Source organism: Syzygium oleosum, unplaced genomic scaffold (genome assembly GCF_021117445.2).
Source record: "Syzygium oleosum isolate NSW1041296 unplaced genomic scaffold, Sole_v2.1 Sole_v2.11, whole genome shotgun sequence".
NCBI classification, from domain to species: Eukaryota; Viridiplantae; Streptophyta; class Magnoliopsida; order Myrtales; family Myrtaceae; genus Syzygium; species Syzygium oleosum.
Window position 1 is genome coordinate 10,018,876 of NW_026607495.1, and position 72,089 is coordinate 10,090,964.

The 72,089-nt window shown below is 38.7% G+C and overlaps 2 protein-coding genes, 2 long non-coding RNA genes and 2 pseudogenes across 4 annotated transcripts; all 6 read right to left on the minus strand.

Annotated features, from left to right (window-relative positions):
- Positions 1–10,392: 10,392 nt before the first annotated feature.
- Positions 10,393–11,797, minus strand: LOC115680563 (uncharacterized). The gene is made up of 2 exons (XM_030604383.2): positions 11,534–11,797; positions 10,393–11,229 (listed from the first exon to the last, which is right to left on the minus strand). The coding sequence occupies exons 1-2, from the start codon at positions 11,699–11,701 to the stop codon at positions 10,660–10,662; spliced, it is 738 nt and encodes a 245-aa protein (XP_030460243.2). The 5' UTR covers positions 11,702–11,797; the 3' UTR covers positions 10,393–10,659.
- Positions 11,798–25,596: 13,799 nt separating this feature from the next.
- Positions 25,597–26,749, minus strand: LOC130139372 (uncharacterized). Its single transcript, XR_008817588.1, has 2 exons — positions 26,118–26,749; positions 25,597–25,943 (listed from the first exon to the last, which is right to left on the minus strand). It is a non-coding gene; the product is annotated as an uncharacterized LOC130139372 (long non-coding RNA).
- Positions 26,750–28,466: 1,717 nt separating this feature from the next.
- LOC115680470 (uncharacterized) lies at positions 28,467–29,769 on the minus strand (annotated as a pseudogene).
- An 8,318-nt stretch (positions 29,770–38,087) lies between these two features.
- On the minus strand, positions 38,088–38,987 carry LOC115680565 (uncharacterized; annotated as a pseudogene).
- Positions 38,988–40,932: 1,945 nt separating this feature from the next.
- LOC130139345 (uncharacterized) lies at positions 40,933–41,803 on the minus strand. The gene is made up of 3 exons (XR_008817586.1): positions 41,479–41,803; positions 41,310–41,385; positions 40,933–41,177 (listed from the first exon to the last, which is right to left on the minus strand). It is a non-coding gene; the product is annotated as an uncharacterized LOC130139345 (long non-coding RNA).
- A 20,518-nt stretch (positions 41,804–62,321) lies between these two features.
- Positions 62,322–63,521, minus strand: LOC115680449 (uncharacterized). The gene is made up of 2 exons (XM_030604252.2): positions 63,272–63,521; positions 62,322–62,944 (listed from the first exon to the last, which is right to left on the minus strand). The coding sequence occupies exons 1-2, from the start codon at positions 63,437–63,439 to the stop codon at positions 62,372–62,374; spliced, it is 741 nt and encodes a 246-aa protein (XP_030460112.2). The 5' UTR covers positions 63,440–63,521; the 3' UTR covers positions 62,322–62,371.
- Positions 63,522–72,089: the final 8,568 nt, after the last annotated feature.

The following is a 72,089-nucleotide window of genomic DNA, read 5'->3' on the forward strand; positions in this document are numbered from 1 at the left end:
ATATCTCTCATAATCCAGTTCAATATGATCGTACCAAACATGTTGAAGTGGACCGTCATTTTATCAAGCAAAACTTGGACGCCAAAGTGATTCGATTTCCATTTGTACGATCTGAACATCAGTTGGCAGATATTCTGACGAAGGCTGTATCAAGCAGGATCTTCTACAGCTCACTTGACAAGTTGGGCATTCACGACATCTATGCACCAACTTGAGGGGGAGTGTGAGAATGAGTTGTAAAATATATTTATGATTGTAATTAGCTAGAATCAAGGATTATAGTTACCTAGTTTAGAGGATATATTTTTTAAGATTCTTTCTTTTCTTTGTATATATATACGCCTCTAGGTCATTATAAACTAATGAAGAAGAAATACAGAAAAGTGAGGAATGTGGTTTTCTTCTTCGAAATATCTTTGTGTTAACATCCTAAATAATTACAGGAGGCTTGTGGCCAGATCTCATTTCACAATTATTTCCTACTTTTTGTGAGTGATCCGGAAGTGAATTTGCAAAACGTATTGGATCCACATCTCGTGCCTTATTTGAATTGAGATGTAAACATGTAGTTTCTATTACTGGAAGGTATAATGATACTATAGTCTGTGAACTTCTATTAATGTGTAGCGCCATACTTGAACTTTCAATTAATTCAATTAAATCACTTTTAACTTATGTGTGGTTTCGTCCAAGAACTTTCAGTTGGTCAATTAGATTCCAAATATACTTAAATATGTTCATTGTCATCATTTCATTCATTCTTGAAAAGAAGTGTGGCATGGGCACCCACTTAATAAAGCTGATGTTTGATGGAGAAAATTACATGGATTTCACGCGTGTCATGTTGACTTAAATTTGCAAAACCATAATACCGGTTCCTTTAATATGTGCACTATTCACTTAGACAAGTTTTCCTTTTCTCGACACACATTATCATCCAAATTGACTCTCTTTAACGAAGATTTTAGGTTTCTTGTCCTGAGAAGGACAGGAATAATGACTTTGGAATCTCTGTCAATAAGATGTATGGAAAACTGAATCAATTTTCCTTGGAAGTGTAGTGAAAAATCCCACCTCACTCTCCATTTGACACGATGAGTGAAAGCTTGAAGAAGAATAAGACCACATCGTTCATATTAAGTGAGCAGTTTTGTCCTAATTTGGAAGCTTTTCATTAACACTTGTAGAGTTCTTGTGGGATGCACAGGTTCTAACGATTTGTTTTAATGAAGCTTGAAAGTATTAATTTTAAACCTAGTGTTGATTCTGGTCCTCTCCCTTAGAACTAACAACTTATGGAACTATTATTTTCATCTAATTCTTTTTTACATTTTACCGTCTTGATTTTTCTGTCAATTAATTTTTACAGAACTTGTTTCAATACTATAATACACTAATTTGTGGTTTGACATTGGATTATGTATCTTTTTCCATAAATCAATAGGATTTTTGCAAAAAGATATATGGATTAGGCACAAACAACCAAAAGGAGGTAAATTGGTTATCTAACAAAACTCATTTCGTTAATTAAAAAAGAAGACAGTCGTTCACACCTGAATTTCTCCCGCAAGCCCCTCATGCATTCTCAAATCAACCCCTAATCGAAAATGTCGATGTTCCATCATACTGCACGTGACTTTTAATTGTGTTCGAATTTACATCTGACTTTGATTGCTGTTGTTGATTTGAAACATTTACTTTCCAAGTTGTCAATTATTGCAAAAGATTTACTCCCACTAAAAGAAAGGAAGAGTAAATGCAAAATAACGGGTCACGTGCAATGTTTCCCACCAGAGATTATTTTGAATTCTTTTGCATCTATCTATAACAGCTTAGAATTCGAAGGCAACAGCCGCAAGTAGGGGTAAACATGGTTCCAGATAGAACCTAGAGCCAGAGAATCGGACCAGTGAGAACTTGTCGGTTCCAGGTTCCAAGGTATACAATGTAGGTTTTGGGTTTCAAAAATTAGAGAACCTGTTTTGATAACTTTATTTTATATAGAGTTTATTTATTATTTTAGACTTAATATTTGCTTAGTTTTAATTGAATTTGATGTCTACTTTATTTATTTTAATTAATTTTTGTAGGTAATTGAAGTTAAAGGGAGCTTGGGGACTAATTCTGTAATTTGCCGGCTTTCCACCGCAAAAGTATCCGAAACAATCCAATTGTTCCTAAATCATGTAGAAGCTTCCCAAATTGGAGATCAAAGCCATGCAAATCTGCAATCAAGAAGAATCAAGCCTATTTTGGGAAGAAAATCAAAGTCCAAGCTAAAAAAGGAATTTTATTTTTTGGAGGAGTCCTAATTTGGAAGAACCTTTAATTGCAATCCTATTGTGATTAAGGTTTCTTGGAAAGCAAGAGGAGGTCTATATAAAAAAAAGACATTACACGTGATTTAGGAGGGAGAAAAAAAGAAGAAGAAGAAGGAGGAGGAGAAGGCGACAAAAAAATCAAGCATTGGATTATTCTTGGTGAATCTGTTCTAGTTCTTCATCATGTTTAGTTTAGTTATTGTTTTTAGTTTATTGTTCATTATGTTCTAGACTACTTGTTGTTAGAGCTACGATGTAGCTTAACTATGATTGATTAATTTTCAAGAGTTGTTGATGCAATTCTAGATCTCGTATGTGTGAGTTATATATCATGTTCTTAATGCTTTGAAGTGCTTGATCACCACTTGAATGATTTTTATTGCATGATGAAACCGAAAGGAGATTCTATGCGAGTGCTTTATGATATATAGCCATGAATTTAACTTAGATAGAGATATACTAGGTTGTTTGTGTGGTTTTGGTAGTAAGTAAATCAAGGGTGGTTTATTGAATCCAGGAACATTCATAGATTTTAATGCACTTAGGTTTACTTAAATTCACATGGACCAAGTGTGGGTTGCTAAATATAAGTAGGGTTGCTATACCGGACCAAGGATAGTAATTTAAATTAGGAAGTTCTACCATCACACTATGATTTCAATTTGATTGCATGACGAGCTTGGTTAATTAATCTTGATTGGTTAAGTGAAATCGGATGCTCTAACGTTTTTAATTCTTGATCAAAATCCTTTGCTTCTTGCTTCTTTATGTTTGAAATTTCTAGGTTTAGTTTGTGAATTTCTATTTTCGATTTTGGTTTGCTGCCTTGGTTAATTTAGCTTTCGGAAATTTCAATCGTAATAGGTTAATTTAGTTTTCTCTAGAATTTCGATTGTTTTATTAAATCTTTAATTGGTTAGATAAAGTTGAGAATTGTTCACCTTTAGTAAGTAATTTGATTGATTTGTCTACAATCTCTTTTGACGGGTAGGTTCTAGGTTCTAGGTAAGTGAAACTTGGAATTTGAAACAAATTTTTGTATTTTTTTTAGTCCATGTCTTCGTGCGATCCTGCGATATTCCATGGTGTCCGATGATGAGTATATAATATGAAACCACTAGTCTGAGCTTCTATTTTATAACTCAGACTTTTACTTTGTTAATGTTTCATATTTTTCGTGTGTCTAAATATAAGTTGTGGTAAGTGAATTCTAGCAGCAAGTAGTGGTCATTAAATATGATGATTCATTGCAATCACTCAATTAATAATATAAGTGGAACCTAGGTCAACCCTAGAACCTGTGATAAGATAGATTTAAAGTTTCAAAATATCTATGGTAGGTTCCAGGTTCCAAAAAATGATGAACTTGTTCCCACGGGTAAGTTCTAGGTTTCGAGTGAAATCTATACGGAATCTGGAACCTAGAACCACTTACCGTTAGCCGCAAGGTGAGACAAGTAACTCCTAGTATAGGCCTTTATTTAGTATGATGATAATGTATTATTGGTGTAAAATAGCATAGTATAAAAGCATGGTATGATAATAAAATAATAATTAGCACCATACCTCCAAAAAAATATTATATAATCCCAAGGACAGGCCCAGAGTTCCAGGGCCCTCATAACCCACCGAAGAACTGAAAAAAAGTCCAGATGGATGGATCCTAAACTTTGCTTTCTTTAAGCAAGTTTCAATGTTTTGTTGCTCATTTTGCTAATATATATTCTAATTTTTCTTAGAATTTGTTAGATGCATGTATTTTTATTATTTTTACTCTTAAAATATTTTCACTATTTCATTATCAAATTATTCTTCAACATGACGATTGTAATATTCAAGCGGAAACTAACAAGATCTTGTCAATTTAAGTTAATACAAAATCACCAAAGAATATAGACGAGCAACAACAAAGCACATAAAAGATTTATGTGATTTCATCATAATATCGAAAACTACATCCACGGGGTGAACTAGCAACAAATAATCAACTATGATAAAAAAAAATTAGAGTTACAATCACTCATATATTCGAGTGTTTTTCACACCTAAATTAAATTCAAACTTAAAGTATTTACAAATAAATAATTCATTTGAATGTAAAAACTCAAAGTATAAATTACCGAGCATTTAATTTCTGCTCACGACCAAGCAAAGAAACTCAACTCACGGCTTTGAGGAGTTCACTGTGTGGCCGCTTGGGGCGCGCATGACAATCATTCTGTGCCCGGAAACTATTTCTACTCAGAAATGATTCTTTTTTATTCTGTGCCCGGAAATAATTTCTGAGCATTTGAAGGCGTTTGATAACTGTCCAAAATTTCTATTCCTGGAATAGAAAAGAACAGAAATACGTTTGGTAATTACACAAAATTTCTTTTTATTAATAATATTTTAAATTGTTTAATATTTTTTTTTTTTTTTTTCTTTCTACCCTTCCCTTCTTTGGCCATGGCCGGTCGCCGCGCGGCGACCGGCCACGCACGTGCGTGCGCGCCCGGCCGCCGCCTCCACCGCCGCCTCGCCCGATTAGGCGAGGCCGACCGACGGCGAGGTCGGCTTTGCCGTGGCTCGCAACGGCGAGGCCGACCTCACCGTGGGTCTCTACGGCGAGGCTCGGCCTCGCCCGATCTGGGCGAGGCCGAGCCTCGTAGTCGTGACCCATGGCGAAGCCGACCTTGCCGTCAGTCGCGACGGCGAGGCTCGGCCTCGTCCGATCTGGGCGACGCCGACCTCGCCATGATCGACGGCGAGCCGCCTTGCCCGGCGGCGAGGGTCCGCCTCACCTCGCTCGCTCCGCCGGGGGGCCGTGACGCCTCGTCGGCCCCGGGCTATGGCCGGTCGCCGGCCCGCCCAGGGAAGAACAACACAAAGAAGAAAAGAAAAAAAGAAAAAGAAGAAAAAGAACTCATTCTCAAATTGTCTTTGAGAAACAAGAAGCAACTTTTTTTAGTTCTTGTTTCTCTTCCAAAAAGCTTTTCAAGGCACAAATTTTTGCAAAAATGTGCCCAGGAACAAAAAGTTTACCAAACGCATTTTTGTTCCCAAATTATTTCTGAAAATAAAAGAATAGAAATTTTCACTGTTTGGCACATTATCAAACGGGCCCTTGAAATCCCTTCGTTGTGCGTGCGGCTTCAAGTTTGCTGAAGGAACCACTCCATCCTTTCACCGTGCGGCTTCAATTCTCAAGGAACCACAGGCGGCCACTCTCTCCAAGAAAATGATGACCTAAGGCTAGAGCTAAAGAAAACCCTAAAAGCCAAATTTTTTTTATTTTTTTCTTTCCTCCTCATTTGGCCCCACACACAACCAAAGGTTAAGTCTTTTCCTTTTTTTTTTTTTAAGAAAACAGAGAAGTCCAAGTCACTTGGATATTTACGAAATGGCCATCATTCCTCATCTAATTTGTATTAGGTTTTGTACATAGATTTAAACTCGAGACATATTTTAACAATTCTTCACCATAACTCAATGCTTAAAGCCAAGTTATAGTACTCATTATTCATGCTGCTCTCCCAAAGCTCCAACAAGCGCTTACTTTTTAAAGACGTCAATTGTGCTCAAGTAGAGGTTGAGCTTTGCCAAAGGAACATGCTTCGTCATTATGTCGTCCAAGTTCTCCGCCATCCATATCTTCTTTACAACAACGTTACCCTTCGCTAAGATATCTCAAATGAAATGGTACCTGATGTCGATATGCTTTGTTTGCTTATGATAAATCGAATTATATGTTAGATATACTGCACTTTGGTTATCACAGTGTATATCAATACTTTTCTGTTCTAACCCAAAATCCGAGAGTAAACCCTTTAGCCATATCATCTATTTCGCTATAAAGGTTAGTGCAATGTACTCTACTCCGTTTGTAGATAAGCTAACGTGATCCTATAAGGACTCTTTCCAATTAGCTGCACCACCTGCAACCGTGAACGTGTACCTTGCTAAAGACCTATACTCATCCAAGTCACTAGCTTGAATCTACATAACTAATGGTCTCACAGCCATTGTCGCCCTTTCAGTACACTATACCCACATCTTTTATTCCCTTCAAAGATTTGAGGATCCACTTCACAACTTCTTATTGAGTTCTATCAAGATGCTTAATGTAATGGCTAACTATGCTCACAGCTTGTGAAATGTCAGGCCTAGTGCATACCTTATCATACATAATATTACCCACTGCACTAGAATAATAAACATAGGACATATGCTCCTCATCCTTTTCCTCATTCTGCAATGATAACTTATAAGAAAGTTTAAAGTGCTTCGCTACTCACAGATTTCGCTGACTACATGTTAAAAAGTGCCACAATCTTCTTAATATTTTTCTTTTGAGACAGATGTAAAACTCTTGCAATTAGGTTACACAAAATCTCCATACCTAATATCTTCTTTGCAGAACCTAAAGTTTTCAATCCAAACTACCATTTAACTACCTCTTCAACACATTAATATCGTACACATTCTTAGCTGCTACCGGCATGTCATTAACATATAATAATTGATAAATCAAAGACCCATCATCCAATCTCCTAAAGTAAATACATCTATTCATCTGACTTTTCGAATAGTCCTGGTTAAACATTAAAGTATCAAAATGCTTATACTATTATCTAGGAGACTGTTTTAGCCCATATAAAGATTTATTTAACAAATCAACATGTTCTTCCTTATCCTGAATAGTAAATCCCTCAAGTTGTCTCATGTAAATTCGCTCCTCCAACTCACTGTGAAGAAACATCGTTTTCACATATAGCTGCTTAAACTCGAGATCCATGTAGCAACTATAGCAAGTAATACACAAATAGAACTATGTCTTGCCATAGGAAAGAACACCTCGTTGTAGTCAATGTCATCCTGCTATGTATACCCATTCGCCATAAATCTCGCCTTATATCTAGCTGACTTGACATCGGGAATGCCCTCCTTTCGCTTATAGATCTATTTTCTTCTGACAATTTTTTGGCTCTTGAGTACTTTGACCATCTTTTATGTCTAATTTTGGTAGAGTGATTCCATCTCTTCACTTATAGCCCCTAGCCACTACAATGACTCACTACTAGCTATTGCTCAGAGTAAGATGAAGACTCATCTATCTCCACCTCATCACTTACGGTCAATGCATAAGTAATGTCTATATAACCATGACATACCAACGGTTTAATTTTCCTTCTCTGTCTACCCGTGGCCATAATGTGCTGCGGCTATACTAGTTGTTTAGTATCACCGACTTTAGGAATAGTGGCCTCATCTATAGTCTCTACTTGGGTTTCCTTCAAGGTCTTCGAAGTCTCCACTTGAAGCTCCACCTCTCTACTGACACCATGATCTGTCTGCTCTGCTGGTTGTGTCTTGCGACTCCTCCTTTGAAGCATTGTAGTCTCATCGAAGATCTCGTCTTTGTTGATTAGAAAATCGGGTGATCCGAGATCAATTCACCACAGCCACTAGCCTTTCATCTCATGTGCATAACTCAGAAATATGCACTTTTTCACCATCGGCTTAAAGTTACCATCACTAGCATTAGTATACACAGGACATCCGAATACTTGTAATCAAGAGTAATCAACAGGTTTCCCTGATCAAACTTGCTCAGAAGTCTTCCACTTGATAGCAAACAATGTATATTGATTAACCAGGTAACATGTCATGTTCACTAGCATGAGCATACCAGGTAACTTACCATCACTAGCATGAGTATACACAGGAGATCCGAATACTCGTAATCAAGAGTAATCAACAGGTTTCCTTGATCAAACTTACTCATAAGCCTTCCACTCGATAGCAAATGAAGTATATTGATTAGCCAGGTAACATGCCATGTTCACTGCTTCGACCCAAAATTCCTTACCTAGTCTTGCATGCGAAAGCATGCATTGAGCTTGCTCAAGTAAAGTTCTGTTCTTCCGTTCTACTACGCCATTATGATGTGGTGTCCCGAGTACTATGCGGTGCCTTATAATCCCTTCTCTCTTGCAGAACTTGGTAAAATCTTTACCATAGAACTCCATGCCATTATCGGTTCTTAGGCATTTTATTTTTTTTATCAGACTGCTTCCCAATCAATGCCTTAGACTTCTTGAACTGATTGAACACATCATATGTGTGCTTTAGAAAGTATACACATACCTTCCTTGAATAGTTGTCGATAAATGTTAGCATATATCAATAACCTACTTTCGAAGATATGGGAGACGGGCCCTAGATGTCTAAATGAACGTTAGTCCTAAATTTTTTGACAATTTGCCAATTTAATCCTAAACCTTTTGACAATTGACCAATTTAGTACTTTTGACCAATTTTGGTCAAAAATTGCTGACGTGAACGTCGATAGTGCCATGTAGGATAACTGGTGTTGACGTGGACAATTTTTAAAAAATTTTAAAAATTTTGGAATTTTTTTATAATTTTATTTTTTCTTTTTTCTTTCTTTCTACAAAGTTCGGAGAGGGTCACCGGCCAACCCTCACCAACCCCAGGCAAGGCTAGGGACCGCCGCTGGCAATTGGGAGAGGGTCACAAAGCCCCGATTGTTTACGGGCAAGGGTCTCGGTCCTCATTGGTCGCGGGGGCGAGGGCCACGACTTTAGCCCGCGGTCGACGAGGGCTTCGCGGCCGACGAGGGAACCGACCCTCTAGGGCCTCACGGCCCTTGCCGAGTAGCCAGCGAGGGTTGCCGGCCCTTGCTTGTGGTTGGTGAGGGTCGCTAGCTGAACTTTGCTGAGCTTAGAAAGAAGAAAAAGAAAAAAAGAAAAAAAAGAAGGAAAAAATAAAAAAAATTGATAAAAAAACTCAGAATTTCTTTTTAAAAATTTCTACGTCAGTGATTTTCGGTCAAAATTGACTGGAATGACTCAATTGGTAAATTGTCAAAGGGTGTGGGATTAAATTGGCCAAAGTAAAAGGTTTAGCACTGAATTGACATAAATATAATAGGTTTAAAAACTTCTCTAGTAATTCTCCCAATAATACACTATAATAGAACTTTCCTCTAACTTTATACCCAAGCAGCTAACTTCTCAAAAGCGTGAACAATAATAGAAAGAGATTGGGACTCCTGCAAAGACTGCTTCTCCTCACTAACGTGGAGAACAGTCGGACTACGACAGATTAGCTCATATATTTTAATTTGCATGAGATCACCGCATGAAGAGTATGTTCACTATAGCATATCAGTATGCTAGAAAGCTTCTTAATTAGACGTCCCACCAAACTAATTAAACAGATTTAGAAAAGAAAAGTAAAAGATTAGTTCTCTCTTTTTTCATCTCCCTCTTCCAAGATACTACCAATTTATTGGTATTTTAAACCAATACTGGATGGACTACCATTATGCTTAATCCGAATGACAGATATCATATGAAATGTGGTATTAAATCCCCCACACCACTCCGACCCCTAACCGCGGTCAACAGTGGTGAAAGATTAGATTTGTTTAATAGAATATAGAAAATATACTTCATGTTCTAATCAATGATCACTTACACACATATAATTTCGAAATACCATTCACATGCCTTTAAGCAAGACCCCACAATGAAAAAGACCAAATTATCCTGCTGCGTGAACTCACTTTTAACATCTTGTCGTGGGTTTGTGTCGTTTTGGTTTTAATTGGTTTTGAGTGTTTTGGGTGGGCATAAGAATTAAGGATTCGGGGATGGGCTAATTTTAAGAAAGAAACTGACATTTTCGTAAATAAGGACAAGAAGATAATTAATATGAAGGTACATAGTGGCCTCTAGAGGTAAAAACCAAGTATATATGGAGTATTCTCAAAAGTAGAATTATGCATGTGTTCATTAGGTAAAAGATAATATTGGCTCAATATTGTTTTGTTAGTTCAATTTTCTTTTATCTAGTCCAACAACCTCAACTTCGACGTAGAGTAATAAGCAATTTTGGCTGGGACAAAAGTGTAAGTAATTTTATGGAGGCTTCTATGCTTTGTTTCAATCATATCCCGCTAAAATTACATGCATTTGATCGCAATCCTCGTTCAAAGTCTCGTATAGTACATAAATCTATTACACAATGAACTCTTGATTTGTGACAATTGCTAACTAAATAATCTACGAACGGTTTCTATAGAGATTGTAGCAGCAACTGTCGAGAGTTTTTAGTAATTCTACCAATATTGAGGACATTCCGCCATAAACTTCTCGAGATAATGGCCGATTGAGAAAATAACAGCTGATACTATAAACAATAAAGTACCTTTCCACACTTATACTCTCTATTGTATTACTATTAATGCAATTTATAATTGCCTATCTTCGTCAAAAAAATCCAACCTTGTTCTTCTATTCCTAGATGTACGCGAACGAATCAGGCCTGGTCAATTCTGATGCGAAGGCATGTGAATGGCCATTGCCATCTCAGAAACCCTTTGCTCCACCTTCTTCACTACTTGCTTCCCATCAAACTCGTGCTCAATCAATGGCATCGTGTTTGAGTCGAGGTAGTGCAAGAACAAGACCATGAAAATGGAGCAAACAAACATGGGTATTGGTCCGAAGAACCAGAGAAGCAAGTTCAGAGCAAAGTACAGTGCCCTGAGCCCAATGGACCAGAAATCGCCGCCTCGGATAACGGCCACCTCGACGCTCTTTGGAGGGACTCCTGGGCTCGGCGTGCTGATGAGGTAATTGGCGTGGACGAAGTGCCGGGCTGACTGGATGAAGCATGCGAAGGCAAGGAGGAAGCAGATGAGGAGGCTGATGTACTTGATGGAGAGGGTGGAGGGCCGGGTGTCACCGTAGATGAGGTCGCTCTTGAAGTTGTTGGTGTTGCTGATCCAGGCGCCGATCATGGAGCAGAGGGTGAGTAAGATGGAGGCCAGGAACGTCGCCGCTGATATGTTGGAGGAGATCACCCCGAGGCACGCGCCAATGTCCCTCTTGTCACCCTACTAGATCGCATTGTGTTAATAATTTGAGCTTTGATTGATCATAAGTGGCACAGAAACAGCACAAGCACCTGGATCGATCAAGTTTCGGCTCTTTTGGCAAAGACCCTTTTCGTGAATTTCGTGCCATTTACTCATTTAGGTCGACCAATAAGAGGACGGTGCGGATGGTAATTTATAGTTTTTGACAGTCCGATGTGTGGGAATCAGGGGACTTTAAATTTGATTGCGCTCTTGGGCAATCATCAATTGATCAAGGAAAGTACAGTGGACTAAAATTAAACTGAAAGGAGAGAGATTTGACCTGCATGATGGCCTGAACCCAGAAGCGCTTGTTGAAGTTCTCAAACCCCATGACAGTGGTGTGAGGCTGATGGAGGTATCTGTAGAGGAGATGAAAATGGTACACGAACATGATGAGCAAGCCACACGGAACCAGCACCACATCCAGATCTTTCTTCTCAAAACCCATTTTTTTCTTCTCAGAGAACGTTGCTCAGTGACTTGACTTCTCTTAGAGAGAGAGAGAGAGTGGATGATAAGGTGTTTGCTTAGAAAATCTTGTTGATTTGCTGAATTCTTGAGGAATAAATGAGAGATTTGGGGTTGTTTAAATAGTTGTTTTTTGGCCTTTGCTAGCATAAGAGCATTTGAGTTACTGTGAGAGTAAGAAAATGTTGTAAGACACAAATTTTTGAATGAGTGGATCTCATTTATAATTATTTTTTAGTTATTTTTTTGTGATCCATAACAGACTGTTATTCTTACAGTAGATTAATGATAGTCAATTAATTATTTCTCTTGTTTTTGCACCAATAACGTCTATTGCTAGGCGGTTTGCTTATGCAAATTGCTAGTTTTTCTTGTTTCACGTAATAAAGGTTTCCGAATATATGCATGTTATTAGTGTGAGGTTGGACTTGAAATATGATGATTGATAATTCAATATATCTTAAGAAAATTGCAATTGGAACTCCCTATCCTTTTTCTGGCACCTATATCACAACTCAAACATACAACAAAATTAATGTATCTCACATTTCCAAACATAAATGTCTTGTTTATGTTAAATTTATATTTCGAATTTGAGCCGTTTACGAGACGAGACTCAAATTGGATGATTAATCGCACAGAGAAGAAGGAGAACCCTCCGCCACTACAAGACAAAAAGGAGCTCACATATTCCATAATTTATATATTTATTTGTGGATAGCATATCTCCACGGTCAAAGAAGTGCGCTAGTTGCCTATTATTTGTTAGGCGTACAAAAAGAAAGCATGTGGGCCTATGGAGCTATTGAGATAAAAGGGAAGAAAAAAGGAAAATCCAAGGTTTGTCCCTCTAGCCTATTGTAACCGCATAGTGAAGGATTGAGGGAGTTCCTTGAGAGACGAGCCCCGCACACAAGGGAAGACAGCCGACGAGAGGACCCCTTTGAGTCGCACGAGGTAGAGATCTAATTACACGATTTTGTGCTTGAGATTTTACATCCAAATGGGTTATTTATTTGTAAATATTTTAAGTTTTGGTATAATTTATTTGTGAAAAATACTCAAGCGTATGAGCGATTATAAATTTTGATTTTCCGATTATAGTAAATTATTTGCTGCCAGCTTTTCCCGTGGATCTAGATATCAACACTTGGATCGAACCACGTAAATCTTTGGTATTCTTTATTATTCATCATTTTTTTCTTTTGTGATTTCACACTGCCTTAATTGCAAGATCGTTTCGTGTTAATATTATGGTTCATGTCCTATTAGAAGTAGAAGATGCTCCTCGAAAAACTACATTCTGCCTTTGCATAAAGTTGCCACCAACAAGGAAGCTATAGGTAATGCAACAACGAATCTTGGATGTCATATTTATATATAATGCCTATAGGGAATATCAGTATATTGCCAAATATAACTTATATGATTTTTTGTTATAACTTATCGTTATTATGCAAAGCAAATAAGAGGTTAATCATACTCAAGCAACGTTACATAAGGCAGAGTTTGGAATCAAGAATACTATATCTAGGTAAAAAAATGCCATTTATTGGTAATGGATCATGTATCAACATTGACACGGCTAATCGAGTTCCTAGCACATGATTAATTTATATGAGTATCACATTTTACTTAAGATAGTCGTAGGATTGAAGTTGTTTTACTATACAATGAAAAGTAAGCTCAGAAGCATACAAAGCAGCCCATGTACAGTGGTCATATCCTCAGATGCACAAAACTCAGCTTAATTATCAAATCAAATTAAGCAGAGCAAGACCTCTAGTATTTTTTGTCATCAGGTAACTTATGAATGTGAACTCATATTCAGCTGACCATGACTCGGACAACGAGGTAGGAGAGGATCAGACAGAAGCCTAAGACGAAGAATATTCTTATTTCAGCTTCCAATCACGGACATAACTCAAACAAGACAATATCTCATCCCATTTTAACGTCTTGTGGGCCAAGCTCAAGACTTGTGGCCGTCCTTGATCAAGCTCAAGATAATGAATCTTATCTCCATTACGTGGTTTGTTCAGAAGAAGCTTTCTTACATGTTGGCCTGATTTTTGGCATATCTCCCATCATTTTCTTTTTTCTTTTTTGGTTAATTTGGATATAGAGTCACATGATTTAACTGTATTTGATTCATCTTAGTATGGATAGCATCCAAAATACGACCAAATAATCAGTCTTATCTCCATTATATGTCCTGTTCTGAAGAAGCCTTCTTATTGTTGCAAACTTAAGACGAGATGTTATGCATTTCCTTTTTCATTCCGCGGAGGGACTAATCTTCATTACAACTAACCTTGGGTAGGATACGAAATCTTACGAGTAAGGCTAATAAGGTTATGCGAGAGCATAATTAAATTACGGTGCCATTTTCTATAAGTGTAGGAGCCATTTTGAAACATAGGCAATTCGAGAACATTTGTGTATTTGATATGCTGCTTATATGGTAAAGCAAATAATGCATCAATTGACTAGCATGATAAAGGTGAAAGTTCTGGGTAAGTAACAACATAGGACAGGCAACGAGGACTGGGTTTTCTTGATTTTTGTGAAATCCCCTAGATGGAGCGGGATTGTCTTATTTTTTATTCATTTAAAGAGATGGAGTAGTTGAGATTCGTGCGAACTAGCCCGGACACAATCTAACCAAAAAACGGGTTAAGAAAAAGTAAATCAATTGGTTTTCGAGAAGAAAAGATGAAAATTGCTCAGCTCAACGAAAGAGAATCAAAAGATGATTGCCTTGCTACTGCATATAAGGACTTTTTACTGATTTTATATTTGAGGACGACAAGGAGATTACTACACCAACCTGACCGCAACATAAAGAGAATCAAAAAGCGAAAAATAATAGAAATATTGCAACTCATTTTATTAGTTATCTTAGCTTTGATCGAAGATCACCTCACTTGCAATCTTTTGCACATGTAATCCTAGTTATCAAAGCATAGTCGGCTAAAATAGAAAACAAGAGATTCTTATAATCATTTAATGTCAGATTTGTTGAGAAACCTCCTAATTGATTTTGAAACTAACAAAACTGTCCATTGTTTTGAATCTGATAATTGCATAGTAGTGTCTTTCTTATGGTAACTACTCGTAAAGAGAAGCTTATTTAGATTCAATCTATTGAAGGTTGAATGTTTCGATCATGAAGAAAAATCTATAATCTCGATGTTATTCAAACTTTACTTCTTGTTGTTCAAATATCGTGATAATCATTGCTTGGATATCATCAGAGCAACAATATGGATATCGGCTAAATTTATACGTGCATGCATCTGATTACTTCGACTCTACGTTTGTAGCGTCCTTACCTTGGGGTTATTAGTGCGACGTCCCGTTTGTTATTAAGCACAAGCGGAAGCAATTAATTTGGGACAATCACAATCATAACAAACAACGGGGTTATGACAAACATCATGAGCAAACCTTGTATTAATATGTAACATCCTTATCTTACCCTCGGAAACCAGGGAAAGCATAATAGACAAAACACACTATTGCCATTTTACTTAAACATATTTTACAAGCCCCCTGTACAAGCCACATCACAAACGAAGGCCAAGGTTAATCCTAGCTCCTCTATGTCATCCTCCATCTTACGGACCTGAAAAGGGAAAACAACGGGGGATGAGTCGGGGAGACTCAATAAGTAAATTCACTAATACTCGTGCAGGATGATGCCTCGCCATTGTACTAATGCATACAAATATTTTCCCCACCTTATGTCGATGGCAAATCAATAGCAAAGACTTTGGCCTCGCCCTTGTTATGTTCACATGGAAACTCACCTTTATCCGGTCACATAGAAATGCACAAGAAAATTTATACGTGCAGCATCAATAAATACACATACCGACATACATATAAGATTCATTTATCATCATCCTGGCTTAACCAGGGCATCCAGCTTCATGCTAGGCATCCTGGCTCAACCAGGGCATCCCGGCTCAACCGAGGCATCCCGGGGCTAGCTCACCCGAGGCATCCGGGCTCAACCAAGGCATCCTAACTCAACTACGGCATCCAGGCACTAGTTTACCAAGGCATCCGGGCTCAACCTAGGCATCCTAGCTCAACTAGGGCATCCCGGCGCTAGTTTACTGAGGCATCGCCGCCAACGCTATGTGACGACGGTCTTCTTCTTTCATTTAGTGATCACACATCATGGGTCACACAAGCCGGTGTATTATCTTGATTTCATTAGTCCATGCAATCAAGTCCAAAGGCGTGCCGTGCTTGTGTAATCATGATTTCTAGAACATTCGCCTAGCATGCGGGTCACGGTCGAGGGCACATGGTTCGGTCCGCCATGCCAAGCGCTGGCTCGGAGCCGAACTTGGCCAGGATCTACACATCTCAATGTAAACCCGCACCAATCTGAACTCGTCCCGTGACGCCACAACATGAGTATGAGACCATACGATACCTCGTTTCGTGACTCGTACGTGCCTTAACTTACGATTATGAAGCAAAACAAGAAGCATTCATGCAAACATTGAGCATCATAGACACGGTAACTATCATCTTATAAATCAACAAGCATGGATGAGAACATCAAGCATGGTAACAAGCGATGCGTGCAACATCGAGACAAACAACACGCAAGTCTCAACAAAGGTTCGGGTGAGAACTCAAGCCAACAACGCATCATAATTTCCTATCCCAAGATTAGGGAATCCACTTACATGCCGCTTTCCAACCACGTAACACACCGCCCAATCCAAGTGTTAGGGAATTCACTCACCTATAATCACCTATAATCACAATAAAACGTCTACGGCGGTCGACGGCGGCAAATAGCGAGAGAGAGAGATGATTGGCGTGATGGTGTGAGAGTGAGAGATGTGAGGAAGAAGAGGTGATGTGTGTAACTAAGGGGGGGAACCAAGCCTATTTATAGGCAAATCACTAACTTATTCACCAAGTTTAAGAGTCAAAGCTTGCTCTACAAGTTCTTAACTCTCTAGACTCTTCAGAATTAAAACTTGCTCATCAAGCTTTGACCAACTTGTTCACTAAGCTTTGCCAACTTGCTCACCAAGTTTTGACTTTCTAGAATCCTCTTTCTTGTCTCTCGGCTCCTTCTCAGTTTCCCCCTTCGTATGACCTCCAATCAAAGCTCAGAATATCTCATTTGAAAGCTTAGAATGAGCACATCAAATCACCAGAAGACAGTATGTCGAGATTCAAGCGTTCTCATATAGAAAATGATGAATCTTTGAAATCTAACAAAACCGGCAGTTTTTGCACTATTCTAGAAATCGGTCTTAAAAACATAGTAAATGAACTCAGAAAATTCCCAAATTTGAATATGTCATAAAAAAGACATTACCAAACATGTTTCATGAAGAACACGAAATCTGAATATTTTTGTAAACATAAATTTTAATAGCTCAAAGACAGGATAAAAACAATTCGCTGGAACAGAATTCTTGCTTCTCAAAGTAAGCTCTTTTCAGAATCCAAATCATCTCCAAAAATTCTCAAATTTATATATGTTATAGAGAAAGAAGTTCTCAACAACTTGTATGAAGGAAGTTTGTTCAAAATCGAACTAGAAAAGTTTGTAGAAAATAGAGAAAATGTAAACATCACAGAAATACCCATTCTGGGCAGTTTTATACGGTCCGAAATTAGGCTATCGTACTACTCATATCAAGTCCAAAAATTCTGAAATTAAAGTATATGAAACTTCAAGATGTTTGGAGAAACTTTTAAGAAGGAAGTGTTTGGAAATTCGGATCAAAAAATTCTCCACAAAAATAACAAAACGAAGGGGTACAGAGGATCCGAATCTTGGTTTTTCAGAACAAGAGTAAAATTAGTTCCGATTGGGGAAAACCTCCAAACTTAACCTATAGCCATTTCCCGGGGATTGAAATTGAGGATGTTACAACGTTAAAGCTGGATATCTTCATTTTGGGGAGACTACTTATGGCAATACACATTCAGACACAAACTTCAACTGTCACAACTAGTAATCTATTTTGGATTTCCTATTTAGAAAGTGTTGATCCTCGATCTTAAAGATTGTTTTGCAACAAAATCCCGCACGCAAGACATCTTTGATTGATTGGCAATTACTTCTTAGACAAGCTACTTTCCTTAATAGAATAACTTTACTTACGGAAACTGAAGATTTTCTTATATGGGCAACGAAATCAATAGGGATTCAGATTGTATCTCTCAAACAGCTACGCAATCTTCTTTATGTAATCTCGTCTAATGGGTTGATTGAAGAGTGATCCTATGAAGACTGTCCAATGGGTAGATTGGAAGTAGAGGAATATAAAATGAGATAAAAGTGCCGAAATAAAAAGAGATGACTTGAATAAATAATTCCAAAGTGCAAGATAACTTCGATCTTACATACTTGTCCTCCTGAGCTACAAAATGTAATATTTGAGAGGCACTGAAATAGTGAGTGAGTGAGATAGTGAGATCTATCATATACTCGAGTATTATCACTCACAGTTGTAAATTCTTATTGATTCACTAGTAAAATCCAACTAGTAGACTGTCAGCGTGGAAGAGTGAACGTAGGCTTGATCTAAGCTGACCACTATATATTATGTGTGCAATTTCTTCTATCTCAAAACTCTTGCTGATTATTTTTTATAGACTTTTGCACACTGGTGAATCTCATTGCACCTTTGTCAATATTCATACTCTGGACTTAGTGCTCGATGAATATCATCATATTACTGACGTTGTTTAGACCCTGATTCTTTTGAATTTGACAATATTTATCTTGACTACTTTGCTTCCGCTTTAATTTATCAAAATTAGTTAAAATCACCATTCACACCCCCCCTCTAGGTGATATTTGCTAGCTCCAACAAGATTCACTTTTCTTTCCTTCTTGCTATCCGGGAATTCGAACGACATCAAATTAAATAAGAAACCCTCGTTGCGTCTGCTAAAATAAAAGGGACTAAAGCCTCTTCCGAAAAGAGATAAGATTCCAGAAAAATAGGTTCAGTAGCATATAAGGCAACCAATTTAGCTTAATATTCTGCAAAAGATTAGCAAGTGTATTTCCTCTTCAATTATTATTTTGTCATCAATTTGAGCTTGAATATACATTGATATGTAATTTTTTATGCGTTTGACCGAAAAGAGAAAATCTAATAATGATGATGAAATTGATGGATTTTACATGTACTGGAATGTTAAATTGTGGAAACCTTAACGGGGTAAGCAAATTTGCAAGAACACGTGTTTTGTGATTGATTGAATAATCTTTACAACGATTACAATGTGGGTATTTACATCCCACAACTTGCAGTTATTTGCAAACAATTAAGAATTTGAATTTACGAATAAATTCCTAGTGCTATTTACAGTTATTAATAAGCATCATTCTTTCGAAGATCCTAAGCACGATCCCTTATTATCTATCAGTGGTTATGCATAAGGAGTAACAAATTCCGAGATTATAGGAATAGCCAACTGGCACTCATTTGCTTGCGTCCATCATGTTTGTCTTCGACGAGCTCCAACGGTTACCAAAGTTTGCATTAGCTAGCTGTTGATGACCCTCTTTCATTGGTTGTTGACACCTACATTTTGACTAATCATTTAAGGTTTAATTGCATAGAAAATTAGGAACTAATATTTAGCCTCTAAACAAAAATAATAATATAATTAAATTTCATAACATATAGTTTTTAGGAGCATTCACTATCATTGAGTTCATTAATTGCATTTGCATTGGACCGTGGTGAATGGACCTGAATTGGTCGCGTGGACTCGGCCAGCTTTTAGCAAAATTCTGCCAGAACAAGGGAAGTAGTGGCTGAAATTTCAAGCCTAAAAATCAGGGTTATTGAGCTTTAATTGAGTTGGGTTTAGCTCATAAGGTTAAAATGGTTTGAGTTTAATCAGAATAAAGCATAAAGGGTTAAAGTCTATTATTAAGCCCACATGCTAGCAAAATTTGGCCAGCCCATAGACGAAGCTGCTGTCCCTCGCCGCCGGTCCTTGCTGCAAATACCGAGTTCCAACCTTGCCGAGCCGAGCGCTATCGTGAGCAGTCCTTCCTCGGCCGAGTCCCAATGGTACGCCATTGTCGGCCAGCCACACCGAGCTTTGTCGTAATCCACGAGCCGGCCACTGAGATTCCCCTCACCATCATTGCACACGGCCGTCCCCATCGTGAGCTTGCACCGTTGGCCACCGTTGCGTGATCAACCGTCAAGTTCGAATTTGGAAGAAAATCTTCAAGTTAGGTAATAATCCTTATACGATTTGATTTTGTAGATTTATTGCCTATTTTGAACGAATTGTCATCTAACATGATTATCTTGAGATGCTAGGCATATCTAAATTTGTTTTATTTCCCAATTTGACAATGTGCATATGGTCAACAGTCCGATCTTATATCCGAGATACGATTCGCGACCGCACGAAAAATTAGTGAATCCGATCATCATGCCATATGATATGATTGTCAGTTTTATTTGTTGCCAAATTTGAATCGATTCGAGTGTTGGCGCATATCTTTTCTCAATGCTTTTCTTTTTGCAATGAATTTTATCTTTCTTTGATTGTTTCCTTAAAAGAAAATACAAAAATCTCACAATAGATTAGGATATATTTTTCTAGATAATCTTGCTGGTTAAAGGTAGATTTAGATAAGATTTCATAGCTAAGTTAGGGTAGTTTGAGGTAGAATTCATATTTAGATCGATCCTAGAGGATTGTTATAGGTTTCCAATCTAAATTAGGATTTGATTTAGTTTATTTCCTAGTTTAAATTAGAAAGTATCTTAATTTAGATAATGGAATTTTAGTAATTTTTAATTACGAATTTAATAAAAAACCAAAAATATCATCTTAGGATAAATTAGATTTCTTTCCTATATGAGATTACATGTCTAAATAATGGAATTTATTTATTCCGAGTTTTAATAAAAATACCAAAAATATCATATGCATGTCATATAGTTTGCATGTTAGGTTCATTTAATTAAAATTGCATGACATATAGGTTAGTTTTCATTTTAAGATAAAGAAAATGCCAAAAAACAATTGATTGTGTTGGTGTGTTCAATTCCATTTCTTCCTTGTAATTTATTTATTACAATGGTTGCGGACCCGCATGATCACCTCACATATTAGTGGCTAGGTTAAAATCGATTCAAGCTGCCTGCAAAAATATTTTTGAAAATAAAAGAGAAAGTTACCGAAAGGGCTTTAAATTAATCTAGCGTAATCAAGTCACTGAATTCATTTAATCTTTGGTTTGTAGAAGTAAAGTAATCTTCCACATTTGGGTTTCTAATCGACTCACTAAAAATGATTAGTGATGCTTCCAAAATGAAAATGACTTGCATACTAAATATTGTACCTAAGTTGCTAATTAGTATGAGCTTGAGAGAACTCGATCTAGGTATAAGCTTAGTAATCCATTAACCAACTCCTACTTGATTCATCTTCGGGAGGGTCGCGACATTGGTGAATGGCTTTCTTCGATAACTTTTGTAATGTCTGTTTTTGATGACTTTATCGGTAAGTTCCCTCCAAGTTGTCGACTACTTTGTTCATTAACGATTTCTATTTTGATGTAATCTTGCTCTCATCGAGTGAACTCACCATTTGTTGATAATCTTAAAAAGTTAACCACTTTTTGGTGTCCATATTACTACATAGACCACGAGTTGGAATATGAGAAGGAGAATATCAGACAGAAGCCGAAGACGGAGGATCTCATATAAGCTTCCAATTCTCCAACATATAGGTGACTTTGATTTCTGTTGTCGATTTCATTCTTACTTGAAGACATTAACTTTCGAAGTTGTTAAGATTCCCTCCCACAAAAGGAAAGGGAGTGTAAATGCAAAAGAATATGTCACATGCAATACATGACATCTATCTATAATCGCTTAGAAATAATTTCTATTTCAGGCCTCTATTTAGCATGATGATAATATTTTATTGGTATAGAATAGCATAGTATAAAGCATATTAACTAAAATAATAACTAGCACTGTACCTACCGAAAATATCATATAACACCATGGACTGGCCCAGAGTTCCAGGGCCCTCCTGGCCCACTGAAGTACTGGAACAGATGGAGTGGAGCCCAAACTTTACTTTCTCTAAGCAAGTTCCAATGTTTTGATGCTCATCTTGGGGAAAATTGTTCAAAAAATCCTTAACTTATTGCACTTTTGCCAATTCAATCCTAAAGCCTTCAAGTTTATCAATTGAGTTCTAAACCTTTTCACTTCTTGCCAGTTGAGTCCATCTGACCAATTTTGGCTGGAAAGTGCTGACATTGGCTGGCGTCGACCATTCGACCAACGCTGATGTGGCAATTTTTTAATTTTTTAATATTTTTTTCAAAAAAAATTTCTTTTTCTTTTTTTCCTTTTTTTTCCTTTTTATTTTTTTTGCCCTTCTTCCCTCTCACTGGACCGGCCAAAGGTGAGACCTTGCCGGTCTTTGGCAAAGGTCGCCCTTGCCGACCACTGGCGAGGGCGAGCCTCACCAAAGGCCCTTGACCTCACCTAAATCTAGTGAGGCCGACCGCACTGTTGTTGGGCGAGGGAGACCCAGCTGACGGTGAGTTCGACCTCGCTAGTGGCCGGCGGGGACTAGCTTCACCAGAGGGTCGGCGAGGTTGACCTCGCCGGCCCTCACCTTTGGCCGATTCGGCGACCATCCATAGGGAAGAAGACCAGAAAAAAAAAAAGAAAAAGAAAAAGAGGAAAAAAAATATTAAAAACTTGCCACGTCGGCGTTGGCCAGACGGCGGCATTCACGTCAGCTCTGGGCGGCCAAAATTGACCGGATAGACTTAATTGCCACGTCGCCGGCCCTCACCTTTGGCCGATTCGGCGACCATCCATAGGGAAGAAGACCAGAAAAAAAAGAAAAAGAAAAAGAGGAAAAAAAATATTAAAAACTTGCCACGTCGGCGTTGGCCAGACGGCCGGCATTCACGTCAGCTCTGGGCGGCCAAAATTGACCGGATAGACTTAATTGGCAAGAAGTGAAAATGTTTAGGACTCAATTGGCAAATTTGAAAGGTTTAGGACTGAATTGACAAAAGTGCAATAGGTTTAGAACTATTTGGACAATTTTCCCCTTATCTTGCTAGTGGATATTCTAATTTTTCTCGGGATTTGAAAGATGCATGTACTTATATCATTTTTACTCTAATTTTCTTCTGTCTCTAACCAGTATTCTGATTAGCAAGGTATAAACATAGACATCTTACACATTTATGTTTAGTTAACTTTGCATGTGATTGATGTCCAATTTTAGACCTCACTTTAGGGGCCAATACGATCCCAACCTACCGAATGATTACTCTTTTGTCTAACTACATATGGAAGAAAATACAACCTTTTTTATTACATACGACATCGGATCTTAATCCAATTACAACAGATATCCCAGCTAGCTATTTATGTGATAGAGTTCGATAGTACTTATATCACCTTTGCCTTATCGTCACATAGGCTCTATCCATGACCTTTTTATTAATAATATTTTGAATTTTTTAATATTTTTTTCTTTTTTTTGTCCTTTTTTTTTTCTTCTTCCTCTTCCTTGGCTCATGGCTAGGTCGCCGTCGCCGGCACCGGTGACCGGCCACAGGCCAGGCCCGGCGAGGGCAGATCGCAGCCTGGGCGAGGGCCACCCTCGCCAGATCAGGCGAGGGCGACCCTCGCCCAAGCCGCAAGCTGCCCTCGCCAGCCACAGGCTAGGAAAAATGAAGAAGACCCACCAAGAAGAAGAAGAAGGAAAAAAAAATTTCTTTTCCATTTCTAATTCTTGTTCCCAAAATCAAGAATCAACTTTTTATTTATTTATTCTTGATTCTGTTCCAAAACTGATTCTGGGAACAAATTTATACCCGGGAACAAAAAATTTACCAAACGGATTTCTGTTCTTTTTTTGTTAGGGGGAACAAAATAATAGAATCGGGTACTGTTTGGCAGGTTACCAAACAGCCCCTAAGTGATGTGATATATTTTTTTTCCTTGACACTAAATGCGTTCCACTTGTTAAAAAAACCTGTTTGGGATCTATGACATCATTTATAAACTAATCTGGTAAACTAATCTTCGTATATTTCATAATCTTCACCATATTCCTTTTTCAGTCACGCAAGAACCCTAGTTTACTCAACTGGGGTCTGAAAGTGGAGTGTCCAGCTAGTCATGTAATATGGAAGGATGAAAATCTTCCTGCATACAGTATTTTCTTTATCTATTATTTAAAGGTTAATATCACAAAAAATCCTAAACTGATATATATATGTGACAAATTTATCCCAAAATTTTTTTTTGACCAACAAAAATCCCAAACTGGTACACTGGTGACAAATTTACCCTCCGTTAAAATTTACAGTCAAATTGCTGAGTTTGATGACACGTAACAGTTGACGGATGTAACAGTTTAAGGTTTTACCCTCCGTTTATCACAGGTGTATCGGTTTGTGATTTTTTGTAGTATTAATCCAATTTAACGGAAATTAATGGAGGGTAAAATTGTCACAAATATACCAGTTTGGGATTTTTTGTGGTTAAAAAATTAATTTGGGGTAAATTTATCACAAATGTACCGGGTTGAGATTTAAATTTATCATAATTGTACTAATTTAGAATTTTTTGTGGTATGAACCCATTATTGAAAGGTGACGCCCAATGTAAAAATAAATGTCCCATCGGCGGTGAAGTGTCCAAGCTAATCAACATTTGCATTATAAAAAAGGGTTTTATGAGTGGGCCTTGTACAGGGAGTAAGACATCCTTCACTGAATTACGTTAGGTGGGAGAAAGCGAGCTTGAATTTGCAAAATGAAACGACACCATGGCATCACTTTTTCGACGTTATACACAAGCACCTAACTTGCTCAAAAGTGTGTGGAGTTCGCCATCTCTTGCACGTAGCAAAAGAAGAGTCTAGATATAATAGACAGAGATGCGTGTAATATATAATTGCTCTTGTTGACTTTGGAAAGTTAGATGGGCTTTATACCAACGACTGGCTAGAAGAGTCAGACTTGACGGATTAGCTGATGCTAGACCACCACATAAAGAGCATGTTCACCATTTTGTATTAGTATGCTGGAAGCTTCTTATTTAGAGGTTCCAACAACCTATTAAACAAATTTATAAAAGAAAAATAAAAGATTAGTTCTCTATTTTGTAGGGCCATTTAAAATTCCAAATAATATTCACGTTGGTCCTTCTTTTGTCACCCTTTTCCAAGATAATAGCAATTTATTGGGGAAAAGAACAGTAGAAGTGCCAAAAATTGTGCACGGCGCTCACTTTAGTGCCAAAAGTTTTTATCGGATCACTTAAGTGTCACCTTTTCAAAAAAATGATCACTTAAGTGACAACTCCAATATGAGTCGTCGGAAATCCGACGTGACCATATTTTATTAATTTTTTAATCCTACGTTGCTCGTCGGCATGCCCAGTCAACATATAACCCCTAAACGATGTCGTCTAAAAGTTGTAAACAGTGATCGTTTAAGTGCCAAATTTTTTTTAAAGTGATCACTTGAGTGCTAGTCATTGTTAAAAAGCGATCACTTTAGTGCCAGTCATTGTTAAAAAGTGATCATTTCAGTGCCAAGCACGTACCAGCAAAAACAAGTGATGGTGTAGTTTTGTGCTTGCATAAGTTGCACAAACATGTGCTGATGCAAATACAAACCAGTAACATCAATCAGCTGCACCTCCTTGTGTAGCTCGACCAATAAGCACAACCGAGAACCCCTCCTCAACAAGGTAATTTCATTCCTCTCTTTGCATGCAAGCTGTTTGTTGAAATGTCTCTATGAAGTTGTGAAGTGTACTTGAGAAAGTTGCTTAAATCTATTGACTGAAGTGTTCATCATATGTTCAAATCACAGTAGGAACCTCAGATTCATTTACATCGTTTTTGATTAGTGAGACTTGAATATGAAATTGAGAATAACACAAAGGAACAGATTTGAGGGAAGAAAGCCATGGACTGCTCCCGCACGTGGCTGATGTACTTGAGCGTGCACCCCTTCACAAGGCCGTTGTAGTCGACGAACTCAAGCTCCGGCGGGGGAATCGCGCTCTGGCCGTTCCAAGGTTGCGGTTGGGAGTCCATCACGATCGAGATAATCGCCTTTGCGGCGGACCTAGCAATTGCGTTAGCGCTAGCCATTGGATCACACCTCGAGTGAAACTCCCTATGGACTAATAACAAGAAACAGAGCGTCAATATCGAAATCAAGGAATCAAAATCGAACTCTGTTAACAAACAGAAACTTTAGTTCGAAAAAAGCATCAGAAAAAGCCATGATTTTTTACGGATAACAATTGAAGATAATCGAAATTCTCAAAACTTGCTTGTCGCGTAAGAGAATCTACCGTCTATCTTATCTATCTCTGCATCTCCCCAATATCAGCCCTCTTCAACTGTATCGTCGATAGTGTGAGGCAGTCAAGGCGTCGACATACATCTCAGAGGAAGGAGATAGAGTGGGGAGAGAGAGAGTGAACGAGGGACAAAGTCGAATAAGAGAGAGTCGTTCTGAGCTCGTTTGCCATTTTTTCCCCAAATTGACAAATTGGGGCTAAATTAGGGCATAGAAGCAAATTGAGCACATCATGTTCTTCTTCACGCTGCAACCCAAGACGAGAGGAAAGTTATTGATGTCCTCGATCATTAGCCCCAATCTGTGAAGAAAATCAATTCGCTTGACCTCGATCGTGACTGGAAGCTCTAGCCCTTTGAGAACAATCCCAATCCCGTGAAGGAACTCGTAAACCCTAGCGCAATCTCCATCCTCTCGCTCTTCATCTCTGCCAAGTTGCGACAATTGTCCAGGGACAAGGAGGAGTCCCTATCCATCCGGCCTAGTCGAACCTAGTTCAGCATCACCACGACTGCATCGTCCGGCCTGGAGGACGAATTTTGCTTCAAGACGAAGGTCATGAACTGCAAGATTTGCAAGATTCGGCGGTCGTAGCATCACTGCAGAGGGTGGTTCAATCACCATGAGAACTTGAATGAGAGAGAGAGAGAGAGAGAGAGAGAGAGAGAGAGAGAGAGAGAGAGAGTGGCGTCGTTTTATAATTAAGGCCACCCCATCGTCCACATGGACTTTCCTTTTTTAATGGAAAAGCCACGTAGGCATTGAAATTTAATTAAAAAAGTCACGTATTAATTTTGGCCGGAATATTTCGCCGGTGACACTTAAGTGATCGTTTTTTCTCCGATTTGGCACTTAAGTAATCTGGCAAAAAGTTTTGGTACTAAAGTGAACACCGTACACAACTTTTGGCATTTATAGTGTTATTCTCCCCTATGTATTGCTATTTATAACTATTAATTGTCATTATGCTTAATCCAAATGACAGCAACCATATCAAATGTGGTATTAATCCCCTACCCAACTCTACCTCGGCTATTCATCTTTTCTCTTCCATTCCAAACTCCCTCAATCAAGTAATAACTCTCAGCAAGAGAGGCTCCATTTTTTCAACTCGAGTTAAGATTTTCTCTCCCAATCTGATCTGGGAGTATTTTGTTATTTTCATCTAGGTTTTTTTCTTTTGCTTGCTATTGATACTCTTCTTCGCTCCCTGGACATGTTTTCCGCTTCTATCGTTAAGAATCAAAGCGTCGCTTCAGCTCCTTCAGAATACGGTGAGTTCTTACTACTAGAAGCAGTTATATGACTTCTCCAAGCTTTGAAGCACTCATCTCTCAATCTAGATCTAAATCTAGGAGTTTCTTAGAGGCAGTTTCGTGCTCGTCAACCTCCCCTAGTCTAGATCTACATTCGGGAGCTCGATCAACCTATTTTTTGTTGTCTTTGTACGGTGATGGTATTGAAGACATTGAACCTAGGGGCGCACTGCCTGAGACAGATTTGTTCTTATGGGATAAGAGTGTGCTTTTCATAGCAGATTGTGGTTTGTTGATCTACTCTGCTGTTGGGGATTTGTTTGTTTTGAGCATCTCATGTGTCATCTTGAGATATAAATGAAAATTTACTTTCGACCAAAAAAAAAAAAACTTCACCCCTAACCACGGTCAATGGTGGTGAAAGATTAGATTTGTTTAGAAAACATATAGAAAATGTACTTTATTTTTATTCCAATAACCATTACCATACCTCTATTATACGGAGTACGATTCACATACCTCTAGGCCAAAATCCTTTATTGAAAAGACCAAATTGTTTCTCCTTGCAAACTCATTTTAGCATCCTATTGAGGGTTTGCGATGATTTGGTTTTTAGTTGGTCTTCGAGTGTTTGAGATTGACATAAGAATTACGGATTTGGGTATGACCCTTTTTGGAAAAGGAATGACATTTTTGTAAATAGGGATACAATGATAATTAATGTGAAGGTGCAAAGTGATCTTCAAAGGTAAAACCTAGGTACATATTTGGTTTTTTAAAAAATGAAGGTAAAAATATTGATTTGATATTTTTCCCAATTGGTTTTTTTTTGTTCGAAACCCCATTTGTTCATTTTACGAGGATTTAACATAGTCTTCATACAATGTCTCATACTGTATAAAAATCAATTAATGGCTGAGATCTTTTATTTTGTGATCAATCACGGACTAAGCAACCAATAAAGGGTTTCTGTGGAGATTGTAGGCGCACCCTTACTTATATCGAGAGTTTTTAGCGATTCTACTAGGTCATTCGACCATAAACTTCTGGGAAAACGGGCTGAAGGAGAAAATTACAGCTCATGGTACAAATAATAAAGTCCCTTTCCACACTTATTTCCAGTATTTTATAACAACTAATACAATTTATAATTGCCTATCTACCTCAAGAAAAATCCAATATACAAACAAATCACGCCCGATTCAATTCTGATGTGACGGTATGTCTAGTGGCCATTGCCATCTCAGACACTCTGTGCTCCACCTTCTTCACCACTTGCCTTCCATCAAACTCGTGCTCAATCAATGGAGCCGTGTTCGAGTCGAGGTAGTGCAAGAACAGGACCATGACAATGGAGCAAGCAAACATGGGTATTGGTCCGAAGAACCAGAGAAGCAAGTTCAGAGCAAAGTACAGCGCCCTGAGCCCGACAGACCAGAAATCGCCGCCTCGGATAACGGCCAACTCGACGGACTTCGGAGGGATGCTTGGGCTTGGCGTACTGATCAGGTAGTTGGCATGGACGAAGTGCCGGGCCGACTGGACGAAGCATGAGAAGGCTAGGAGGAAGCAGATGAGGAGGCAGATGTACTTGATGGAGATGGTGGTGGGCCGGGTGTCGCCGTAGACAAGGTCGCTCTGGAAGAAGTTGTTGGTGGTGTTGCTGATCCAAGCGCCAATCAGGGAGCTGAGGGTGAGCGAGACGGTGGACAGGAACGTTGCCGCCGATATGTTGGCGGATATGACCGCGAGACATGTGCCAAAGTCCCTCTTCTCAACCTGTAAGATCACATTGTGTTAATAGTTTGAGCTTTGATTGATCAGAAATGGCACAGAAACAGCGCAAGCACCCGAATTGATCAAGTTTCGGCTCTTTTCGCAATGACCCTTTTCTTGAATTTTATACAAAGCTGATTGCACAACCAAAGGTCGACCAATTAGAGGATGACGCAGATCGCAGTTTATAGTTTTTGACGGCCCGATGTGAAAGAATCGGGGGAGTTCGAATTCGACTGCGCTCCCAGGCAATCGTTAATCGATCGAAGAATGTATAGCGGACTAAAATTGAACTGAAAGGAGAGAGATTTGACCTGCATGTTGGCCTGAACCCAGAAGCGCTTGCTGTGATTCTCAAATCCCATGACAGTGGTGTGAGGCTGATGGAGGTATCTATAGAGGAGGAAGAGATGGTACCCGAACATGATGAGCAAGCCACTCGGAACCAGCACCAGATCCAGATCTTTCTTCTCAAAGCCCATCTTTTTTGGCTTCTCTGCGAGATGTTGCTCAGTGACTTGACTTCTCTGAGAGAGAGAGAGAGAGAGGGAGAAGGTGAGTGGATGATTAGGTGGTCCGTTTGCTTAGATAATATCGTTGATTAAAGAACTGATCTCTTCGGGACCAAAGGAGAGATTTGTGGGTTGTTTAAATTGGTGTTTATGGCATCTTTGACTTTCTATTTCGAGGCGGCTCGCTTGTGCAAATTGCAATTTTTTTTCTTGTTTTTCTTTGTCATATCACGTTGGACTCGGAATCCGACTATGATTGGCACATGTGAAACTCCATATGAACCTCAAGATTCGATGCACACCCTAGTTTGCCGCTACCGTAGGTTGGACCTGACATATCATTGTTCATAATTCACTATATGGTAAGGGGTATGCAATTTGTAACTCCCGTTCTATTTCCCAGGGTTGTAGTTGTTTTATTATATAATGAAACGCTTAAGCTAATATTTAGTTCGTATTAGTAAATCTTCCGAAAGGAAAATAAGATCAAGTAGGGTCAGTAGCGTATCAAAGCAGCCCATTTAGAGTGGTCATATCCTCATATGCGCAAAACTCACCTTACTTATTATATCAATTCAAGCAGAGCGAGTCTTTTTTTTTTTTTCAATTAATATTTTTGTCATCAAGTAAATTATGAATATGAATTCATATATCATCATGACTTGGAATATGAGGTGGGAGAGGAACAGACAGAAGCCAAAGACGAAGAATATTGTCATTGCAGCTTCCCATTACAGACTTTATCTCCCAGGAATTTTTCAAATTTTAATATACAGTGACATGATTTAACTGCGTTTGATTCATATTAGTATGGATAGAATCCAAAATACGACCAAATAATCAATATTTTCTCCATTATATGTCATGTTCTGAAGAAGTCTTCTTATTGTCGTAAATTTTAGACAAGGGATGGTATGTGTCCCTTTTTTGTTCCACATATTGGAGCAATGGATCCATGCCACAACTAACCTTTGTTGGATACGAAATCTTACTAGTAAGGCTAATAAGGTCATGCGAGAGCTTAATCAACCTAAGGTACCATTTTCTCTAAGTATGAGAGCAAACCCGACCAAAAAACTAAAGGACTAGATTTGGTGCAAATTGAGTTAAAACTCGTCAATTCGTTTGGAAATATAGGCAATTTGAGTATCTTTGTGTATTTTGTACACTAGTTATATGGTAAAGCAAATAATGCAAGAATTGACTAGGATGATAAAGATAAAATTTCAGAACAAGTTACACTAGTTAAAATATAATATATATATCTATGGGTTTATAGTCCCTTTATATACATGTGACTTCACTTCACACATTGGCTTAAACTTTTGGGTTGGACATTGATACAAACATAGACATCTTGTTCAGTTAACATTACATGTGATTGATGTCCAATTTTTGTAAACTACTAATCAAAACATATGGTTAGAGGAAGTTTTTTTATCACAGGCTGAGCAGCCCATTGTCCTGCCTAGGACGGCCTGAGCCACAAGGGCTTGCAGATAGTTTGTACTAGCTTGGTTAATGATATTTAGGCTCCTTTTGTTTCATATAAAATGAATGATTTAAAAACATATTTCTAAAAATAATTATTTATATCGCATGAAATCATTAGTCAATAGAAAATATTTTCATTATCGATAGCAATTTATATCAAATATGAAAGTACTTTTGTGCACTTATTTTTGTAAGTAATATAAGTGGTCATTTTTAGGAAAATATTTTCTAAATAATTCCTTTTCTATGAAACGAATGAACCTTAATAAGAAAATCCAGCTCTATCATGATAGGCAACCATGGGTATAATTGTGGGCTTGACTAAGGCCTGATCCAAATCCCAGCCAGCGGAAGGCTCTCTCTTTTGTCTAACCACGGATGGAGGAAATAACAACCTTTTGTTATTAAATACGACATTGCATATCAATCCAATTACAACATGTTAAAATATGTCGAGTTTGAGCTGTTATGAAATCCGACCCGATTGAATAAGAAAGAAATGCAAAAAAAATTTCTTTAATAGCATATGGATATATATGTGAAAAGTTTTTTTTATTTGGTTGGAATCTCTTCGCCTATTTATTTTAAGCGAACTAAAGGAAAAATACGGGAGAAGTCTTCTGCCACTACAAGACAAAATGTGGCTCATTTTATTTTAAGGGAAAATACCACAAAAAATCTCAAATTATGCCACCTGTGATAAATTTATCTTGAACTTTTTTTGTAACATGAAAAACCCCAAACTATGCTATTTGTGACACATTTACCCTGAACTTTTTTTTTTGTGATACGAAAAACCACAAATTATATCACCTGTGACACATTTACCCCACATTACTTTAGCCCATGGGTATTTTCGTCTTTTTCCTTTTTCTGTTTTTCTCTTTTTTTTTTTCTTTCTTTTCGGCGGAGGAAGCCAGTGAGGGCTGCCCTTGTCGGTGTTGGGCGAGGGCGACCCTCGCCGGTGTTGGGCTGCCCTCGCCGGCGTCGAGTGAGGGCGACCCTTGCCGGCGTTGGGCGAGGGCGACCCTTGCTGGCGTCGGGCGAGGCTGCCCTCGTCGGCGTTAGGCGAGAGTCGCCCTCGCCTGGGCGGGCGAGGGCAGCCCTTGCCAGATCCGACCCTCACCCGACGCCGGCGCGGGTCGCCCGACGCCGACGAGGGTCGCCCTTGCTCGACACTAGCGAGGGCAACCCTCGCTAGATCCGGCGAGGGCAGCCCTCGCCAGATCCGACCCTCACTGGATCTGGCGAGGGTCGCCCATGCCTAGGCGCGGATCTGGCGAGGGCGACTCTTGCCGGCGTCGGGCGAGGGCTGCCCTTGCCCGACTAGGCGAGGGCGACCCTCGCTCGACGTCGGCGAGAGTCGTCCTCGCCCGCAACCATCGCTAGACCCGGCAAGGGTCGAATCTGGCGAGGGCTCCCCTGGCTGGCTTCCTCCACCGGAGAGAAGAAAAGAAAAAAAAAGAAAAAAGGAAAAAGACGAAAATGCCCATGGGCCAAAATAATATGGGGTAAATGTGTCACGGGTGGTATAGTTTGGGGTTTTTTTGTGTCAAAAAAAAGTTCAGGGTAAATTTATCACAAGTAGCATAATTTAGGATTTTCGTGTCACAAAATAAAAGTTCAGGGTAAATTTATCATAAGTGACATAATTGAAGATTTTTGGTGATATTTTTTCTTATTTTAATATATCAGTGTTTGCAGTCTTGTAATGTGTACAGTGGACGACAACTTTCAAAGCCAAGAAGAATAGGGTGTAGGTCCCAGTCAAAGTTTTCTTTTGTTGACTCCTCTAAACCCAACACATAAAAGGCGTGGGTTCTTTCTTCAGCAAGCGAAGCAACCGCACAAGCCGAGAGCCGCACAGAGAAGAAATATGCGGCACAGTGAAGCTATCAGGAAAACGTGCCGCACGACGAAATGACGGAACGGCCGCATTTGGGAAGGCTTTTGGGGAAAGCCATTGGAAAAAAGCAAAGGTCTTTAATTTAAAGGATTTTGGTGAAATGCAAAGACTTTTTAGTAAACTGTAATTGAAAAGTGCTTTGGGAAGCAGCTTTGAGAAAATGCTGTTTGGTAAATATATATTTGAGGAAGTCCTTTGGTTTGATCAATTTAAGTTTTTTAATTTTAATTTATTTAAAATTGAAAAAAAATAATGACCGTAACTTTTATATTTTTGCATTTAGAGTAATGTAAAAGAAATTTATTAACAAATTAATAAATAAATAAACCACATCTTTGCAAAAAGAGAGTAATTTAATTATAATAAACCTTGTCAAATATGCATCGAGGAAAAAAAATAGATTATCATTGAAATTTACAAGCATCCTTAAGTATTTACTAAACTCATGGCTTTTTGATTACGTAAACATGCCATGTTAGAAAATAGATTATCATTTAAAGCACTAACCCCGTCATTCACATCATCAAGATTAACTGAATATCCATAATTGGAATCCAAATCTGCTCTTGCAAAATGTTTATCATTGACGGCGTTTCTTCATGTATAATTGTGCAAGGTCATTGCTGCTATAACAATTTTCACTTACTTCTCAAACGGATAAATTGGCATATGCGTTAGAATCTTCAACTTCTTCTTCAATACACCAAAGGCTCCCTCAATTTCTGATCTTAGCGAGGAATGATGACGGTTGAATATCTCTCGATAACCTGAAGGTGTCGGACCTTGTCGAAATTTTGGCAAATGATATCTAACTTCTTTATATGGCCTCAAATAATCTGTTTGATTTGGATATCTGGAATCTACCAAATAATATTTACCTACACAAATATTATATAAATTTAATCAACATATACCATATTGATACATACTAATGCTCTAATGCATAAAAACCATTAATAACGAACCTGGAAGAAGATGAAGAAATTGTACATCACATCTTCCGAGGACTTCATAGAAGATACGAATATCATGAGCTTGTCTCTTCCAACCAGCCCAAACATAAATAAATTCCATGTTAAAATTATACACCGCTAATACATTTTGAGTCGGTGTTCCTTTTCGACCAATAAAACGAATCTGATTGTACAAAGATACCACCCCTGGGATATGTGTGCCATCAATAGCTCCAATGCGATCCTGAAACGAAAACCTAAACATTATTGTACAATCGAAATTTATATTTAGTTATTCCTTTCTATTGTATAATCTAAACGTACATTAAAATATGGATAAAATCTTCCATTATTTCTGGTCTTCTCTGGAACTTCCCTAAATTGCCGATCAATTGGTTGGATCAAATCTTTTCCCATTTCACATACTTTATCTAATACTAAGCTAAAGTACCTACTTATGGTTTTCCCAGAGCGTTGAAAACGCTCTTGGGTTAACATGTTACCTATACTGTATCCTAAAAAGTGAGGAAACATTCCAAGCATTTCTATAACATCAATATTCCTAGTTCCTTGAAGACCATGGCGTGTCACTAAGTCATGCATTAAACTATTAAATACAATCTTATCTATTATAAACATTTGATAGAACCTTATCGGAATAGCATCTTCCCTCATCAGCTCTTCTAACCATGCATTTCCTGTATATGACGATGTCATACAAGGTACTTTGTAATTGTATATTGCCTGATAAATGATAGTAGATTGACCAGCTCCCACAAGTTGCTAATATTTCTGTCACGCCCCGAACTCCCATCGAGCCCGCGACATCCCGCCTCCGGTCGAACAGAGTGCGACGTCCCAGGAATAACGTCGCCGACCCAACGATCCATCAGAGTTAACTCGCGGCGGAAGCAATCAAAAATCCCGGACATTAAAATTGGAGAACACCAGGAAGGAACAAATCGTCAAACCACCAAGCATATATTACACTTCCAAATATTTACATCATCCGCTAATACAAACCACAAAATAATTTAGAAGCACACCGAACTATAAACTCCAAACCACCAAAATATCAAGATCAGCTCTCTAGGTCAGCACTATCCAAAAATGGGGCGCGTCCTCCTCCCAGAACTATCCCCTACGCCCTCTCGAAGGCGTCCACTCTAACTCACTGTCCTCGGCATCACCACCTGAATCCTCCGCAGCTATTTGCTCACCTGACGACTCCGAGTCGACCTCAATCTCGACATTCAGGCGGGGGCTCTGAAATGATTTGGTTGAAACAACCATGAGATCACATCTCAATAAGTCACAACCTAAGCCCCACCTAGGCTATCACGTAATTCCATACACATCCAAACGCGCAACCAAACAACCACACAACCAGCAATCAAACATTCACATATACCTGGACTCTCTGCATAAGCACCATGCACGTTAGCCCACAATCCCAACATACAATTCTTGCACACATGCCATCACACACTTTCCACATATCAATACACACGCCAATCATACCACAGCAATACATCACAGCCGCGCGCGTGCCTCGATTATAAAGCAAAACCCACTTGGGCACGTCCCATACCATGCCTAGCAGATTTTACCCCATAATCGCGCACTGCATCACGCGATACAAACACACTCGCACACTAACTCACACCATGCATCACTTTCACAATCCTCACATGTCAAGCCAAATCCCGCTCGTTCTCGACCTTTCCACCACTACCGCGCCCGCGTAAAACGCATCAGGCCAACGGTCTTCTGACCTCGTCAGGCATCGACACCCCGTCGGGCCGGGCATCGTCACCTCGTCAGGGACGGCATCGTCCCGCGTAAACGAACACGCCTCAGGACGGAATCGTACACACACTTTCCTTCTACCGTGCCCGCGTAAAACGCATCAAGCCAATGGTCTTCTGACCACGTCAGGCATCGTCACCTCGTCGGGCCGGGCATCGTCACCTCGTCAGGGACGGCATCGTCCCGCGTAAACTAACACGCCTCAGGACGGACCTTACCCCGCGTAAACGAACACGCCTCAGGGTATTACTTTTCCCATCAATCCTACATTTACGTACCTTCGTTCCACACTCTACACACGTATCACATGGCCACACATACACACGGTCACACACAAATTCACATCTCGCACATACTTTTCACAATTTCCCACCCTCATCACGCAAACACCACACAAACACCCAAGCTTGGCACGCGAACTCAATGCGCAATCACGCCACCACACCTCATAGCCACACAATCACACATACGAGCTCATTCAAGCATCAAACTACCCGTCAAAATGCCACGATAACACCGAATAATTCTCGAGAGAGAGAAAAATCGAGAATATGTAAAATCGGATCCAAACTGGGCAGTTGTGCAGTGACAGAAATCCATTTGAAATAAATAGTAAACCAACTCCAAAAATTCTAAATTTTAGATATGTCATAAAAAACATCTTGATCAACATTTCTTATGAACAACATGAAATCCGGTTCAATCTGCAACCATGCCTTTTGTTCCCTCGAAGTCAGACCAAACTCTGTTCGCTCTAGCAGACTGTTTTGTCCTCAAAATACATTTCTTTCAACATCCAAATCACCTTGAAAAGCTTTGAAATTTTTATATGTTATAACCACAAGTGTCCCCAACAACTTTTATGAATGAATTATTTTGAAAATAGGTCTGGAAAAATTCATAAAAATTCGAACAGACCCAAAGGTCTAATGAACAGTAAATCGGGCAGACCCATTTCGGTCCAAAGATGGACTTTCGAATGGCCTCAAATGATTTCTAAAAATTCCCAAATTAAATTATGTTATATCTCAAGATGTTGGGAACAACTTTTATGAAGAAAACTTTCTCAAATTCGGCCCACAAAATTCTCTACAAAAATAGCAAACCGGGCGGATACAGTAACCGCGAATCCGCGATTCACCCCGAACCTCACGGATTCAAGCCCGAACCGATTTCTACCGAATTCCAACCGCCTAAACTCATTTCCCGACATCTAATCCAAATCGCAACAACCGCTAACAGTCATGATCAGCCATCAACAACCACAATCAACCACCAAAAACCATTATCGACACGTTAATCAACCTCTAAATCCTCTAAACCATACCCGAACGAGTCCGAAAATACCCGACGTCCTAAATAGGGATTAGATCGCGACTTACCCGAACTCTAGACTAGCTCGGCTAGAGCGGGAAGGTGGGACGGCTGGCCGGTGGCTCACGGCAGCACACGGCGGCGGTAACGGTCTCCCGGCGGTGATCGGCGTCCACGCGGCCGAGAGAGGGGGAAGGCGAAATCGGTATGGGGGAGAGGATGGGGAAGGAAACTGGTTCGGTGAGGGGGAGGGGCTGCCGTGGAGGGAGAGTGAGAGGAATGAGAAGAGAGAGAAGGTTTCTTGACTTAAATAATCAAATTTGACCAAACTTTCCAAATTCCAATTTTGCCCCTCCTTACTTGGCCAATATTCTCCTAAGCCAAAATATCCAAGGGCATTTTGGTCCAATATTTTGGGACTGATATTTATCCACAATTAATTCCCAAATTTAATTTCCAAAATCTCCAAAATTCGGAATACCCAAAAATAGGCCTAGGGGCAAAATCGTAATTTTCCAGTCCCGGGCCGAATTTCCATTTTTCGACCATACCAACCCCAAATATCATTGGCCACACTAAAATGACGTCATCCTCGTAAAAATAGTCGGGCACGACCTCGAAAATCGACATCCAAGTCCGGATCCAATTTCACGATCAAAATCGCCCAATCTCAATTTTAGGGTCTCTCACTAATGGGCGGCTGTTTAGGGATTACGCGTATCGACCTAGGGTTATTCGAGTCATGGCGACCTCGATCGTCACCGAAGGTCGACTCATGATCGAGTTCTTAGGTCCACGTACATTTCCCTAGGTAGCCATTCCCTAAAGGTTAGTATCCCGAGAATGATCAGTTCCGGGCGAGACTTACTAAAATGAAATGAGAAATAACACCTATTTCATTGATTCCGGAAATAGGTCGAAATTCAGGATGTTACAATTTCTCTTCCTCATTTTCATGGTTTTCCCCTTCAGGAGAATCATCCATAACTGTCAAAGTAACAAAATATAGAGTCACAATAAGAAAAGTGATGAATAATGTAGATCATCCATCGATGGAACAATTATATCATCCATTATATATATGCAAACTTTACCTAGTAAAAAAAACACTAACTAAAAACATGTCTCACATTAGAACATAAATAGAAATAGAGTTCACAAGTAGTACAAACAGAGTGCAAAACACCAATTGAAAATGATTCTTACATTACAATAATGTAGAAAGAGTTCAAATAAGTAGCTAACATCCTAACGATGACTATTATGCTCTTCCAACTTAAACTTGAGCCACTCGACCTTTTCTTCATCTCCATCTAAGTTCATGAAAATTTGCCTATTGTCTTTCTTTTCAGCAAAATGTGAGAGTGCAAAAAAGTATAACTTTTGGTCTTGCTTAGTCTCAGGGATGGCTTTCAATGTTTGCATAATTTCCTTGTAAGGATCAAACTCCCTTGCAAAAGATGTCGCATTGCTTTTACTTTCAATAGGTGGACAAAGTCCGTCAATTTGCGATGATAACTTGGCCGGTCCAGTCACTTTTTTTTCTTTCTTTCCTCAAGCTTGCCTTACTGAACTCTCCGCCGCTCTTTTATGGCTCTTACTTTGACTTGGTTGAACTACCTTTTCACCTATATTACACTCTAAAGTATCAACAGTACATCCTAGATAATCACCAATATTAGCTTGTGTGGCTTCAATATCCTCATTATTGCATAAACCTTGGGCAGGATTCCATGTGATACTTCCGGTAGCAACTATACCTTGTAACATTCTATCCAACAATGCTTCAACCTCCGGATGTATGCCTTTCATTTGAAAGACTTTAAGCTTAGGATTGGCTCGTTACAATAAAACATTTTCATGAGTTGTATCATAAAATATGAACTTAGAAAAAAGTAACAAAAGTAGAGATAAACACTTTAATTTTTCTCTTCCACCATTCATTACTCGCATCAATGGTTTTCTTCCTTGGATCCCATCCTAGTCCCGTTTCCTTTTGAATCAATTGCTTTCATTTTTTCCATTCTTCCTTCAGATTATCCCACTTACTCTTCATTTGATTTTTATCAAACTTTTTGCTCCTTAGCTCCTCAAACTTGTTAATTATGACTATCCATCCATCCCTTTTATTGCTTGCCGGACGATTGCCTTTTTCAATTTGTTCACTGTACAATTGACAAAAAGTTTCTACATCTTCCAGGCTTCAATATGCCTTTTTCTTTGATGAACTTGCCATCTTCCAATAAAATAACCACGAACACATTTGAAAAATGCAAACAAACGAGATTAAAGTATGACTCAATTCCGTAAACATGAATGAACACATGTGTATGCAAATTTTGACAGAACATTAAAGATATAACATAAAGCTATAGCACAATCCGATGTCCAACAAAATCATCATGGAGTGTTCAGAATGGAAAATCAATTAATTGGCAAAAGAGACTTATAGACAAAACTTAAAGCTACAATACAATGCGACATCCAACATAAAGCTACAGACATGGTTGTGGGCAATTAATTGGGAGAGAGACCTATTGTGTTTATAAAAAAAACACTACGAGAAGGAATCGAAGCAAAAGAACCTGGATTCAAGGTGAGACGAGCAACTGGGTTCTGAGCGAAGAAAGAGGCGAGCAACTCAATTCTGAGCGAAGAGAGAGGTTAACAAAACTATAGGAACCACAAGCTAATATGCACAAATGGTAGATAATCTATCAATATTTTTATAAAATTACAACATCTGTTCGTACTTTGTATGTTAACAAATTTTAGTACTAACTTTATTTGCATAACTTGCTTCAAATTTAATAACCTCCTATGTAAAATTATCAAGTCTAAATTAGAGTTTTGTACAAACTTTTATTAGATTGAATTATCAACAAATTTTGTATCATCAACTCTCATTTGAGTTGTTTGAACTCTGGCATGAAACTCTGTCGTGACCCTCCCAAATTGGGTTTCTTTTGGGAAACGGCATAAGAAAAGTTTAAAGGTGTTTCCTTGATTAGATGAGGGCTCTCCCAAATCAGATAAACTTAGCTAAATCTAAATTCATTTGAATGAAATCAAGCCCATATTTGCCAAATTTGTGATCATAAAACAAGACCACATTTTTTTTCTCTTTTCTTTACTATCATTGTCTTCCACGTCCACCAGCTATTACCATAATTTCTTCTCACTATGCATGTATATTCTAAAATACCAAAGCTTCAACAACGATAATCTGCATCCCACACTCGATGAGAATGACGCTATCTCCCGTTAATCATCACCGGTCACTGATCTATGACAATCTCCCCTTCGGAACAAAATTGGTACCTCTTCCTAAGCAAACCAAACCCATTTTTATTGTGCTAAACTTCAACCATTAAGACCAAAAGAAAGCCTCAAGCCCCGGACCAAGCCCCTCCCATTATTTATTTCTTTTTAATAAATCCAAGGACTTCTTTTGTTTTCCCTTTAACCCAGAAACTTCAATACTCACGTATCAATTTCAGAATAGTACAACTTCAACAATAGTGCCTACATATCTTATCCTAAACCAAAATAACATGCTTTATCATCAAGACACTTGTAAACAGCCAACGATACACAACATACCATCTACGATCGAATCATTACACGAAATGTAAAATACAGAACATAGAGCAAATGAGCCCAGCAATACTCTAAGCAAAGATGAAATATGGTAGAAGTCATCCTCTTAATTAACCCACCAAATAGTGTCTATCGAGTAAAACGATTTCAATTCAGTTCAAGCATTTCATCAAGCAGGTGGTGAGCAAATCAATCACGCCATTCATACACAAGTTTCATGGAGTAGCTTGTTTATTTTAGGATAATGGTATTTTGTGGATTTATGCTACCATTTTTAGATGACAATTATAGTCTTTCATAGAGGCCACCCTCTCTATTGGATTTGCCTGAGCATCTTATGTCCTCTTTCTCTCCTTCCATCATTCGCTCACACTTTCAACCGACAATTTTCATGCTTAAAACTTCAACCAATAGATCTCCGTTTTCCCTATCCTGCATGTTTGACAAAGAAATGCTAAAATACATATTAATCATCTTGCATAAACATGGCACTTCAAGTGAGGCAAAAGACTTAACAATCACAACTAGAAAAAACACTACGAGAAGGAATCGAAATAAAAGAACCTGGATTGGAGGTGAGACGAGCAATTGGGTGACGAGCGAAGACAAAGGCGAGCACGGCGAGGCGAGCGACTTGGTTCTGAGCAAAGAGAGAGCCAAACACTAGTAAGGCAAGTGACTTAACAATCACAGCTAGAAAAAACACTACGAGAAGGAATCGAAGCAAAATAACCTGGATTCGAGGTGAGATGAGCAACTGGGTTCCGAGCGAAGACAAAGGCGAGCATGGCAAGGCAAACGACTTGGTTCTAAGCGAAGAGAGAGGCCACCAAGAGGCGATCACGAGAGAAGAAAACGGTGAACAGAGAGCAACGAGAGAGAGAGAGAGGCGAAGCGAGCGGAGCTTAAGGGGTTAGCGTGACCACTGCTTCTAGGGTTTCTAACAAAAGAAGGGTTAAAGTGGAAATTAGATAAATCTATGAGGGCAATTTTGGCAATAAAAAAAATTCATTATTATCCCTACAGCATGCCGAGAATGCTGAAATGCCAAGGCAGGCAGAAGGCTGCCTTGGGTTTTTAGCCTTCAAAAGGCGATTTTCTCTTAATGGGGTTTCTAAAAAAATTTCCCAACCACCAAATTTTGGCCCAAGGGGCTTTAGATGCCCAAAGTGGCTTGGCAAAGCCATTCCCAAACCTACCCAATGTAGGGATGTTCTTGTGAGTCGTTTGAAGAGTTTTGCTTTAGGCTTGAACATGTTGCGATTTTGTGCTATAAATTTTACATTAAATTGAGTTTGTTTATTTGTAAAAAACTTAGGGTTTGGATATAATCTAGGTATTGGAAACACTCGAGCGTGTAGACGATTGTAAACTTTTGATTCTCCAATTATTAGTGGATTATTTGTTGCCTGCTCTTCCCGTAGATATAGGTACTGACAGTCGGATTGAACCACGTAAAATTTCGGTGTCCTTTATCATTCCTCATTTATTTCTTCGGTGCTTTCATATTGACTTAATTTGCAAGACCCCGGTTAGCTTTCACGGTTTTACTTTAATATTACAACAAATTGGTACTCGACTGTGATTTGGGGCTTTTGCTTGTATGATTATTATTTGGAAATTATGCTGTTGCAATTATGTCTGGAGCAAAAGTTGAAATTGAAAAGTATAACGGGACGAACAACTTTAGGTTATGGAGATTTAATATGGAGTCGCTATTAACAACTCAAGGTTCGGCCAAAGCATTGGAGGGTAAGGATAAGTTGTTTGAAACAATGAAAGATGCCAAAAGGACATGTTAATGAGGAAGGCGATGAGTATAATCTCGTTAAACTTATTAGATGAGGTGTTAATAGAGGTGGTCGAGGATAAGGATGACACGGCATTGTGGGCAAAACTTCATGCATTATATGTAATGAAGGGTTCGAACAATTGCTTGTACACGTTGAAGAGGATGTTAGGTACGTCAATCATATCCTACCTAGGTGAGTTTAATAAACTCATGATGGATTTAAAGAACTTTGGTAAGATTCTAGATGATGAAGACCAGGGCTTGATGTGACATCCTCAATTCGAACCTCTATTTCGGATGCAAGGAATGGTCTAAAGCATCGCGCTGATAGCAGGATTAGACCATGGGTCGCACACGCGAAGCCCCTCAAAGCCACCCTCTCGTGTAGGCCGCGTTAGAATCACTTCCAATCGATTTTAGCCACAAGACTTGATCTGGTTACGGGTGTCGATTTTTGGATTATTAAGGGATAATCTTTTTTTAGGCGACGCTTAATTAAGCCCCGTAGTTATCATTAGCCTCCTAATCTTTGGACAAGTGGAAGTGAACAAATTATTGGAGGCCCAAGGAAGCCACACACCTAAGAGAGGAGGAAGAAGCCAATGAGCCTTTGTCTTGCCCAATTCAAGCTCATTAATGGCATTTGGAAGCTTGCCCATTAATGTCATGTGCTCAAATAGTGCTATAAAGTATAGGCTTTAATGAGGCTAAGGTGAGACTTGCTCTTCAAGCTCTCCCTCATTAATTGCTTCTAGAGGATAGATGATGATAACCTAAGGTGAGGCTTGGTAAGGAAGAGATCTTACAACCTTAGCCTAGGTTAGCACTCATGAGCTCTTGTATTATTGTCCTCTCATAACCAAGCAATTTGAAGAAGCCTTGCAAGCCTAGACTAGCCTAGGATAGCCCTCAAGTGTCCTTGCATTATTGCTCTCTCTCAAACTCAAGGAAGCCTATCCTTTTCCCTCTCATTATCTCTTTTCTCTTATTCTCTCTCTCTCTCACGCTCTCTCTCTCTCTCCTTCCCTCTCGACCGCTCGCCGTCCTCGTCACCACCACTGCACGCTGTCCTCACCGCCGCTTGCCATTCGTTCGTAGTTCGTTGGCATCCATAGATTTCACCCCGATTTTGTGAGTAGATCCCTTAACCCTTGGATAGGGCATTGTGTTGCGTAGTTCGAATCTAGGGTAGGTTACGGTTCCGTGATTTTCATGGTTGATCTTGTTTGTTTAGGAAGAGGAAGCTTGTGTATGAATTTTGTATGGTTTGCTCATGATTTGCTTGGGTTTCGAGGTTCGGGAATTAGTATATCCTTGTCGCGTATATGACTAGTTATAAGGAAAGTTTAATATTGCCACATGATGGTCGGATTAGGAGAGACCGTTGTTATTTGATTATGTTTTACCATGTGCATGTCTATTTTTGCAAGAAATCGTTATGGATGAGTTATGTGTTTGTAGAAGGTTGCTCATAACCGTTAATGAATGATTTTAGTACTTGTCTTGCCAATATTGATTTATAATGAAGTATTGTTGTTTATATGTGATTATGGATGCTTGAAATCATGCTCCGAGTTGCTCGGCATTTGTCTATCGACTCGGTTTCGGTAAGTCATAATATACATTTGTTGCATGCCTTTAAGGCTCTTGCATGGACTTAAAGTGGAGATAAGAACCAGTATGAGTGATTGTTTGTGTGTGTGATCACATAAGAGAACCCGTCACCAATGGATTTCGGGGCGATGCCCAATGGATTTCGGATGTCATTCGCAGATGGATTTCAGAATGAAACCCTCGATTGGATGCCGTCGACGAGTGAGGTCGAGATGTTGCCATGTTCGATGGGGCGATACGATGCCCGGTCATGCCGTAAGCGCCGACAGAGGTTCGTTTGTGGCCGATTGTGGTCGGGCAGCTTGCGGTCGTAATAATTGGAACACACGTGAGATGTTGTGAATGCAATTGTGCGCAACTTATGTGACATGAATTGGACTCTTGATTATTATGTGCACTGTGGTGTAGCTAGCAAGGATCACCTAGAGGGGGGGTGAGTTAGTGATCTTAAATAATTTTTGATAATTTATGCGGAAACAAAATAAATCACAGAAGAGTCTGAATAAAATTCAGATTCAAGACAGATTATATAGACGGTGCTCTTGATGTGCAGAATGTAAAGTAAGAGATAAGGGATAGAGAATCTGCACACAAGTTTATAGTGGTTCGGCTTATAGCAAGCCTACGTCCACTCTCCCACGCTTACAGCCTACCGGCTGGATTTCACTATGTAATCAAGAGGAATTACAACTTTTGAGTGTTAACACTCTTGTGTATGATAGGAATCTCTATCTCACACAATCACTCTTACAAAGTGTCCCTCAAGATCTTAATGTTTTTGCTCAGAACGACAAGAGAAATGATTGGAGTATGTTCAGACTTTGGACTTGTTGATTCTTGATTCTGTATATCTTCTGCTGCTCGTTGATCTCCTTAAATACTCCTCTACTAGCCGTTGGACAGCTTTCAGAGGATCATCTTCCAATCTTCACTTTGGACAGATTTGTATAATAAGGATTGAGTAGCCGTTGGATGACAGATTCTGAATCCCGCTGATTCTGGTCGCCCATACAATCAGAATCTTAATTTCTATAAGTACAGCTTTGTCCGTTGAAATGCATTCTTGTCGTAATGTTTAATTGTCAATCAATTTGATTGAGATTGAGACAATCAGAATATTCCTTCTGTGAAATCCATGCCAGATCACTAGCTGTTTTGTTTCGTTCTGAATTCTGCGTCTGAAGAAATTCTGCGTCTGAATAATTTCTGCGTCTGCGTCTGCATCTGAATAACTTCTGCTTCTGCATCTGCATCTGAATAACTTCTGCGTCTGAATCTCAGAACCTAGATTATGTGGGTCTTCAAAAACATACTTGATAGCTTGTAAAGTCTGAATAACTTTCTTCTGAGTTTCCAGAACATAAATACCTGGAATAAATTAGTTCAGGATAAGTATCAAACTTATAATAACATGGAAGGTTTTGTCAACTTCAAAATCAATAGGAGTTTTCCTCAACAATCTCTCCCTTTTTTATGGTGACAAAACTTTCCTGTAGATTGAATAATTTTGAAATTGATTTGAAAGTAAATAAACATATTAAGCTCATGAAGCACAGATTGAAGGATCAAACTCTGTTGATATCTGTGTCTTTTTTCTTCCTTTGTATATAACCTGCAAATCTGCATATAATTTCTCTCCCTTTTTGTCATCAGCAAAAAAAATAATACTAGAGAGAATAAAGCACTGAGATTAAGTAATCAACCAGTCTAACAATAATTGTGAGATATATTACAGACCAATTGAAAAAATAATAATAATGGAGAGAAATGTTGAAAAACAAGCTATTTTTTAGGAGTACGAATCAGTTGAAAATTTTCCAATATTGAGACAGCCTCCTCAATCTTCGAACTGCATTGACCTATGGCCTTATCCATATTGGATGAACACATAGTAATGGCTTTCTCTAACTCTGCTTTATTTGCTGCTGCCTGAAGTTGTTGAGCCTTGTTGTTTTCCTCAACAATTTTCTGTAGATTCTTCATATTTTGTTCTAGAGCAGCTTGTTTGTCTTTAATCTCGAGCAGAATATAAAGGATGTTCTGATTTTCAGATGGCTGACCTTGGACATTAGCTTCCTCAAACTGATTGTACCCTGTGGCTGATTCTGGTGGAATCTCCCCCTGAACAGGTGCTTGATCTTCAGAAACATGTTCTTCATGAATTGATTTTGAAACCTTTGAAGTTGGTTCAGGAACATGTTCTGGGCCTCCTGTTTCAAAGTGTTCTGCTTCTGCTTCATCATTTTCATCATGCAGAAGAATTTTACGTTTCTTGCTGTACACTTTTAGGGGTAGGAGAATCAGGATGCTTACTGGTTGAACTGGTTCTTTTCTTTTGCTCCTTTTCTTTCTCCAATTTCTTTCCAGCAGATTTAGCCACCGACTGTTGAGCCTCTTTTCCTCTTACTCTGTCCCTTACATCTTCAAATTTCTTCATTTTGGAGAGCATTTTTTCTCCAACAAACATAAGAGGTAGCATGGTTTCGCGCAACTCATCAGGAATAGATATTTGTAAGAACATGAAGATTCTAGTGATAAGTGCACCATATGGAAGATGACCCTTATCCTTCTGTAATGCTCTGTACATATGGAATATGATGAGGTGAGGGAGAGAGAAGGATTGACCTTTTAAGATAGCCCAAATGAGCTTGACTTCTGATTTTGAAATGTCAGTTTTTGAAGCATCTTTGGGCTTCAAACAGTTGATTATGATCTTATGCAAGATCATAGATCGTCTAGATAAGTCAGAATAGGAGAGATGCCGCTTAGATCCTTGAGCAAAGTTTGGATTTTCAGAAGCCATCTGTGAAGCTTTTTCAAGATTCATTGCCAACGGAGTAAAATTAGAGTGTGTGGCTCCAATTATCTTTGCCAACTTATGCGCTTTTAAATCAACCTTCTTGTCACCAACAGTAAACTGAATCCAATTTGGTGACAGAATTGAAAGATTGGAATAGAAGTAGGCAGTTAATTCAGCATAAGTATTGGCAGATTAAAGGTAAAATTCATAAATCCCTAACTTCTCAAACAGGTGCTTTACATAAATGCCAGCCTTCTCCAGGTAATCGAAATCCATAGTCCTATTGTTCATTACCCCTCTAGCAAGTAACAACTTGTAGCACATATGATGCGCAGTGCTTCTGAACAAACCTCTTGTTCCAGGCAAACCAGATGCTATTCCCACCTTTATCTCAAAAGTCTCAAAAAATCGTGCATCATCATCAGGAACAACAAATTTCGAGGCACCTGTAGACTTAGGGCTTATATGAACAGTTTTCTTTTCGGACGGAGTGGAAGTTTCTCCGACTTTTTCTTTGCCCTTTTTGGAAGAAGATTCTTTTGGGATAGAGCTGTCCGGAACATTGTCAGTTTTACAATAAAACTGAGAGTAGGTTTCAGCAAGATGTTCTTCAGAGAGTAAATTATTGTCTTTAAGACAGTCACGCAGAACCGATTCAGAGGCATTGCTTCTCTTTAACCGCTGATAAGCATTCCATACAAGCTTGATACTGCGAAAACGAAAATTTGTTTTACCGGATGATTTCGGTGGCGACGATCGCTGAGGAGTTGTCGCTTCAGAAGGTTCTTCATGATGATCGGATTCTGAGTCTGAAACCTCCAAATATTCCGCCGGTGCTATAGACTTGGAGTCTTGGTCGAGAATACGTGAGGATCTTCTACGGGCCACCATCTTGAACGGCATTATGATCACTTTTGGAGAAGAAAGTTTCGATCTTTGGAAGAAGAAGAGGCGAGTCTCTGAATATCGGAAGGGTTTGGAGAGTAAAAGATCGTACTGATAGGGTTTTGAAAAGAAGAGGACGGGTTTATAAAGGAGGTGGATAGTTTTGAGAAGGAAAAGTTACTTTTAGAAAGTAAAAAGATATCCCAAACAAGTAGGAAGATAATATACTTTTTGAAGCTTAATCAAATATGATGACATCATAACAATATATTAAGCACAATTTATCAGATAAATTAGAATACATACCTGATTTGCTTCCAAAAGTAACGATTATAAAAATATCCTGCCAAAAATTCCAAAAATATACCCGCCAAAATTTGAATAAGGAACGTACCTTTCTTTGTGAGTCTGAAAAATGTTCAGATTGAGAGTACTTGAGTCTGAAAAATTCCTGTCTATCAAACACTTCAAGAAAATGGATAAGTGATGCACAAGTTGTTTCTTATGAATTCAAATGAAGATTTATCAAGAGGTTTTGTAAATATATCAGCTAATTGATTCTTAGAATCAATGAATTGAATATTCACATCACAATTTTGAACATGATCTCGAATAAAGTGATGCTTGATTTCAATATGCTTAGCTCGAGAATGAAGAATTGGGTTCTTTGTCAAATTGATTGCACTTGTGTTGTCATATTTGATTGCAACACTTGATTCTTCAATAGCAAAGGCTTGTAATTGCTGCTTCATCCACAGAATCTGTGCACAGCAACTTTCCAATGCTACATATTCTGCTTCTGCTGTAGAAAGTGCAACTGTATTTTGCTTCTTTGAGTACCAGGATACCAACATATTCCCAAGCAGTTGACATGTACCTGAAGTACTTTTCCTGTCCACTTTACATCCAGCTAAATCAGCATCAGAATATCTAGTAAGAGTAAAATCTGAATCTTTGGAATACCAAAGACCTAACATTGGATATGTTCCAATGTATTTGATTATTCTCTTTACTGCAGAAAAATGAGATTCTCTTGGGTCTGATTGAAATCTCGCACACATACAGACACTAAAAAGAATGTCAGGTCTAGATGCAGTTAGATACAATAATGAACCTATCATGATTCTATATACCTTCTGATCAACATTTTTACCATTTTCATCTTTGTCCAGTTTGGATGAATGAGACATGGGGATGTCTGTCTTCTTGCAATTCTGTAATCCAAACTTCTTGATAATCTCCTTTGCATACTTCTCTTGGCAAAAGAATGTACCATCTTTGGTTTGTTTCACTTGAAGGCCAAGAAAGAATGTTAATTCTCCTATCATACTCATCTCGAATTCATTCTGCATATTCTTTGAGAATTCCTTGCAAAGCAATTCGTTAGAGGATCCAAAGATTATATCATCAACATAAATTTGAACAAGTAGGAAATCCTTACCCTTTCTCTTGACAAATAAAGTTGTGTCAACCTTACCTTTGGTGAAATCATTTTGCAGAAGGAAGTTACTTAACCTTTCGTACCAAGCTCTGGGTGCTTGTTTCAGACCGTAAAGAGCCTTTTTGAGTCTGTAGACATAATCAGTCTTCTTTGGTTCTTCAAAACCAGGTGGTTGTTCCACATATACTTCTTCTTTGATATATTCATTTAGAAAGGCACTTTTCACGTCCATCTGAAACAATTTAAAGTTATGAAAACAAGCATAAGCTAATAGTAGCCGAATGGCTTCTAACCTTGCAACTGGTGGATATGTTTCATCATAATCTATGCCTTCTTCTTGAGAATAGCCTTTTGCAACCAGTCTTGCTTTGTTTCTTATAACTTTCCCTTTGTCATCCAGTTTGTTTCTGAATACCCATTTTGTTCCAATTACTGGATGATTTTTGGGTCTTGGCACAAGCTCCCATACTTTATTGATTCTGAACTGCTGAAGTTCCTCCTGCATAGCATCGATCCAGCTTTCATCTAATAAAGCTTCATCAACTTCTTTTGGTCCTATTTCAGAAATCAATGCCAAGTTGTTGATCTTCTCCTTGTGTTTGGATCTAGTCTTGATACCATCTTCTATTTCTCCAATGATGAGGTTCTTCGGATGACTGGATTTATGTTTCCAGTTTTTGTCAAATCTTTCTTTGTGAATATCTGCAGACTCTGAACTTTCTGGTTGAGTCTGTATTGAATCTTCTTTTCCTTCTGATACTAATTGTTGATGATCTTCTGAAAACTCTTGAATGTTGGGAGATGGTTCAGATTCATCTTTGAGTCTGAATGTTTTCTTCAAACTTTACATTCATTGATTCTTCCACAGTCTGAGACTTTTTGTTGAAGACTCTGTATGCTTTACTTGTAGTAGAATATCCAAGGAAGAATCCTTCACCTGCTTTCTCATCAAACTTACCAGTGCGGTCATTTGGATTTTTCAGAATAAAGCATTTACAACCAAACACACGAAAATATAAAATGTTGGGCTTTCTACCTTTGTAAAGCTCATAGAGGGTTTTCTCAAGAATGGGTCTGAGAAAAGCTCTGTTAATGATATAACATGCTGTAAAAACTGCATCTGCCCAGAAATGAAAATGAATTTTGCTTTCAATCAACAGAGTTCTTGCCATTTCTTGCAAAGAACGATTTTTCCTCTCCACAACACCATTTTGTTCTGGTGTATAAGGAGTAGAAAAATTGTGTTGAAAGCCATTTTCCTCACAAAAATCTAAAAAACTTTGATTTTCAAATTCTCCCTCATGATTAGTTTTAATGCAGGAAATGGAATAGCCCTTTTCATTCTGAACTCTTTTTGCAAATTTTGAAAAATATGAAAATGCTTCATTTTTATGAGTAAGGAAGAACACCCAAGTAAATCTTGTGAAGTCATCAACAATAACTAAACAATATTTCTTACCACCAATACTTTGTGTTATGGTTGGTCCAAATAGATCCATATGAAGAAACTGCAAAGCACGATTAGTGGAAACATGATGTATAGACTTGAAAGAGCTCCTTACTTGTTTTCCTAAAGTGCAGGCATTGCATAATTCTGTTTTCTTGTATTTCAAATCTGGTAGACCTCGAACCAGTTTCTTGTTTGAGATCTTTGAGATTTATTTCATACTGATATGCCCCAATCTTCTATGCCATAGATCTTCATCCTCTTTGATTGAGATCAAGCAATGAGTGGATTTTGTATTGACATCTAGAAGATAGATATTGCCATGTCTTCTTCCTGTAAATGTTTGAGAAGAATCTTTGCTTGTCCCTGAGCATGTATCTTCTTGAAAATTGATTCTGAAACCTGTATCACGTAGCTGGCTTATGCTTATCAAGTTGTAGTTGAGTCCTTTTACCAAAGAGACATCATTGATTATAAGTCCTCCAATTTTAACTGTTCCTTTGCTAACGATTTTTCCTTTGGTATTTCCTCCAAAGGAAACTTTTCCACCATTCAGACTGTGTAGATCAACGAATATGCTTGGATCTCCTGTCATATGTCTAGAGCATCCACTGTCTAGGTACCAGTTCCTTTTTCTCTTTATGGTAACCTGCAAAAATCACAACATCTCAAGTTTTCTTTGGTACCCAAATTTGTTTGGGTCCTTGAGCATTAGTATAGGCTGTCTTAACAAAATCTCTTCGAACAAGTCTCCAGACCTTAGGACATTCATTCTCAAAATGTTGTGGATCTCCACATTTTGAGCACCTGAGTGCACTTCGGCCAACAGGTTTTACAAAATTCCTTTTGAAATGGTTTTTATAAGCTTGTCGAGGAGGTCTTTGTTTTAATCTCTCCTTGACCTTTGGAAAATCAATTAAGCTATCACTTTCCTTCACAAATCCGAGATCAGATTTGTTGTAGTAAGGAATTTGGATAGAAAGGATATGCTTCAAGGTTTCTGAACCTTTGAAAATTTTGAAGTAATTTCTGAAACTTGCTTTTTCAAAACTGCATTTTCTTTGGAAAGAAAATCTCGACTTTTCTTGACTTGATGAAATTCTTTTTGAAGGAAATCGATTTTTTCTTTTTGTGAAACATCCTGTTGCCTCAGTGATGAATTTTCCTTTTTCAAAGAAGAGATGCATTTAATAGCAGTCTTGAATTCAAAGCATAATTCATCAATATAATTTGATACTTCAATAGGCATGTCAGAATGTTTTACCTCAATCTCCACTTTAGAGTCAGAATCTAAATCCGAATCTGAGTCTGAGTCTGACTTAGCCATTAGACAGAAATTTGAGATATCTTCATCATTGTCTTCGCACTCTGTATCACTCCAGGTTTCTGCTTTTAAGGCCTTCCTTGCTTTCTCAAACTTGGTCTTCTTTTTCAGAAGTGGACAATTTGGCTTGATATGTGCACGTTTCTTACAGTGAAAGCATATAACATCCTTTGATCTCTCTGTTTCATCGAAAGACTTCTTCTTCTCAAAAGGCTTCTTACCTTTGAGGTTTCTTCCTTTGATCTTCATATTCTTATACTTCTTTATAAAGAGAGCTAGTTCTTCATCGTCAACATCTTCATCTTCAGAATCTGCATCAGAATCAATGTTAGTCTTAAAAGCAATTGACTTATTACCTCTGGATTCATTTTCCTCATTCCGTTTCTCAGTCTCATATGATTGAAGAGTTCCAATTAACTCATTCACTGATAGAGGCTTGATCCTTTGTGTCTCTCGAAGAGATGTTTTGATGTTATCCCACTGATTTGTCAGTCCTCTCAGAAGTTTGTTGACTTTCATTGCATCTGGAACTGATTGTCCTTGATAAGCAAGACCGTTGACTATATCAGTAAACCTGTCATACAAATGAGCAATTGATTCTCCAGGCTTCATTTTGAAGGATTCATATTGACCAAGCAAAAGATTGATTTGAGTTTCCTTGGCTCGATCTGTTCCTTCATAAGTAACAAGGAGAGTATCCTAGATTTCCTTAGCTGATTCACAAGCAGCAATTTTTTTATATTCAATAGGAGATAAATCACAATAGAGAGAATAAATTGCTTTGGAATCTAAGGTTTCTCTTTTGGATATCTCAGTTTGAGATAATGCAGGATCTGTTGCTATGCTTGCATGTGCCTTTTCTTTTGAATCAGAAGATCTTGGATTGACTCCTCTGATGATGACATCCCATTGCATGTGATCAATTGACTTTATGAATGCCTTCATCTTATTCTTCCAGACACTATATTCCTTGCCATCGAAATATGGTGGTCTGTTGTTACTCTGTCCTTCAATGAGCCCTGGAGCACCATAGCTAGCCATGTAGATCGTTAGCTTAGAAGGAAGACACTTCAATAAATGAGCAACCTGCTCTTGATACCAATTGATGTAGCTAGCAAGGATCACCTAGAGGGGGGTGAATAGGTGATCTTAAATAATTTTTGATAATTTATGCGGAAACAAAATAAATCACAGAAGAGTCTAAATAAAATTCAGATTCAAGACAGATTATATAGATGGTGCTCTTGATGTGCAGAATGTAAAGTAAGAGATAAGGGATAGAGAATCTGCACACAAGTTTATAATGGTTCGGCTTATAGCAAGCCTACGTCCACTCTCCCACGCTTACAGCCTATCGGCTGGATTTCACTATGTAATCAAGAGGAATTACAACTTCTGAGTGTTAACACTCTTGTGTATGATAGGACTCTCTATCTCACACAATCACTCTTACAAAGTGTTCCTCAAGATCTTAATGTTTTTGCTCAGAACGACAAGAGAAATGATTGGAGTATGCTCAGACTTTGGACTTGTTGATTCTTGATTCTGTATATCTTCTGCTGCTCGTTGATCTCCTTAAATACTCCTCTACTAGCCGTTGGACAGCTTTCAGAGGATCATCTTCCAATCTTCACTTTGGACAAATTTGTATAATAAGGATTGAGTAGCCGTTGGATGACAGATTCTGAATCCCGCTGATTCTGGTCGCCCATACAATCAGAATCTTGGTTTCCATAAGTAGAACTTTGTCCGTTGAAATGCATTCTTGTCGTAATGTTTGATTGTCAATCAATTTGATTGAGATTGAGATAATCAGAATATTCCTTCTGTGAAATCCATGCCAGATCACTAGCTGTTTTGTTTCGTTCTGAATTCTGCGTCCGAATAATTTCTGCATTTGCGTCTGCATCTGAATAACTTCTGCTTCTGCATCTACATCTGAATAACTTCTGCGTCTGAATCTCAGAACCTAGATTATGTGGGTCTTCAAAAACATACTTAACAGCTTGTAAAGTCTGAATAACTTCCTTTTGAGTTTCCAGAACATAAATACCTGGAATAAATTAGTTCAGGATAAGTATCAAACTTATAATAACATGGAAGGTTTTGTCAACTTCAAAATCAATAGGAGTTTTCCTCAACACATTGTAGGTACTTGAGGTCCTCTTTCATGTTCATAGATAAGGCAAAGCAAGGGTTTTGCTATTAATCTGCCATCAACATATTGAGCTCCAAGTTTTGCGTATTTTCGAGGTGAGGCATCCTCCTATACAAGGATTAGGCGATTTACTTATTGAGTTTTACTAATTTGTTGTTGTTTACTTCTTTTCAGGCTCGTAGGTATGTATAGCCGTATCGTCTGCTTCGGGCACCCCATAGCTAAGGAAGTGGGCGCTACCGAGGTCATGGTAGCGGGAAGTGATATTACCTATCATAAGTACACCTCTACGGTGTGGGTCGATGAGAGCCTAGAGTACTTGGTTCCTCATTGTTTTGTGGCATGGTGCGTATGGTTTGACAGGGATCTCTTCGGTCCTCTTCGCGAGTTCGATGAACCCCCTCGTGATCTTGGCAGAGCCCCAATGGATCCCATGGTAGGGAACCCTCCCGATGGCATCGTGACCTACCCCGAGTCCAACCCGGACTATGATCCGAGCCCGAACCATAAAGAATCGCCCTCTTGTGGGGAACCACTTTTTGGAAGTCGCCCTCGTAGATAGAGGAATTAGGACTAACCCCGACCCTTTTTGGATGAAATCGGAAAAGGCCCGTAGTAGTGGGCTTGTAATTAACTAACTTCCGGTTGTTAATGATGCTTATATATGAAGTGTGTCTTGTCTACGTGTTTTCCTTGCTCTCTGTTTGTTGTTGTTGATTGGGTGATGTTCATGTACGCTTCCGCATGTGCTTAATTGAAAGATAAAAGAAACGGGTCGGCGACGCCTCATGGGATGTCGCATTTCAATGACCTCGCTGGTGTCGAGCACCCGAGGCTCAGGGAGATAGGGTACGGGGCGTGACACTTGATGTTCTTAGCTTCTTTATTAGAGTCATGGAAGCACCTTACTGATTCACTACTACATGGGTGCACTACGATTACCTCGAAAGCGTAAAGTCCGCCTTGTTCTCTAAAGAGATGCAACAAAAGTTACGAGATGACAGTTTGGCGTAGGATGTAACGGGACTAGTGATTCAAGGTAGAGATCAACATCGGGGGTCTGGTATTAGTAGAGGTAAAAGGAGGTCGAAGTCACGCTATAGAAAGTTCAAGAGACGCGTGAAATGCTTTGTATGTCACAGGGAGGGGCACATCATGAGACATTGTTTGAAACGGAGAAACCGAGGTGACGAGCAAAATGCCACAAGCAATGTGGCGAATGTTGTCAAGGAGAGTACTAGTGATGCAGATGCTATTTTGTGTGTAACTACTAGTTTGTCAGGAGACGAATGGGTGCTAGGTTCAAGATGCTCTTATCATATAATGCCTCATAGGAATTGGTTTACTACTTACCAGATTGTAGATGGTGATAGAGTTCTAATAGCGAATAATGGAACCTGCAAGGTTGTGGAGATATGGACAGTTTGGATTCAAATGTACAATAGGATGGTGCGTTCATCGACAGACGTAATGCATGTACTGGAGCTCGAGAAAAACCTTATTTCTCTATGGACACTTGATGACATCGGGTGTAAGTACGCCACCGAAAGTGGAGTACTAAAGATCTCTCGAGGTGCCATGGTAGCGATGAAAGGGAAGAAAGTGAATACTCTTTATCATCTATCGGGATAGATTGTGACAGGAGCTACCATATTGTCATCAGGTGAGTCAGACTCTGACTTAACTCAATTATAGCATATGAGGTTAGGATGCATGACTGAGGCATGTATGACGATGCTAAGTGAGAGAGGGTCTTTAAAGGGTCAGAAGATAGGGAAGCTTGCATCTTTAGGAAACAGTGCCGGATTAGGTTTACTACAACTATTGATTCGACCAAGTAACTTGTTGAATACATTCATTTAGACGTCTAGGGCCCATCTCAGGTTCCTTTGAAAGGAGGTGCCCAATATATGCTGACATTTATCGACGACTATTCGAGGAAGGAATGGGTATACTATCTGAAGCACAAATATGATGTGTTCAATCAGTTCAAGAAATTTAAGGTATTGATTGCGAAGTATTTAGATAAACAAATCAAGTGCCTAAGAACTGATAATCGCATGGAGTTCTATGGTAAAACTTTTACTGAGTTCTGTGAGAGAGAAAGGATTGGGAGACTCCGCATAGTTCCTAGAATACCGCAGCAGAATGGTGTAGTAGAACAGAAGAACAAAATTTTACTTGAGCAAGCTTGGTACATGCTTTTATTTATTGGATTAATACTACGAAAAACTCTAAATTGGTATACCTATGATAAATTTACCCAAAAATAAGTTTTTGACCACGAAAAATCCCAAATTTGTACATCCGTGACAAATTTACCCCAAACTAATTTTTTGACCATTAAAAATCCCAAACTGGTACATTTGTGACAAATTTACCTTCCATTAAATTGAATTAATATCACGAAAAATCACAAACTGGTACACACGTGACAAACGGAGGGTAAAACCCCAAACTGGTACACCCGTCAATTGCTACTGTTATCCAACTCAAAAATTTGACGGTAAAATTTTAACGGAAACTATCATAAAGTAAAATTGTCACAGATGTACCAGTTTGGGGCTTTGGGGTCAAAAAATTAGATTGGGCTAAATTTGTCATAAATGTACCAATTTGGGATTTTTCGTGGTATTAAACCTTGTTTATTTGTACACATTTTGGGTTTAGGTATAATCTAGGTGTGGAAAACACTCGAGCGTATAAGCAATTGTAAACTTTTGACTCTCTGATTATTAGTGGATTATTTGCTGCTGGCTCTCCCCATGGATGTAGGTACCGGCACTCAAATCGACCCACGTAAAATTTCGGTGTCCTTTATGGCTTCTAATTTATTTTTTCGATGCTTTTGCATTGACTTAATTTGTAAGATCTCAATTAGCTTATGAGTCCGTTTTTTAATATTACAACACCATAGATATCAAGCTAGCTACCTATGTGATAAAGCTTGATACTACTCATATCTAGCTTTTGCCTTATCGTAACTAGGGCTCTAGCCCTAATGAAAATAATGTTAAGAATGAAAAATAATTTCCTTTTTTTTGGTCATAGAAAAATAAACTCCTTAATGTCACTAAAACTTGACCGTATCTCTCTCTCTCTCTCAGAAGCTCGAAGCCCACCATCTCGCTCGCTCCTCCGTTAGTCGCCACCTCACTTGTTCCGTCGAGCTGTGCGACTCACCACCACCCATAGGGCCAACACCACAATCTCTCTCTCTCTAAGCTTGGTTAGGGCTATTGAGTGTAATAATGAATCTAGACCGTGGAATGAGGCATGTTTTTTTTTAAGGAAAATGACATTTTTGTAAATATCATTTTCCTTAAAGTGGTACCTAGAGTAAAAACTCAAGTTGCAAAGATTTATTATTAAGTTATATGATATATTTTTCTTGACACTAAATATGATTCACTTGTTATTATGCCTGTTTGGGATTTATGACTTCGTTTAATAAACTAATCTTGTAAACTAACGTCCGTATACTTAATATTCTTTGCCATGTTCCCTTTTCAGTTATGCAAGAATACGAGTTTACTACATTGGGGTTTAAGAGTAGAGTGTCCACCCAGTCATGTAGATACGAAAGGATGAAAATCTTCATGCGTATGGTATTTTCTTGGTCAGGTTTTTTGAAAGGTAATGCCCGATGAAATGTGGATGGATTCGTTTGATTCGCCTATTATAATACGCCACATTAAATGTCAAATAACGGTGCATGATACTATCTCGTATAAGGATACAGATCCGCCGTCTCCCACTCCAATCCCATATGCTATCTCCAAGAACAAGATGACGACTCAATGGCTTGGCCTAACAGGCAGTGGCGGTTGGGCCCGAATGCAGCGGCAGCGTCTTCGACTGTGGCATTGACAGGGTAGGCGTGACGATCACGCAAGAAGCGATTGGGGAGAGGACGAGGAGGGGAGAGAAAAAGGGGTTCGTTCGCGTGCTTGGGATTGAGGGATTTGGACCAGTTGTTGCGATTTCGTGAGAGAGACGGCATAGAGGCACATAATGGGGACAGTAGATCTGCACCCTTTTTATCGAACAAACACGCACACCCTAAGGAAAAACTTCAATGAGAGACCTCAAATAAAAAATAGGAGTCATCTTGTGTTTTCTGAAACCTACCTCCGATAAAAGTTTTTCCCACTCTTTCTCGGTCCTTTCTCTTCCTGTGACCACGGTCATCATCAACACATCGAAGAAGAGCTTTGTCGCAGTTTCTTGAGCATCGTCCACATTCCCTCTTATCACTATGTCCATGATTATTACCTTCCCTTGCTCGTTGTTTTCTGTCACCAATTGCTTCTTTGCATTTTCTCAGCACCTTCACACAGTCCTCGTCGCTCCAAGCATGTAACATCAACTATGAAACCAACTACTAATGCATCCAATTAGTAGAACATATGCAATAGAAGAAAACTTTTCAAATGTTAACCCACTTCTGTTGGTGATTACAGAATCCAGCTAATTTACATGAAGTGAGAAGTTCGTCAATGTGACAAAGTTTGTTGACTAACAACAGAAAACTTTCGCTGTGGAAGTCAAAAAGTACATGAATGTCACAATTGAGAATGAAGTTTTCCAATATTAGTTTCTCAAATGAAAAGTATGCTATAAACACATTTAATGGCCTTAAACTTTTGAGACCTTGAAGACCTTGAACTTTTTATTTTCCTATTTAATTAGATAGATAACACATCCCTCTCCCCCTCTAATTATATGATCTAAAATGAAGCGTAGGTGTTGGGGTTATATACTAAGATGACTTTCAGGAAATGGTGGTTAAATTCCTCAACACAAAAGTCAATACAAAAGTAATTCATCTCCTCACGATTTTCAAGTTTCATGGACACTCAATTAAGCCCCATTGCTGACTTGAATCTTGATCATTAACCACTAATTAAGATTTGTTTATTTCATGCAGGAAGGCTCCAATTTAAGGGGGGAAGCAAAAAGGTTCAATGTAAAAGGAAAAGCACTCCAAATATATCCTAAAAAAGTCAAATGCCAAATATCAAACCTAAAAAGAAAAAAACACTATGAAAATATCCTTAAAAGGAACTTTAAGGTTTAATTTAACCTATTGATCATACTCATTGATCATTATGTGCTTAAGTATATTCAAAATATAGCATAAGGAAACTCATGTTCAATCAATTAAACAATCAACCAATTGAGTGTAAAATTGATGAAGTAACAGTAAGTTGTCAACATAAAAACATGGGATGTTAAAAGATGAATGCTATGGAGCTAATTTCCCTGTAATGTCATAAGAATGAAATTCACTATTTGATTATCAAATTATTCTTTAACGTCACTATAAAAGTGCTGAAGGGGGGGGCCTAATTCCCTTAAAAGAACCCAAACTTTAAGTCCAATCCCAATATTTCCCTCAACTTTTTTTGCCTTAAAAAAATCCCAAATTTCTGCTAGTCTCAAATTGCCCACACATCCAAAAATCGTCACTGGCTTCTTCAAAATTATTAACACTGAGAGACTGCTGTTGTTACATACAAAAGTGAGGGTGTTAACATAAAAGCATGTTCTGATAATGAACCTCTAACTGGTCCTAATTTTAGGGAATTAGTCCATCGAAGGGGCAAATAACGCAGAATTTAAAAAAATTTCCTTGGCCCATTGGTCCGGTTGGTCTTGCCCGAATCCAACCTTGCAATTTGCTCCACAAGCCTGACCATCAAATAGAGTTATCATAATCAATTATTGTTGCATTGACTATTGATCTAATAGAGTTCTTACACATATTCAATCTTGCAAAGAAATAATTCAACTATCCGTTGAATGAATGAAATCATTAGAAACGCAAAGTGCAGATATATCTGTTAAATAATTCATTATGCGTCTACAGTTGGCATGTTTCTAGCAATTTAAACTTTTGTGACAAAAAGGTTTGTCTAGTAGCTGTTCAGACCTAGCCCGGTAGAAATAAATGTCCCATCAGCGGTGAAGTGTCCTAGCTAAAGCAACATTTGCATTAGAAAAAAGGTTTTATTGGCAGGCCTTAGACAAGGGAGCAAGTCATCCTTTACTTAATTACGTTAGGTGGGAGAAAGCGAGGATGAATTTGCAAAATGAAATAACACTATGGTGTCACTTTCTTCAACTTTACACCCAATCACCTAACTTTCTCAAAAGCGTGGAGTTCACCATCTCTTGCACATAGTAAAAGAAGAGTCTAGATATAATATATAATTGCGCTTGTTGAATTTGGAAAGTTAGATAGACAGTAGGGGTGTAAACGGTTCGGCTCGGTTCGATTTTCTTGAAAAATCAAATCGAACCGAACCGTTAAGGGTGCCTCCTTGAACCGAACCAAATAGGAACTGAGCCGAATTGGAACCGAACCGATAAGCCGATTTGGTTCGGTTTGGTTTGGTTTTCGATTTCTTCTTCTTTTTTATTCGGTTCGATATGGCTGTGCAGTAATCTCTCGCACAAGACACAGGGTCAGAGACGACTCGGAGCGGACGACGTAGAGAAACGAAAACACTACCACACAGATCGACCGCCATTGAAGCACCCACCGCACAACCTTCGCCGCCACCACCCGCCCGCCCACCCCCGCCGCCATTTCCCCTCTCCTTCGCCCCTCCTCCTCCCCATCCCCCTCCTTCCACCGCCGCGACCTCGACTTTCCGGCGAGCCCCTTTTTTCGGCCCTCAACCTCGCCGTTTACCCGGGCAAATTCGCTCGAGCGAAGCCTCTGTTTCGATCGGTTTAGGCTAGCTTGAGTTGAGCCCGCATTCACTTGGAATCTGACTCGGGTGCGGCTCGATTTTGATCAGCTCCCGGGCCGAATTCGATGGAGCCGACAGCTCTAACCTTAGCTGGATCCGCCGACGCCGCGCTGGAGTCGCTCCTCCCAAAGGACATTCGGCGCCTGATAGCCCCGCCACCGGAGAGCGCCAGTTCCTTCATGGCGCTCCTCGAGCTCCCCCCGACCCGGGCCCTCGAGCTCCTCCACTCGCCCTAGGCGCCTAATTCGCCGGGCGTCGCCGTCTCCGGCGACCCTGCGAGGCCGTACCTGCACTGCCTCGGCGGCGGGGGCGGGGGTGGGGGCGGGGGCGGCAATGGCAAGGTCGAGGCTTGGGACTCGAGCGAGTCGATGGGGAGGAAGAAGAAGAAGAGCAGGGACGGCGGCGAGAGGAAGAGTGTGGAGGGCCGTGAGGATGGTCTCGGCGAGAGGAAGAGTGTTTATTTCAGTTCGGATCGATCCGAACTGATCCGAACCGAACTGAAATAAACCGAACTGAAAAAAAAATTGGTTAATTTTGATGATCCGAACCGAAACCGAAACCGAACCGAAATGCGCGAAATTTTTTATTCGGTTCGGCTCGGTTCGTATCTCGGTTCGGTTTTCCGGTTCGGTTCTGACACCCCTAATAGACAGGTTTTATGCAAAGGACTGGCTATTGGGGGGACTCCTACAACGGCCTCTTTGCCTCAATAAGTTTGGAGAAGAGTCAGACTTGACATATTAGCTCTATGTATTTTAATTCGCATGAGATAACTAATATGAAGGTACAAAGTGGCTTCTACAGGTAAAAACCAAATATCTACGTAGTATTTTCAAAAGTAGAATTATGTATGTGGTCATTAGGTAAAAGATGATTTTGGTTCAGTAATTTTCCCATTGGTTCACATTTCTCTTATCTAGTCCGACAAGCTCTACTTTGATACGACGACATGGAGTAATAAGCAATTTTGGCTGGGACAAAAGTGTACGGGATTTTTTTGTGGATGCTTCTATGCTTCTTTGAGTTTCAATCGTATCCTGCTGAAATTACATCCATTTTATCGCGGTCTTCATTCAAAGTCTCATATTGTACAAAAATCAATTACACGTAGATCTCTTATTTTGTCATCAATTGCTGACTAAACAATCTAGGAATGGTTTCTTTACAGATTGTAGGAGCACCCGTGTTTATATCGAGAGTTTTTAGTTATTCTACCAATATTGAGGTCATTCCACCATAAACTTCCAGAGAAAAGGGGCTAATGGTACAAACTAAAAAGTACCTTTCCACACTTATTTTCTCTATTTTGTTACTATTAATACAATTTATAATTGCCTACATACGTGAAGAAAAATCAAGCCCAGTCCTTTTATTCCTAGATGTACACAAACAAAGCAGGCCTGGTCAATTCTGATGTGAAGGCATGTGAATGGCCATTGCCATCTCAGACACTCTGTGTTCGACCTTCCTCACCACTTGCTTCCCATCAAACTCGTGCTCAATCAATGGCATCGTGTTCGAGTCGAGGTAGTGCAAGAACAAAACCATGAAAATGGAGCAAACGAACATTGGTATTGGTCCGAAGAACCAGAGAAGCAAGTTCAGAGCAAAGTACAGTGCCCTGAGCCCAACGGACCAGAAATCGCCGCCTCGGATAACGGCCACCTCGACGTTCTTCAGAGGGACGCTCTGGCTCGGTGTGCTGATCAGGTAATTATCATGGACGAAGTGCCGGGCTGACTGGATGAAGCATGAGAAGGCGAGGAGGAAGCACATGAGGAGGCTGATGTACTTGATGGAGAGGGTGGTGGTCCGGGTATCACCATAGATGAGGTCGCTCACAAAGAAGTTGTTGGTGTTGCTGATCCAGGCCCCAATCAGGGAGCAGAGGGTGAGTGAGACGGACGCCAGGAACGTCGCTGCTGAAATGTTGGAGGAGATCACCCCGAGGGACGTGCCAATATTACTCTTCTCACCCTGAAAGATCATTTTGTGTTAATAATTTGAGCTTTGATTGATCAGAAATAGCACGGAAACAGCACAGGCGCGAGCACCCGAATTGATCAAGTTTCAGCTCTTTTGACAAAGACCCCTTTCGTGAATTTTGTACAAAGCCAAGTGCATGACCATTTACTCAATAAGGTCGACCCATCAGAGGATGGCGCGGATCACGGTTTATAGTTTTTGACGGTCCAATGTGTGGCAATTGGGAGAGTTCCAATTCCATTGCGCTCTTGGGCAACCATTAATTGATCAAGGGCAGTACAATGGACTAATATTACACTGAAAGGAGAGAGATTTGACCTGCATGATGGCCTGAACCCAGAAGCGCTTGCTGAAGTTCTCAAACCCCATGACAGTGGTGTGAGGCTGATGGAGGTATCTGTAGAGGAGTCGGAGATGGTACACGAACATGATGAGCAAGCCACTCGGAACCAGCACCACATCCAGATCTTTCTTCTCAAAACCCATTAATTTGCGTCTTTGTGAATGTTGCTCAGTGACTTGACTTCTCTGAGAGAGAGAGAGAGAGAGAGAGAGAGAGAGAGAGAGAGAGAGAGAGAGAGAGAGAGAGAATGGATGATAAGGTGTTCGCTTAGAAAATCTTGTTGATTAACTGAATTCTTGGGGAATAAATGAGAGATTTCGGGGTTGTTTAAAGAGGTGTTTATGGCACCGTTGACTTCTACTCCTACGCGGCTTGCTCATGCAAATTGCAATCTTTTTTTGTCGTTTATATGTGAAATTCATGTTGGACTTCCGGTTCGACTAAGATAGGCACGTGTGGAAACTCCACATGAACATGAAGATTCAAGATTCATTCAAAGATGTAAACCCTATTTCTCCCTTGCCTTGGAGGAATGTGAACTTGCTTCTTGTATTGTGAAACCTTATTATGGTTAAGGATAATATCGAAGGATGAGTTTGAACTTACCTAGTAATAATGGTCTATGCATATACGCATGTTACTGGCTGTAGGTTTGGACCTGAGTTATCATGATTCATAATTCACTATATCTTAAGGGTTATCCAATTAGGTGAACTCCTGTTCCTTTTACTGTGTCATGCATCACAATTCGATCATAAGCCAAAATTAATGTTTCTTGCGTTTCCAAACGTAAATGTCTTCAAGGTCTATTAGAATTAGATGGCGCTCCCCACAAAACCAAAATCTGCTCTATGTAAAGTTGCCATGCACAAGGAAGCAACAGGTAATGCAACTCTTTATCCTAGATATTATATATGATGCCTATAGTGTAGTACCAATGAATTGCCTAATATAACTAATAGATAAGATATTATGCAAAGCAAATCAATGGTTAATTGTACTCTGATAACTTTAAGTGAGGATGCAAGAATACTATTTTTACATAAAAATCTCATTTATTGGTAGTGGATCATGTATCGACATCGGCACGGCCAATCTACTTCTTAGCACATAATTGAGATATATATATCATTACAATACCTTCTGAAAGGTCATAATCATTACAATATGATTATCACATTTTACTTTCACTTTAGATAGTTCGAGGATTGAAGATGTTTTTTTTTTTTGGGTAAGGTAAGGATTGAAGATGTTTTCCTATACAATGAAATGCTTTAGCTAGTTTTTAATTGGTATCCTTACAATACCTTCTGAAAGGTGATAAGATCAAGAAAAGTAGGCTCAGAAGCATACAAAGCAGCCCATGAACAGTGGTAATATATTCATGTGCGCAAAACTCATCTTAATCGTTATATAAAATTAAGCAGAGCAAGTCTTTTCTTCAATTAAATTTTTTGTCGTCAAGTAAATTATGAATGTGAATTCATATATTCAGTTGACCATGACTTGGAATATGAGGTGGGAGAGGATCAGACAGAAGCCAAAGATGAAGAATATTCTTATTTCAGCTTCCAATCACAGACTTTATTTAAATAAGAGACATTGATCAAGCTCAAGATAATCTTATCTCCATTACGTGTTTTGTTCACAAGAAGGCTTCTTATATGTAGGCCTGAGTGACATGATTTTATTGTGTTTGATTCGTCTTAGTATGGATAGCATCCAAAATACGACCAAATAATCAATCTTATCTCCATTATATTACCTGTTCTGAAGAAGCATTCTCATTATTAGATATTTTACACGAGATGTTATGTATTCCCTTTTTTGTTCGGGGTATCGGAGGGATTAATTTTCATTAGAACTAACCTTGGGTTGGATACCAAATCTTAGGAAGAAGGATACTACAAGTGCCAAAAGTTGTGTATGGCGTTTACTTTAGTGCCAAAAGTTTTCGCCGAAGTTTTCGCCGGATCACTTAAGTGTGAACGGTGAGAAATTTCAGCCAAAATTAATATGTGACTTTTATAATTTAAAAAAAAGTGGCACGGAATATTGTTTAAAAAGCAGTCCACGTGGACTTGAAAAAAGAACTCATCAGGCCAAAGGGGTTTCCAATTAGCAGCATAAGCAATGGTGGGTGTGCCCAGCGAGATTAAGAGGTGGCCACAGATCAGCAAATGCAGAAATCAGGGGAGGTGTAACTATGCGACATGAGAAACGAGGAGTTAAAGAAGAGCAGGAAGGAAGCGACTTACAGGGGGCGCAGTTGGGGATGGGATTGCGGGAGGAGGAAGACGAACCACCCCCACAACATCCCCCCCCCGGGAATTTGATAACGGTGGAAGGGAGAGACTGAGTGACGAGCCACCCTTCACATCATCACCACAACCGTAAAAGCGGGGCGAGTTTGGGATTGCGCATAGCCAATGCGAAAGAATCAAGTGACTGCAGATTTAGAATCGTGGGGGAAGACGGAGGACGAAACTCAGCTCGCAACCAAAGAGTGAAGTGAATTTGAGCCAAATTTGAGTCACTGCCGAAGCTCTTGCCCTTCACTTGCGAGCTTGAGCACTTACTTTGGGGGGCAAACTGAAATTGGGTGAATACGGCCAGCTAGGGTTTTGAATTTAGGGTTCTTTTTTAATTTGGGGATTTAGGGTTTTTATTTGGGGAAAATAAGTTACACTACCTCGTTCTTAAGTGTACATGCTGATTGGACCTTCGGCGAGCCACTTCGGCATTAGAAATTAATAAAAAAAGGCCACGTCGGATTTCCGGCTAATCAGATCGGAGTTGGCACTTAAATGATCGTTTTTAAAAAAATTTGGCACTTAAGTAATCTAAAATAAACTTTTGGCACCAAAGTGAGTGCTGTACATAACTTTTGGCACTTGTAATGTCATTTTTCCCCAAATCTTATGAGCAAGGCTAATAAGGTAATGCAAGAGGTTAATCAACTTATGGTGCCATTTTCTCTAAGCCTGATAAAGGTGAAAGTTTTGGGTAAGTAACATCTTATGATGGGTAACAAAGACGGAGATTACTCTCTTTTTGTGAAGTCCCCTAGATATAGCAAGGATTGCCTTGTTTTTAACTTCTTCAAAGACATGGTAGTTGAGATGCGCGCGAACTAGCCCAGACATAATATGACTATTGTATAATAAGACGGGTTAAGAACAAGTAAATCAATTGTTTTTCGAGCAAAAAAGAAGATAACCGCTCAGCTCAACGAAAACTACAGCATATAAGGACTTTTTACTGATTTTATACTTTGAGGGCGCTAAGAAGATTACTTCACCAACCTGAGTGCAACACAAAGACTTCACCAACCTGAGTGCAACACAAAGATAATCAAAAAGAGAAGAATATAAGAAGTATTGCAGTTCATTTTATTAGTCATCTTAGCTTTGATCGAAGATCGCCTCTCTGCAATCTTTTGCACATGTAATCCTAGTTATCAAAGCACAATCGGCTAAAATAGAAAACAAGAGATTCTAAAATGATTTGATGTCAGATTCACTTTTCTTTTCTTCTTGTTATCCGGGAATTCGAACAACATCAAATTAAATAAGAAGCCCTTGTTGCGTCTGCTAAATTAAAAGCAGCTAAGCCTCACGAAAGGAGATATAATTCCAAAAAAGTAGGTTCAGGAGCATACAAGGCAACCAATTTAGCTAAATATTCTGCAAAAGAGAGTTGAGCAGAGCAAGTGTATTTCTTTTTCAATTATTATTTTGTCATCAATCGAACTATGAATTTACATTGATATGTAAATATATATGTGCTTGACTGAAAAGAGAAAATCTAATAATGAGGATGAAATTGGTGGATTATTAGGCAAAATGTGTATTTTGTTGATCTTGAATAGGAAAGTAAATGGTTGATATGTAAAGGAATTGATCATGCGAGTACTGAATTAAAGATTTTACAGGTAATGGAATGGTGAATTTGCGGAAAACTTAACGAGATAAGCAAATTTGCAAGATCAGGTGTTTTGTGATTGATTGAACAATCTTTACAAAGATTACAACATGCGTATTTATATCCCACCACCTGCAGTTATTTACAAACAATTAAGAATTTTGAATCTACGAATAAATTCCTAGTACTATTTACACTTACTGATAAGCATCATCCTTTCGAGAACCTAAGCACGATCCCTTATTATCTAACAATGGTTATTCATAAGGAGTGACAAATTCTGAGAATATAGGAATAGCCAACTGGCACTCATGTGATTGCGTCAGTCCATCATGTTTATTTTCGAGCTCCAACACTTAACCAAAGTTTGCAATCATATTAGTTCAAATTTATAAGAAAGTTGCAAGACCAAATTCCGCCAAGAAAATATTGTTGATTAAAGAACTGAGTTCTTTGGTAATAAATGAGAGATTTGGGGGTTGTTTAAATAGTTGTTTTGGCACCATTGACTTCTATTGCTAGGCGGCTTGCTTATGCAGGTTGCAAGTTTTTCTTGTTTTGTATGTGAAATTCGTGTTGGACTTCCAATTCGACTAGGACTGGCACGTGTTCCATATGAACATCACGATTCAAGATTCTTTCAAAGATGTACATCCTAGGTTGTCGGTTACCTTAAGGGAACGCGGTCTTGCAACTTGCTTTATGAAACCTTGTCATGGTTAAGGATAATATTGGTGGACGAGTTTGAAGTTACGTAATAACGGCGTTTGGATATACGCACGTTACCAGTGGTAGGTTGGACCTAAAATAATACAATTTATAATTCAATATATTTTAAGAAAATTACGATACGGAACCTCCATTCCTTTATCTGACACTCAGTCGTACACCAAAATTAATGTTTCTTGTCCATGATTAATTTAGTTCCTAGCACATGATTAATTTATATGAGTATCAACTGACGGTGCCATTTTCTCTAAGTATGGGAGCGAACTTGAAAAAAAAGGACTAAATGAGTTTCAAAGTGACTTAAAACTCGTTGAGCCGTTTTGAATCACCCGCAATTTGAGTAAATTTGTGTATTTACTATGCTGCTTTTATGGTAAAGCAAATAATGCAACAATTTCATATGCAACAATCTTCATGATCTTCTTTTGCCTCCCTTTCATTGTTATGACTCCAATCCATGTCCCGTCGGGTAATCCTAATCATGAACTGGCCTTCTCTTGTCACTGATGGATCGAATCCAAATGATGGAGAGTTCGCCTCTGCACTCACTGCTTGTTCAGATGCTTCTCCCACAGGAAAGGAGGGATGAACTGAGACTAGCCCTCTATGCCCTGCGGTAATGATTCCTTTGGCATTACGACCTTTACTATAACAATGTTGTCCATAGATCAAATTATTTCGTGTATTGAATTTCATTTGACTGTCTACGGCTCCATTGCGTGTGCTTGGGGTAGAAGTTTTGTATAAATGTATTGCCATGCTATTAATATTAAGTATTTATATCATTCTTAACAGCCCGAGACAATCCAAAGCATGATAAAGGTGAAAGTTCTGGGTAAGTTACATCTTATGACTGGCAACAAAGACAGAGTTTACTCTTTTTTCCGTGAAATAACCTAGATATAGCGAGGATTGCCCTGTTTTTGACTCATTTAAAGAGATGGAGTAGTTGAGATGCATGCGAACTAGCCCAGACACAATCTGACTATAAGACTAGTTAAGAACAAGTAAATCAATTGATTTTCGAGCAAAAAAGAAGAAAACTGCTCAGCTCAACGAAAACTACTGCATATAAGGACTTTTTACTGATTTTATACTTTGAGGACAACAAGGAGATTACTCAACCAAAAAGAGAAAAATAATAGAAGTACAGCAACTCATCTCTCTTGCAATTTTTAGCACATGTAACCCTAGTTATCAAAGCATAATAGGCTAATATAGAAACCAAGAGATTCTAATAATGTTTTGATGCCACATTTACTTTTCTTTCCTTCTTGCTATACGGGAATTCGAACGACTTCAAATTAAATAAGAAATCCTTGTTGCGTCTGCTAAAATAAAATCGACTAAGCCTTCTGAAAGGAGATAAGATTCCAGAAAAGTAGGTTCAGTAGCATACAAGGCAGCCAATTTAGCTTAATATTCTGCAATAGAGAGTTGAGCAGAGCAAGTGTATTTCCTTTTCAATTATTATTGGGGCGCTATTTTCTCACCTTATTTGACTAAATCCACCCGATTTTCACCAAAAGGTCAAAACCGCCATTAATTATTCAACTGCAATCTAAAGTGGCGGCCCCAAATTTATTTAATTTTTTTTCTGTTTCTATGTAGGATTTAGTTTCCAAAAGTTTTTTTTTTTTAGTTTTTCTCTTTCTATGTAGGATTTACTTACCAAAAAGGCAAAAATTTCCATGTATATTAAAAGGCACTATATTCTTTTAATTGTTAGATTTTACTTCCATAAATATTAGTTTTGTTGAAAAGAGGAATTTTCAAGAAACCTAGTTCTTTTCTACATTGTCAATCAAATTTATGGATAAATTGTTGAATAGAATCTAAAAATAATTTGACATAGACAATTTTTTAGCACAATCATTTGTTCATCAATTTTCACTTTTGTTGTGCATATCACCATCAAATCCCATCTTATCGGTCTTCTTATATATATAACGATGATTAGATGAAGCAAAAAAAAAAATTTGGAGATTTTCCAGAGTAAAATCACAATTAAATTCTCCAATGCAAAACTTTAAAGATAAGATTTAATTAAATCAAAACATTGCATAAAATAATTTTTATAAAAATTTCCAGTGAAATCTCATCATTTTTTATTAACAAAAATTAAGGCAAAAGGACACTATAAGTGCCATAACTTGTGTACGGAGATCACTTTGGTGCCATAACTTTTTTTCGGATCACTTTGGTGCCAAGTCGGAGGAAAAACGATCACTTAAGTGTCATAAGTTTTTTTTGGATCACTTCAGTGCTAAAATTTTGAAAAACGATCACTTAAGTGCTAAAATTTTTTAAAAACGATCATTTAAGTGCTAAAATTTTTGAAAAACGATCACTTAAGTGCCAATCTCCGGCGAGCCACGTCAACTTCAGAAATTAATAAAAAAAATGTCACGTCGGATTTCCGGCGAAAAATTGTGTACGGCACCGGAGTTGGCACTTAAGTGATCGTTTTTCAAAAATTTTAGCACTTAAGTGATCGTTTTTCAAAAATTTTAGCACTAAAGTGATCCAAAAAAAAACTTATGGCACCAAAGTGAGCGCCGTACACAAGTTATGACACTTGTAGTGTTCTTTTGCCCAAAAATTAATATCATCTACAAAGTGTCTATGAAAAGATATCATAATGTCTTATCATGCATAATATGTTTAGTGTATTCCAAGCTATTTCTATAACGTTTTACATGCTTTGTATAAAAATATCTCGCCAATAGTAAGAAAAAAAATTCTTTAATATAGTTAGTAAAGAGACTTCATATATATTTTAGACTAATGAAATTAAAAATAAAAAATTCACCAAGAAAGTGAGATTTTGAGATAAGAGAAACAAAGAATACATAAGTTATCGGATGAGCAGTGATGAAAAGAGACATTTGAGTTTTTTACTATATCAAAGAATTCATCTTTTTTCTTTACTAATGGTGAGATACTTTTGCGCAAAGATGTAAAATGTTATAGGAATGTCTAGAAGTACACTAAAAAAATTCTTCAATACACTAAAAAAAATACGAAATGGTTAATATGGCAACTAGATCCCAAATAGAAATAGAAAATTAGAAATAACAAGGCAAAAGAACACTACAAGTGTCATAACTTGTGTACGGCGCTCACTTTGGTGCCATAAGTTTTTTTTGGATCACTTTAGTGTTAAAATTTTTGAAAAACGATCACTTAAGTGCTAAAATTTTTGAAAAATGATCACTTAAGTGCCAACTCCGGTGCCGTACACAATTTTTCGCCGGAAATCCGACGTGGCATTTTTTTTATTAATTTCTGAAGCTGACGTGGCTCGCCGGAGATTGGCACTTAAGTGATCGTTTTTCAAAAATTTTAGCACTTAAATGATCATTTTTAAAAAAATTTAGCGCTTAAGTGATCGTTTTTCAAAAAATTTAGCACTAAAGTGATCCAAAAAAAACTTATGACACTTAAGTGATCGTTTTTCCTCCGACTTGGCACCAAAGTGATCCGAAAAAAAGTTATGACACCAAAGTGATCTCCATACACAAGTTATGGCACTTATAGTGTCCTTTTGCCGAAATAACAAAGAAGAAATGGGGCTATCACTTTGCAATTGAATGATTGAGGGCTATTTTAGTGTAAACCAGGTGGATTAGTCATACATGGAATGGAAATAGTGCTGCCCTAAAAAAAAAAAGATGTATGTAAATGGTCATTGATTAAAGGTAATGTTAGTTTTGATATCTTCCAATTTGTTCATTTTTCTCTCATCGTGTCCCACGAGCTTAACTTTGATATGACGACGCTCTTTCGAGTTTTAGTTGTATCCCAATGAAATTACAAGCATTTTATGGGAGTCTTCCTACAAAGTCTTATACTGTTTAAAATCAGTTAACTACTGAGAACTTTTATTTTGTGATCAATCGTTGACTAATCAATCTACGAATGGTTTCTACGGAGATTGTAGGAGAGCCAGTGTTTATATCGGGAGGTTTTAGTAAGGGCTTTATCAGCATAACAGTCTTTAGGCCACTGTGAGAATAACAGCATACTGTGAGCCACAAATTTTTTAGGGAGTGGACCTCACAACAATTTATAACTATTTGTTATTTATTTTTCTGTGATCCAAAATAAGATGCCAATCTCACAGTAGATTGAGAACTA

Bases quoted from the DNA above. Each gene is read 5' to 3' on its own strand.
- LOC115680563 (XM_030604383.2), bottom strand. From the start codon at position 11,701: ATGGGTTTTGAGAAGAAAGATCTGGATGTGGTGCTGGTTCCGTGTGGC. The intron at 11,230-11,533 runs GTCAAATCTCTC...GCGATCTAGTAG, and splicing joins GGGTTCAGGCCATCATGCAG to GGTGACAAGAGGGACATTGG.
- LOC115680449 (XM_030604252.2), bottom strand. From the start codon at position 63,439: ATGGGTTTTGAGAAGAAAGATCTGGATGTGGTGCTGGTTCCGAGTGGC. The intron at 62,945-63,271 runs GTCAAATCTCTC...ATGATCTTTCAG, and splicing joins GGGTTCAGGCCATCATGCAG to GGTGAGAAGAGTAATATTGG.